We start from the raw sequence: 72,089 nt of genomic DNA, 5'->3' as shown, positions 1-72,089 counted from the left end.
TAGGGGCAGCCGTGACGCATCAGAGACCGGGAACCAAACGGAACACAGCCCCCCCCCCCACCCGACCAGAAAAGGGCCGAGAGGAAGACAGAGCACCACCACACAGACTGCCAGAAGAGGGAGCCAAAAAGCCAAGGAGCCACAGAAAAACAGACAATGGACCAGGGCGCCAGTGCTACGACAGCCAAGGAGAAGACTCAACCCACAGAGCCAAGAGAGGAAGGAGGGTCCCCCAGAACCCGTAAACAGCCAAACAACTCCACACAACCCATGAAAAAGACCAGCAAAGCACAGGCCGTACAAGAGCCAGTACGCACCCCAAAAGGAAAAGCAGCACATGGGAAGGCAGGAAAGTCTCAGACAAAGTCCGCCAAGCGAAACCGCTAACCCAGAAAACGTGGAAGACCCTGCGTAACTGCCGTAAGCCATGCATCAGTCAGGATATCCAACAGGACATCATGGAAGGGCAGGTCAACCACCACAGAGGAACCATACTGTGCGGAAAAACCCCACAACTGCCAGAGATTTAGGGCCAAAACCCAGCATCACCTGAATAAACACCAGCACAACAGAAAAAAAAACCATGCCCGGGATGTACCATTCCAAAGACGAATCGTCCAGGTCTCCAACATCATCCTCAGGACAACGCACCGCAGGCCCCGGCAGCGCAGACTGGATAGCCGAAATGATCAACTGTGTAAAAGCAGAGAATGAAACATTACCACCTCAGGGCAATATGACAGCATGGGCAGGGTTCGAACCCCTTCACAGTTTACAGCGCAGCCCCAGAATCAGCAAAAAACATCATCCACCTGCAGAACCAGGAAACCATGCCGCATGGAAAGAGCTCAAGCAGGCACAGGTGAAGAAGCCCCTTCACACATGGTGAGCGAAACCGAGCAAACCAAACAGGAACTCACCACACAACAAAGGAAGTGCCTAGCAACCTCCGAGTAACACTGCCCCCAATCACCAAATCACGCAACGTGAGACCGGTGAAATGAAAGATAAAAAGGGCAGCCCTGTAGTCTCCACCCACAGCCCCAGGTCAAAAGACCAAGGCCGCGGGGGCCGGATGCTGCACTAGAGCCACAGCGCCGGAATAACCAGGGGCCAGGACACCACGAAAACTCCCTGCCCCAGCCCAACACATGAACTCGGAGCGTCCCTTACCCCAGAACAGGAGCGCGGCTGACTGGCGGACCGGAGCGGTTGCGCCGAGAGACAATCATACAGTAAATAATGCAGAAGTATAAAACTGCAAATGAAATACGCACGTGGAAAACACACAGTAAATAATGCAGAAGCATAAAACTGAAAATGAAACACTCACGGCACCATCCTGAAGAAAATCAGAAACAGAAACCGGGAGCACCAGCGTTCCGACTGCCATCGGAGCAGAAAAAAAACAGGCATGGCGGTAGGTGGGAGGGGCTTATGTAAGCTTTTGAATACTGGCGTTGTGATTGGCTGGGTGGAGGCAGGACTGCCTCATGTTGTAAGGACTGGTATGGGGAGGACCCATGAGGGGGTAATGGGAACCAGGCTTTGATAGCTGAGGAGTCATTTTAGTATTTTGATGTTAGGCCTGATATGATCTTAGCATTTTTGGTAGAATATGAGCTTGACCGACTGGTTCCGGACTCCTGAGAGTTTGGGAATTTCCTTTTTTTGGGAGCTCTGTGTTGATGGTCTTTCTGTAGTCTAATTGGGAAATAACCATAGCTGGAATCAGGCACTTTTATGAGAAATGGGTATCAAAGGAAGAATTACACAGTTTTTTCATGCATCATTCATGACTGAATGGATTTGAATTATGGAGAGGAAGCTGATGTCACACAGCACGCCTACACTGCATGTCAGCTTAGTCTGGGCAGATCAGGGGTATGGATGGAAAATATCTAGCAAAATGTTCTTGAAATCTGGGCCTCCCGTCTTGTGCAGGCTTCTACATCCAGATCCTTTGGGCGCAGACCTGCCCCTTATGCAGGTGTAGAGTGACAGTGTAGGAGACGAGACACTGGCATACAAACCCTCCAACTGTTAGTGTATTCATGTAGCATAAAATTCAAACACAAAGTTAAAGTCAGCTTTCAATACAATGTTACTTCCTTATACTATCAGGGGCTGAGGAGAGATTTTCTCAGAACTGTGTATTGACCTAACCAGAGTGAGTTTATTGAGGCGGTGGGGATACCCTCCTCTCAAATGATTAAACCTGTACAGAAACATAGAATATCCCATCTCCAGGCTCTTCAGCACCACACATTGGGGGATATCCTCAAGAACGTGTGTTGATTATCGCTAAACTATCTTAACGCAACTTTGCACATCGCAGTCTATTGCGGGAAAATAACGCAGTTTTAACGTTGTATTCTCAACCCGGCGGCACCATGCGATAGTCTCACGATAACGCGACAAATGACCGCGTTAAAATCAACGCGACACTGAAAAAATGCAAAACATAAACGCGAAAAAAGTTGCGATGTCCCAAATCACGATACAAAAATCTGTGATAACTAGAGACAGGCCTGCAATTCCCACGCGTCGTGTGGGAAAATGAACTATAAAGGCAGAGAAAAAAACATCATAAAAAAATGTAACTGCGTAGCAACCGTACATAGTGCAGAGGACAATGCGAACCCCCAAAACCCCACAGACGACCAGCAAGGAACCCCGGGGTCGGTGAAGGCCAAGGAGAAGAGGAAAAGGAAGACGCTTTTCAGTCCACAGGAAAACAGGATCAACGTTACGGAGATGATAGAACCCTACCAACAACTGTTCATCACCTCCAACGTGTCATTGGCAACAAAGACGCAAATATGGCAGACCATCTTGGACCATGTGAATGCAGTTGCATCATTGAGGAGGACAATGGAAGAGGTCAAGAGGCGCTGGAATTATGTGAAGGGTAAAACCAAGAAGAAACTCAATGCCAACATGAAACAGCAACGTAAATTGGAGTTGGGGGTCCAGCAGCACACCAGGATCTGGATGACATGGAGGAAATGGCGGCCACAGTCATCAGTCGAGATACGGTGCCAGGAGTTGGGGATCCAGACACTCCTCAACATGACCTGACACAACATCAACAGGATGAGTACTGACCAGGGACTGGGGGGACGGGGGGAGATGGGCACAATGGCACACATGCACAAGTGAGTAGAGTACACTGAACATCCACAATGACTCTGGATCATGTTCCTGATCCCCTTGGCACACTGCAGCACACATTCAAACAGCAAGTAGGACCCCATCCATTATGGGCACAAAGGGGTCCCTTCCAACACAGCACCAATCTCACAATCAACCCATGCACACGTGTCAAAACCAGCAAAGCTGCATGTCTGTGAGCCACACTGACAATGCAAGTGACACTGCATGACGAATAGCATGGCTGCAGTCCAATTATCATGACATGGTGCACGCCACGACACTGAGGTGGCTAAGTGTGGAACACATCAGGAAAGGAGCAGGTCACACTCTGACACATCCACTTGCACAAACAACCCCTGACGACAACAACACATCTGCGGATAAACTATGCCCAGGAGTACAAAATATGAACAAGAGCCAAAAATAGCCAAGTCTGCAACATCTCAGCACTGTAGAAGCACAGAAGTCAAAGGCACACCACCTCAAAGGGAGAAGGGGCAGCAGATTCATAGCTTAAGGGGCGACTCTCCCACAATGCAACACACACACATAGCAAGAACAGCACATCGACGACAATGTGGTACAAAGTGCAACACTTTCACTACAGAAAAGAGGACACAACTTGTTCCGCTTGTGCGTAGAAACTGGCCAATCACATCTGGCATAGCAGGAAACTGAGAGATAAGATGTACATGTGCAACCTCACATCCGTGATGTAGTTCAAATGTCCACTGTCCCGTATCAAATAGTGAGCTCCTCCCAAACAGTCACAATGTACATTGTCATACAGTCCATATGTAGACCTGAACAATGTGTCAACACAATGTTAAAATGCATCTCCCCTTCACATTGCAGGGGGACAATCAACACCTCCCGCAGAGCAGACAACCCATCAGTGATGAAGAAGAGGACCTCCACACCTTCGACACCGACGCCCTACAACAGCTCATGGACATCTTAGGCAACCCACCTCCAGGAGCATGGCAGAACAGCTGCATCGAGGAGACCCACCCTTACACAAACCACACAGCAGGAAGCACCCACCACCACGGCTGGCTCCCATCACCTCACCGAAGCACACATCACATTCTAAGACCAGGTGTTAGACTGCCAGAAGGAGGTGGATGAACATGTGCGGGTGGGGTTCGACCTCATGGCAGCCAAAATAGATTACATACGTGGCTGTCTAATTCCCATTAGGGACCACTTACAATCCCCAACGGACACCCACACTGCGACAGAGACACAGGCATTTGCACATTTCCAGTACTGAACCATGCCCAGAGCCCCGGGATAATCATTCACGCCCCTACGCTGGACTTGCATACGCCAGCCCAGTCCACTCCTCTTACGTGTAAAGTGGGGGACGACAAAGCTACATGTCCAAGGTCTAACCCACTGCCTGAGGTGACATGGTTGCCTCTGCTGTACACAGCATAAAACCTAATCAGAAAGGGTCCATGAGTTGTGGTTCACTGAGTTAGTGGCACCTGAAGAGCTGAGCAGGGTATCAAGCTGATGATCGTCTCCAAGACAGGTGTGACCAACTCTGATAGTCTGGCTGTAAGACTGTTTCGACTCTGGCAGTTGTTGGTTGGAGGTGTTCCTGGCGGTGGTGGTGTGTGCAGCCAGCGGTGATGCGTCATCTGGGCAGGTCAGGACCTGATTTGATGTGGGAACCCTGGTGGACCGCAGTTGAGGCAGGAGCCAGCGGTCAGCGCAGGGCCACAGACACATGGCGTTGCTGACCCCCAGGCCATCGACTCACAGGCCATCCAATATTCAATCAGACAGGCTCCATGACTTGAGCTGCACAGAGTTAGTAGCCCCGGTTGCACTGTGGCCTGCACAGGCACACCACCACGGGACGGTGACTTGCGGTGCACTGCGGTAGGGCCACGAGAGCTGAGCGGGTCCTCGTCGATGTCCAAGGTGAATGTCGCGGAGTGTTTTGGGGTACAGTGGAAGGTGTTCTTCTAGGGCATGATGCAGAGGACAGAACCAAGCAGAAACAGGCAATATGGAGGTGATGAATGCTACAGACTCATTTTTAACACCAAGTCAGTATCAGCTACATGATGATGAAGACAACCCCCAGGCCATAGACTCAGACGACACCAAAGTTCAACCAGAGAGTGTCCATGAATTTCGGGGCACAGAGTTAGTGGCACCAGGCTGAAAGGGGATGCAGTCTGCGATGAGGCCTGTACAATGGTATAAACTCGGCCATAAATAAATCAAGGCTCAGTTCCAAATGTGTGACTTACTTGACCGCAGTGTAGGCCGGAGGCAGTGGTCAGCAGGGTCCCACAGCCATGTGTCGTTGGCTTGCGATGCACAGTTAGTGGCACCAGAGCAGTTGTTGGTAGTGTCCTATCACCTCCGTAACGATGATCCTTTTTTCCTCCGGACTGAACTGCGTCTTCCTCTCACTCCTCTCCTTGCGTCTAATGATATGAACACAGCCATTAATAAATCAAGACTCAGTTCCCTGTTTTGGGATCTTATCACCGATCTGGCTGGTCGTTGAGAATGTTGCGGAGTGGTGTTGTCGCGGCTTTTTGCACGGGAGCGCCTCCTCTGCATATCATTAGCATTAGTGGCCGGGGTCATCTGTGGCGATGTTTTTTGCGGCTGCTACCGCAGGTGAACTGTTGATATCGGCTGTTAGCACCAGATTGTGAATAGGACGATACATTTATCACCACTTTGGCTGCGATAAAGAGCTGCTAACTCAGCGATATGTCCTTGAGAATATGCCCCTCTATTTCTAGCAGAAACCTGCTCTTCATAAGGAAATTACAGGAGTATTCAAGTAAAGGGGGTTTTGATTTTAATGGGTCCAAGAGAAAAGGATATTGGCCTTTCGTACATTGAACTTGAGCCATCTGAACCTCATCTTTTTCTAAGGATTTTTCACTTCTGAATAGTTTGGCAGTCTGCATGGGTCCCTAGATCCTTCTTTAATTTAAGGGAAATGCTGCTCACGTTACCACAGCTCTCCAGTGCTAAAGTGCTTGTATTCTCTCCCCTGAACATGGTAATATTGGTTCATCCCAAATTGGCATATTTAATTTACTGATAGGCCCCTAGTAAAGTGCCGAAACATACCCAGGGTCTGTAAATTACATGCTGTTAGTGGGCCTGCAGCACTGATTGTGCCATCCTCTTAAGTACCCTTTTTACCATGTCCCAGGCCAGCCATTGCAGAGCCGGTGTGTGCAGTTTACACTGCCATATCGACCTGGCAAAAGTAACCTTTTGCCAGGCCCAAACCTTCCCTTTTTATATATATTCTCTACCCCTCAGTAGGCACTGTACAACCCAGAGAGCAGTGTGTAATGTAATTAAAAGTCAGGACATGTACTTTTAAGGTTTACGTGACCTGGCAGTGAAAAACTCTTAAAGTTGTTTTTCACTACTGCAATGCCTGTTGCTCCCATAAGATTACATTGGGATTACCTTATTTTATTTTTTATAAGTGTAATCTCCAATTAGGAAGAGATGAACCCTTCAAGTCTGGTGTCTCTGGAATCCCAATTTGAAATCCAAACTTATGGGGAAGTCGGATTTTAAATTGCAAATCTAAAAATGACACTTTTAGACAGTTGGCAATTTCTTGCTTAACCATTTGGTGCCTATAACCTGTCTCTGATCACATATCTGGGCGCAGTTAACAGATGATCTTTGTGTATTCCTCCCAGTCAGCAACAAACAGTGGGAGCCTAGGTGTGTCTCAAAGGGCCATCTCGGGCAGGGTGAGAAGGAGGAGCTGGGCATAGCCTCACTTAAACCTGAATAGGCTGTGTCCTTCCCACACAAAAATGGCTTCATATCCCCTCTGTATTGAGTCTGGGCCAGGGCAGGAAGAGAGAACATTTGTGCTCCTCAAAGGGCCACTGGGTATAAGTACTGTAACTCAGAGACTACCACTTCAGTACACTTCTAGATTTGTGTATACTCTGCTAGTAAGAAGGACCGCCGTGCTGCTGAAGAACTGCCACTCTGCTAACTGCACCTTGATGGACTCCTGCTTTGCTGCGGGGAACTGCCTGCTGCCCTCTTGCCTGGGTGAGAAAGACTGGACCTTCATCACTTGAACTCAGAATCTAGAGTGACTCCAACGGTTACTTGGCTGGCCTCCAGATCTGAAGCTTCAGGGACATAATAGGATTCCAACCTACCTGGATTTGCACTGCGACTCTGCCATCTGTGAGTCTACCCTGCCAAGTGGTACACCCCGGTTCTGGACCCTTGGACGTTGGCCTAATGTGCTTACCAGTGGAACCAAGGCATTTTCTCTGATGAACGATTCATACCGAACAGAATCAACACAGCGGCGCTGCTGCGTGGATTTCGACCATCTTAAAAATCTAGCATCGCTACCACCTCTTGCATGTTTGGACTCATGCATTTCCTTCAGAACTGCCACTGCACAATGCTTTCCTGCCACAAGCTTCTTCTCACATCCCTCGTCGACGGCAGCCTCAACGATGACAACAAAACTCCTCATCACAGCTTCACTGCTCATTAATCCCCGATGCCCCACCTCGGCTGTGCTTCACATCCTCGACACTGGGCTTTACATCGTAAGCCCATCAACAGGATCCTTGATGTCGACACATCAGGGCCACACACCGCAGCCTCTCCGCATCTCAGAACTGACGCATTGCCTCTGCTGTGCGATGCATCTTTGACACAGATCCACACAAACCTCTACAACCAGGATTTAAGGTAATTTGGTCAGAGGGACTAACTGGGTCCCTGTAGCTCGCCCGTGCACCACTATGGTCAGTCTAAACTGGTGACTTTGGGGCGTGGCTTGAACGCCGACGGAAGATGGCGGACCCGGCTTGAGCTCCGTGTCGTCGCGGGACTCGGAGGCAATTATCATCATATTTTTGGCAGTAGAGTTGCTTAGAGGAAAGGCGACGTGATGAGGGCATTGCGGTGAGTCGTTTGACCGCTGTCGCTCCAATTTTCAACGTGTTGGCAGTCTTTTGTTCGCAGCGGTGATTTCTCTTCACCAGAGATGCGAGCGGCCGCCATTTTGTTCCGCTTTTTGCAGCGCTCGCTCTTTCCTCTTCAATCCTTGTCGACTGCTTACTTGAGGCTGTGTTTCCTCACACCAACTCCTTTATGATGCCTGGGGCCCACCTCTGGATGTATTTTTCCTATTTTTAGCCATTTTTTTGTATTTTTTTATTTATTTATTATTTTTCCTTCACCTTTGCCTGATACTGCTGTGCTCTAGCCCACCTCTTACTTCAAATATGCAGTGCTTCTCCTCACATGTGCTGTAATTCATGAGGTGACCTGGCTGTTAGTGCGCCATCCTCTGCTGCTTTTATCAGGTGCCCTCTGTCTATTACGGTTGGACTTTGTTTTTCAATCAGTCTTGGGTACATTGTTTTTTATTCATACACCAGTGCATTGTCCCTGGGGTACCTCGGTCCTGTTCAAGCCCAAGCTCAAGTCCATTTTCAGCCGTCAATTCCGGAGTTGATTCAGTGCACCTGGTGAGTGGCGTACTTACCTCTCCACCTTGCAGTTCCGTCAAAATTCTGCTGATTTTGTTGTACTTTCTCGTGTTTCTTTTTGGTTTGACCTGCTGTTGTTTTTGAAGATGGCTAGCGACTCCCATTTGTCCAGACCATCAGTTTCTGGCACAAAACCGAAAAGGCACAAAAATGACCCACCTTCACCAATTTTATCATCGCAAAACCCGATCCTAGATACTATTTTGGATGAGGTTCGAGGTCTTCAACCATTCATGACTGCCACCAATGACAAGCTTAAGCAAATTGAGGAAAGATGGATTGTTATGGAAAGTAAAGTTCTTGATCTTGAACAACGAGTTAGTGACATTCAAGATATCTCTACTAAAATTCCTCTTCTTGAACAAGAAATTTCGAAACTAAAACTCCACACTGAGGATCTTGAAAATCGCAATCGTAGAAACAACCTACGCCTTTTTGGCCTGCCGGAAAATGTTGAAGGGTCTGACCTGGTTTCATTTCTACAGAAATTTCTTCCAGAGCTTTTGGACCTTCAGTCATTGTCTAATCCTCTCAACATTCAAAGAGCGCACCGTTTGGGTCGGCTTCATCCATCTGCTACTAAACCTCGTGGTATTATAATGTTGTTCTTGGAATTCACCGAACTCATGCAAGTTTTGAAGGCTGTCAGATTTAAACGTCGCCTTACCTGGTCTGGTCATAACATTTTCATTTCTCAAGACATATCTAATGCTACTAACGCCAGACGCAAGGAATTCCTTGCTCTTCGACCTCAAATGCGACAACTCAACATTCAATATGGAATTCTTCATCCATGCCTATGCAAAATCACCCATGATGGTCGTTCCCGCTCTTTTGAGGATCCGGATAAACTCAGACTTTTCCTGCAGAATTTTTCTTCGCATGGCATGGACACTGGCTCCTAACTTCATTTACATTATCGGATTGTTCCTGCTTTAATTGGTCTCTTTGACTTGCCTATTTTCTTATGTTGATTTCCTGTCCTTCTTTATTCTTGTGAGGCTTATAGCCCATTTCCTATTTTTGTCCTCTGCTATGGCTTTCTTTGTGGTCCGCGTCCTTCGGTGTCACCACGTTTCCCTGCTCTTAGATCTTCTTTCTTTTTTCAGATCTGGATGTTCGTCCTTGATCTGTTTGCTTTTCTCGTCTTCCCCCTTTCTCATTTCTTTTCTCTTCCTCTTCCTTCTTTCTATTTTTCTTTCTTTCGTTCTTCCTTATTTCTACTCTTGTTTTCTAGGTCTGGCTTAGTTCATAAGATTTGTCTTCATGTTTCACTGATTGTAACATGTCTTCCCTTTTTTCCTCTTGTCAACCCTGCAGTTTTATGGTCCTATGTTCGTACCTTCCCCTGGTCCAGGAAATATGGTTAATGTCGTGTCGTGGAATGTTCGTGGTCTGGGTCACCCCGTCAAGCGTCAAAAGGTATTGTCTCATCTAGCTAAACTCAACACCCAGGTTGCTTTTTTACAGGAAACTCATTGCAATGATAAAGAATCACTTAAACTTAAACGTCAATGGGTCAATCAGATTGTTTTCTCTCCTGCCAATGACCGACACGGTGGTGTCGCTATTTTATTTCATAAATCCATTAATGCTCAAATTTTATCATCTGAATGTGATCCGAATGGTCGTTGGGTATTGGCTGAGGTTATCATTAATAAACGACAATTGACTTTTTTCAATATTTACGGTCCTGTTAAACCAGACATTGAGTTTTGGAATTCTGTAAAATTGAAATTATTGTCACTTCCTAATTCTAATATTGTGATTGGTGGTGATTTTAATAATTGGCTAGACCCGTTCTCCGATAGGCAATCCAAATGCAAGTTCAAACCTGACAAATCCCACAAATCCTTTCAAACAGCCATTTCCTCTCGCCCACTATTCGATACTTGGAAAACCTGCAATCCTGATACCTCAGAATTCACATTTTTTTCACCTGTACATCATACTAGATCTCGTATTGATTATATTCTTGTTTCCAAACCACTGCTACCTTGTCTCCAGTCATCTGAGATTGGATCTATTTTTATTTCTGACCATGCTCCTGTCTCCACCCACATTGACTTATCCCTCTCCACTTTCAAACAAGGTAGATGGCGTTTCAATAACTTTCTTTTATCAGATCGCACTTGTATTTCAGAGGCGACTGCTTTTATTAAGGAATTTATTTCTTTTAATAAATCCTTAGATACCTCCCTACACAACAATTGGGATGCTTTTAAAGCATCTTTCAGAGCCTTTACTATTGCCTATTCCTCAAAGAAGAAAAAATTGCTGCATGCTAAGTATAAAGAAACTTTAACCCACATAAAAGCGTTAGAGCATAAGTATTACTCCTCCAAGTCCTCATCATCTTTACAAGAGTTAATCAAAGCCAAATTAAACCCTGAATAAGATTGCTACAACGGAGGCCTGTAATATTCTCCTCAAGGTTAAGTCGAAATATCATGGAGGCCAAAATAAAGCCGGGAAAATGTTGGCAAACTACCTAAAAATTAAATCAGAACGAAAAGCCATTGGCCCACTCCATTCAGAATTTGACGACTCTCTCCTCTCATCTGATTCAGACATTATTGACACATTTCAATCATATTATAGGCTACTTTACACGGAAACCACCAATCCCTCTGAAGATGATTTTGCTACTTTTTTCAGGGATATCCCTAAGCCTCAAATTTCCCAGGATATTTTTCAACCCCTTGAAGATGACGTGTCCTTACAAGAATTATCTGATGCACTTAAATCTATGAAGAAGGCAAAAGCTCCAGGCCCGGATGGTTTTTCCATTGAATTACTTTCTGCTTTCTCCTCAATTTTTGCACCCAAATTATTAGAACTTTTTAATTCTTTTATCTCCAATTCCCAAGACTGTGGTTCTTTTTTGGAAGCTCTTATCATTGTAATCCCCAAACCAGATAAAGATTCCTCGACCGACTTTGTGGGACAGCTCGAATCTGGCTCATGGACTTCGTCGACACCTCCTGGACCTCGTGGCTGAAGAGTCAAGACACCCATCAACTCACCTGAAGCACCCGACATCTGTGGGCATTGGTCCATCCTGCCCTAGGTCACTGGCAAGTGACCCAGACTCTGTCCCCTCTGCTTTCAGGTTCCTTTCATCCTAGATCCGGCCTTGGATCTCTGCGGACACTTCTCCTCTTCACAGCAGCAGCAGTTCATTGCATGCTCCCATTGAAATCGACGACACGACCCAACACCAAAAGACACCTATGCACCCGGCTTCCCTGAGTGAGGTAACTCGAGTACTCTGGTGCTCTCATGGATGCTAGCCCTAGAACTTCTTAAGTCCAAAAGGGTTTGGTCCTGACTCGATTAGAAGTGTCCCTAATCTTTAAATTTTCAACCGTGACATTGCCCATAGAAGATAACGGGAACCCGCGGTTGTATTTACACACTGCATACAGTCCCTGTGGGTCCCCTGTGTCACTACCTTGGGTGGTTCCTTGGAGTCCCAGTGATTCTACAGGCTATAGTCCCAGTGACTATTCCAGTCGTGGTTCTTATACCACTTTTTTGGTATATGGTTTGGTACGCACCTAGGGCCCAAACGTGTATTTGTGCTATTACTGATAATTGCTGACTTGTAAACTAAGTACTTCGAACTCCAGTCTCATAAAGAGACTAGAGGGGTGTGTTTTATCTTAAATACATATATTTTGAATATATACCTGGTGTGGTTGTCTTTTCATTTGATCATTCAAGCTGCTTTACATTCCTTCAAGACTTGGCCTGAAGGCTGCTCTCCATAGCTACCACTAGGATAGCATTCAATAAAGGTTGTCTTTAACCTATCACCATAAGGGGTTGTTTGGACAGATACAAGGTGCCCACTAGAACCAGTGGACAGCATATATCAGGCCACCTTCTCACATTGGTATGCAGCGTGTGTGATTCCACCTTGCTATTGTTTTACCAGATAATCTCAGTTGAATTGATCAACTGAAAACCACTAAAGGTACCTCGGGTACATATAATATCAAGTTTAGCTACAGTAAGTTCTACTGAACTTAGAGTAGTGTGTTAAGGGATAGCACACCCTTTCTACAACTCAAGAGAGTTTAGTAGGCCACACTAGTGTAGGTAGTGCAATACACCACACCACATTAGAAATGTCTAACCACCCAGGAACCAGTGGGTCACTACCAGGAACCAGTGAGCTCCTTCCCTATAAATATGAGGATATCTCCTTTGCTCAGCTAAGGGCCTTATGTTCCATTAGGAAGCTGAAGACAGGCAAAAGTCCATCCACCCAGCATCTCATAAAGATACTGAAACTGGATGATATCACAGGGCATAGTGGGCCTGATGATGGAGACAGTGTGGGTGGGGCAGCACCAGAGGGTGGGTCTAGGGGTGGAAACTCCCCTGACCCTTCCTCTAATGCTGACCAGACTGGTGACAATGACCAGACTCTGGTGAACACAGACCTCCAGGATGAGGAGGATGACAATAATGCCACTTCCTTTATTTCTCCATGTAGGCCTGACAACAGGGCTAGAAGGGATAGATCTCTGTCAAGGGGATCTATCTAGTCTAACTCCTCTAAAGGAACCTCTGTTTCTTCTCACAGAGGGAGGGAAACCTCCCAGGAGAGGAGAGAGAGACTGCTGAAGCATGAGCAAGACAAGTTCAACCTCAGAAAGCAGCAGATGGCCTTAGATAGGGAAGCCCTGGAGCTCTACAGGGCTAGTAAAAAGGAGGGACTAGAGTCCCTTGGTGGCAGCAATTTCCCTAGAGATATGGAGAGGTCTTATGACCATAGAAACCTAAGTAAGATTGTCCCTCCCTACCAGAGTGGGGATGGCATCCACAAATGGATAACTGCCTTGGAGAGGGCCTGTAAAGTACAGAAGGTCCCTCAAGGTCAGTGGGCAGCAATCTTATGGCTCTCCTTTGCAGACAAAGGTAGAGACAAGCTCCTCACTGTAAGAGAAGAGGATGCTGATGATTACAAGGTCTTGAAGAGTGCTCTGATTGATGGGTTTGGCCTAACCACTGAACAGTATAGGTTGAAGTTCAGAGACACCCAAAAAGCTCAGACTCAAGACTGGGTAGACTTTGTTGATTGTGCTACTAAGGCTCTGGAAGGTTGGATACATGGCAGCAAAGTGCATGACTTTTCAGGATTGTACAATTTGATTATGAGGGAGCAGATCCTTAGTAATTGTCAAAACCAGCTTTTATACCAGTACCTGGTGGACTCTGATCTGACCGCTCACCAAGAATTGGGAAAGAAGGCAGACAAATGGGTCAGAACCAGGGTAAGGCCTAAGAATCAGGGGGTGACCAGAAGAAAGATTCTACCAAGCCCCAAGAGAAAGGTGGGGACAAATCTAAAGATAAGTCCACTACAGGGCCCCAAAAGTCCTCTTCTGGGGGTGGGTTCCAAACTCCTTCCTCTCCTGAAAAGAAACCATATTGCCATGTCTGTAAACAGCCTGGGCACTGGAAAACTGATCCCAGTTGCCCCAGGATTGGCAATAAAGAAAATGTTCCTCCAAAAAATACTACCATTCCTCCTGGTACTACTAGTAGTAATCCCCCAGGTGGTAGTATTGCACCCAAAAAGTTAGGTGCTTTTGCAAGTGGAACAGAGGTAGGCCCCAATTTAGGAAGGGCCTCCTCGCCTGACTCCTCTGACTCTGATGGTGGCATGGGATTTGCCACTTTTACCATAGGTCCCAATGCATTGGTCAGGTACAGATTGGAGCCACTGATTAATGGTCAGAAAGCTGTGGCCTTCAGGGACACAGGGGCTAGTGTCACCATGGTGACAGGGAAACTAGTCCCCCCTCAGCATCTTTTACCTGAGTTTAAATACCAGGTGACCAACATTGATGGTGTCAGAACAGATCACCCCGTGGCCATAGTCAATCTCAGCTGGGGAGGGGTCACAGGCCCAAAAAGAGTGGCAGTGTCCCCAAACTTGCCTGTAGATTGCCTGATGGGCAATGATCTGGAAATTTCAGCCTGGGCTGAAGTTGAACACCAAACTTATTTAAGAATGCTGGGCATCTCTGAAAGAGTTAGTGGGGCTGTGATGGCCACAGGCCAAACCCAGAAAATGTTTGGAGTGATGGAGCCTGAACTAATGGCCCACTCTCCTCCACAAGAGATCACAAGGGTTGGAGAAAAGTCTTCTTCCCCCCAGACAATAGGTAAGGGTCAGCCTCCTCAGGGAGCTGATCCTGCCCCTTGTGAAGGAACTGCCCCAGAGGTAGTCAGGCCTGGCAACACCCCTGATGGCAGTGGAACCTTCCAAGGTGGTACCCAGTCTGGAGCAGGTAACCTGCCCCGCTCTACCCTGCCTCAGTCAACCCAGGGCTGCAGAGGTCAGGAAGGTCAGTGGACCCCACAGGGCCCCCTGTCCAGAGGAACCCCCTCATCAGCAGATTTGGGGCACCCAGTCTAGTAGCCCTAGCCAGGTGAAAATTCCTCAATACACTGAGGGATCCCCATTACCATTGTGTAGGGACCTCCCCCAGCAGGACTCTGTTGGGCAAGGGCAAACATGGGACCCCAAGGTTCCAAACCTGCCCAACCCCTCCAGTGTTCCACCCAAAGGGACCCAACCCCCAGCTGTAGGCAGCCAAAGGTTGACCCTTAGAGCAAAGTTCAACTCAGTCATGGAAAGAGAGGCATATATGGTGACAAGTGACCTGAGGAAGCTGGGGCCAATTTATTAGGCCCTCACTTCTCTACTCAGACACCTCACAAGCCTTCTACTTTGCCAAAACACACCACAGGTAGTAATTTCCCATGGTGGAGATCCTCTGAAGCCCTTAGGGTGAGGAACAGCTTAGTGGATCATAAGACAGGGGGCAACCATGCTAGTGCAGGTGCTTCCTTATATGGCCACTTAGTCCATAAAGGCTCAACTGGCCAAGGTTAGCCTTATCTCCTTTTGTTTGGGGGGGGGGGGTTATGTAGGAAGGTGGAATCTGACTACATGGTTACCCCCACTTTTTTCCTGGTGTTTTGCTGGTTTATGGCTTAGTTGGACTGGGATCCTGCTATTCAGGGCCCCATTCTATCTGCTTTCTCTGTAAAATGGTTTGAATGTACATTAGGTACATGTCTAATTGGATTCTGGAGTGCCTTATAAGTCCCTAGTATATGGTATACTATGTACCTAGGGCATAGGTACCTCAGATGCCTGCCAGGGGCGTCAGCATATATTATGCCACCCCTGGGAAGCACTCCAAAATGGCACCACAGGTCTGCTATTGCAGCCTGAGTAAGGGTGTGCTTGCACCCCTTACAGTGGTATAGGCTACCTATATCCACACATATATACAGACACATATAAACCTATAAGCCACTCCTATGGCAGGCCTTGACAATCCTGAAGGCAGAGTGCTTGGTTTTATGTGAGAGGGTGCCCAAGCATGAGCTGAGCCCCTCTGCAGCTTTCGGAAATACTTCCTAATGGCTGTTCTGTGATACAAAAATTGTAAGCACGTTCCTGAGTAGGATAGTGTCACTCGTGTTGCACTCGGAATAAAGATCAGTTCATCTTTTTTAGTAAAGTGATCCAAACAAAGGTGGTTCTGAGGTCGATTACATTTATTAAACCTTTTTCTTCAGTAGTCTCATAGAATTGTATGCATTCTGTTGGTTCTATATAACATTATGTCTGAATGCCCAATGCATTTCGGGCTGTTAGAGCCCTTCTTCAGGGGAAATACTCTGAAAGGAAAAAACCAGGAATCAGCCTGGGTCTTCGAACTATTAAGCTTTAAATTGACTGTAAATTAAAAATCTACAGCCATACCTAATACTCTTAAGTGCATTATAACCTCGCGGTAAATGCTAACTTTGGAATGGCAGCATCAAAACATGTCGTGTTTGGTGTCAAACGCTTTGGAATACTACCCCCCGTGCCAGTTCTGGCAGCAAGGGTAGCATTCCACCCTTCTAGAGGGATAGACATGTTCACACTGGCTAAACCCGGTAGGACTTTCCTGGGCATTACAAAATGGATGCCTCTGCCACTGACACGGTTCTGGCCTCCTGCTGCTGACCGAAACTCCGGCAGGGGAGGCCTGGACAATAGGTTTCCTGTCGAAGGGAGGTGTGACCACCTCCCGAGACAGGCAGATGTGTATTGGATCTGGGCGGGAGCACTCTCTGGTGCTTTGAAGTCCTGCACTGGGAGCACGTTTGCTGTCCCTGTGCATAGCCCAGTTCAAACCGGTTGCAGGGGCTACCTGCCCCTGCTCTGGCGTGAAACTGGACATGGGTGTAACCACCCCTCTTTCCAGGCCCACCCATAGGTGGGGCCTTAGAGTTAGTCCATCCTCTAAACGTACTATAAGTATAGGAATCCAGTCCCTAGGACTTTAGATTACCCTGGACGAAACTCTGCTACAGATATCTTGTACCTTCCATGTTCTACTTTAACTGGAAGACTGAAGAAATCTCCCTTGGGGTCAAGGAGTGACTCCCCTGCTTGGCAGGCACCAAAGAAGCAACTGACTGGTCTGCATCGCTGAAGCTCCCGCCAGATGCCGAAGTCTTTGCATCACCAGAGGTGGATTTCCAGACTTCCCCGAGGCTACCCTGAGTCCACAGCAAAGCTGAGCCTCGTGGCTATCGTGTGTGACGTGGAACCGTGACCCCTGGACACCATGAACTTTTGCAGCAACACTATCTTCCTGGTCCTCCTCGAAGTTGTGCTTTGGGCTCCAAGTAGCCCCAGCCTTGAGCACCTCCAGCATTGAAGATTGTTGGCCTCCACTCCACGAGTGACCCGTGGGCCAGCTTCAAGAGCGACTGCTCAAGGCTCCTTTGTGATCACTAGCCCGTTGGCTAGCAGGTCTTAATGACGGCAACTCGTTTTCTGCTTGGGCTTTCCTGATTGCTCCAGACGTGCCCTGACTTACCCTTGCTGGGTAAGTCCCTCAGACCTTGCTGGTCTGTACCGCAGTCCTTTTTTCTAAATTCCAGTGACTTGCCGTTGCCAAGGCTTGTTGAGTCCATTCTGGCCGCCGACACCGCAGCCCTCGACAGACTTCATGGGACAGCTCGAATCTGGCGTGTGGACTTCGTCGACACCACCTGGACCTTGTGGCTGAAGAGTCAAGACACCCATTAACTCACCTGATGCACCCAACATCCTGTGGGCATTGGTCCATCCTGCCCTAGGTCACTGGTAAGTGACCCAGACTCTGTCCCTTCTGCTTTCAGGTTCCTTCCATCCTAGATCCGGCCTTGGATCTCTGCGGACACTTCTCCTCTTCATGGCAGCAGCAGTTCTTTGCAGGCTCCCATTGCAATCGACGATGCGACCCAACACCAAAAGACACCTATGCACCCGGCTTCCCTGGATGAGGTAACTTGAGTACTCCAGTTCTCTCATGGGTGCTAGCCCTAGAACTTTTTAAGTTCAAACGGGTTTGGTCCTGATTCGATTAGAAGTGTCCCTAAGTTTTTTAATTTCCAACCGCGACATTGCCCATAGAAGATAACGGGAACCCGCGGTTGTGTTTACACACTGCATACAGTCCCCCTGGGTCCCCTGTGTCACTACCTTGGGTGGTTCCTTGGGGTCCCAGCAATTCTACTGGCTATAGGCCTAGTGTCTATTCCAGTCGTGGTTCTTATACCACTTTTTTGATATATGGTTTGGTACGACCCTAGGGCACAAACTTGTATTTGTGCTATTACTGATAATTGCTGACTTGTAAACTAAGTACTTCGAACTCCAGTCTCATAAAGAGACTAGAGTGGTGTGTATATATTTTGAATATATACCTGGTGTGGTTGTCTTTTCATTTGATCATTCAAGAGATTATAGACTGGTAAAACAAGCTGCTTTACATTCCTTCAAGACTTAGCCTGAAGGCTGCTCTCCATAGCTACCACTAGGATAGCTTTCAATAAAGGTTGTCTTTAACCTACACCATAAGGGGTTGTTTGAACTGATACAAGGTGCCCACTAGAACTAGTGGACAGCATATATTAGGCTACCTTCTCACATCCCTGAATGTAAATGCGATCCCATCCCCAGCAGGAAGAGCAAAGGTAGACTAGCGACACTGATTTCCCTTAAATACGGGTCAATTAAAGCAAAGCCCATCTTGGACTCACTGTGGTATCAATTGATTATGATTTTTAACTTGTTTCAAGTCAAGACTCTTTTAATTAATTGGTATTATAATGTTTTTGACTCAAAAATGTGTAATAATATCAATCTTAAAGAGGAAATTGATAAGATCGCGGGTAAGTGGCAGCCCTTATGTATTTATTGGGTGGGGGATTTTAAGTGTTCCATATATCGGCAAAGCACAGATAGAGTATGTGGGTTAACAGACACTGAAGGACAACCCCTGACGCACTTTATACACACCTCTCAGGGAGATGCCTTAAATGACATTATTATAGTGAACTATCTGATTTTCGTGGATACCCTAGCTAGTAACACATCAGCTAAATATCCCACCTTCATAGGCGGAGGGAGTGATAGTGTCATTGATTTTATGCTAATATCTAGACATTCTGCCTTTCTGGTGGATAATTTTGAAGTGGAGCCCAACAATGCCAGCGACCACAACCCCCTTATCGCCTCCTCACATGTAATTATTCAGGAGGTGAAAGGTGATGGCCGCCCTCTCCAGTATAACCGTAACCATGTGGTGAGAATGAAATGGAATAAGACAAACCCCTCGCAATTTGAGGAGAGCATTGTCAAAGCAAACTTGAGCTCCATACTGAAATGTTTAGATCACGACTCCCCCCTGGAAACGGTTATACAGAGTTTTGAAGGAATCTGCAGGGACGCTTCCTGAAACCTGACAAACACAACAGCAGCTAGGGAACCTAGGGGGACTAAGTGGTTCAACGTACAATGTTCAAGGGCCCAGAAGGACTTAAAAAAGGCTCTACATATAACCCCCAGGAACAATACCCTAATCAAGAGTGCAAGGCAGGCTGACAAGAGTGCAGTAGCACAGCGGAAGCAAGAATTGAGAAAGCAGGCCTGGACAGACTTAGAGAAAGCGAGCACTCTCAAAGACTCTAGGAGTTTTTGGGAGGTTATGAAGCGCCCTTTATTCTCAGAGGACATAGGGGGAATGGTTTCATTATTACCTGAGAAAGAGTGGGAATTGCACTTCACAAACATTTTTAACCCAAAGGGTATCACTAGTCAGGACATAAGTCTCGACATTCCATCAAATCAAGCCACTGCACACAATTTGAGCTCCTCCATAGCAGTGAGCGAGTTCGCGGGTGCCCTTAAAAAAGGCATACAACTCAAAGCCGTAGGGCCTGAAGGGGTACCCCTCGATTTATTTAAAAGTAACATTCAACTTTGGGCACCCCTCTTGACAAATGTTTTCAGAGCGGCCATACGTGGCCCCATTCCTACTTCATGGAAGGAGGCCATAGTGGTACCCGTGTATAAAAAGGGTAACAAGGAGGACCCGGCCTGTTTCAGGCCCATCTCCTTGATTGATGCCACAGTGAAGGTGATTGGAAGGGTCATCCTGGCGCCTCTTGAGACATGGGCAGACTCATCTGGGCTCATGTCTCAAACCCAATATGGATTCAGAAGAGGCATGGGGACTAATGAACAGTGTCTCAACCTGAGCCTGATTATGGAAAAGTACATGAAGGCAGGGAAGGGGTCAATCCACCTTGCCTTCATGGATTGTCCTGCACATTTGATACAGTTAACAGGGGAAAATTATGATCGATGATGGGAGAAATGGGTTTCGAGGAGCACCTAGTTACCCTCCTCCGTAGGCTACATGCATCCACCTCGGTAGCCATACGTTTTGGCCCAGGAGGTGAGAGGACAGGTCCCATTGTTTCCACAGACGGAGTACGACAAGGGTGCATATTGACACCCTTTCTCTTCCTCGTGTACACTAATGGTCTAGAAACAGCACTCAGAACAGAATTTAGAATTTCCGAAAATTGGCGGCAACCCGATCCCGTTGTTGTCATATGTGGACGACACGGTTTTAATGGCTTTAACCGCAAATAGTTTGCAGAAGTCTCTGAATACCTTTACTGATTTTATGTTAGACTTGGACCTAAAAGTTAATTTCACAAAATCTTATATTATGGTTTGCGGCCCACGCCACACCAAATCAAGGAAATTTATTTTAAAGGGCAAGCAAATTGAAAAGGTTTCTAATTTTAACTATCTGGGGAATGTTTTTAATAATAAATTGAACTGGGACCCGCTTATTACATCTAGGGTGATGAACACCAACCGTGCTGTGGAAGGCCTTTTCCGTTTTGCACGTAAGTTAGTTCATAAACCCGTAGCAGAAATGATCACCTTATACAAAGCAAAATGCTTGTCTATTGCTACCTATGGGGCGGGAGTATGGGGAGTTCATAAAGGCAATCAGTTGCAAACACTAGAAAACAAGTTCATAAAAAGATTGTTGAGCTCCCAAAATGTGCCCCTACAGTATTTTGCCATTCTGAGGTAGGATGGGCTTTATTGAAGATCTGATTCATATCGCCCTGTTGATTCTGTGGGCCAAAGTCTGGCAGTCGGAAGACTTAAAACTCACAAGGGCGATTATTAAGGATTGCATGGCCTTGGATAATGTCAAGGCCATCCACTGGCTTAGCTACGTGAAAGGTAAATTCAATGAAATAGGCCTAGGACACTATTATGATAATCCTTGTTGTATTGACAGAAATATGAAATCGATCATAAAAAGCGCCTACTTTGCTGAGCTTGATAACCGGGAACAGCATGCAGGTTTGCACCCCCATACAGATCGGCACCTTTCTCACCATCAACAATTTTACCTGTCTTTTACCATGAACTCGTACTATAGATTTTTATTGACTAGGTTTCGGCTTTGCACATTGCACTTTTAGGTGGCCTTCTCCAAACAGGCCGGCTGGTGCAATAATCTTACTCCTTGCCCCTGTGATGGCTCAACTCATCAAAGCCCTCTGCACTTTATTCTCTTCTGCGCACTGTACAATGAGCCAAGGTCATGGTAACTTACCCCTTTTTTAAGAAAAGCCCGCCCTCGCAACTTCCAGGAAGGCTTCAACCTCCTGTGTTCACTGTCCTCTGAAGTTATTTGCTCTGCAGTATTACATTTTATCAGAACTGCATTTTGAATAAGGAAACGATATGAATTGTAAATGAAATGGCTGTTTGTCCTTTTAGCAATTTGACTTTTAACTTTTTGAACAAGAACATTTTTTTAGAGCTTTTGAGTCAAATGTTATATGGTGGACATGTAATTTTTATCGATTTTATATGTATGTATGAATGTTATACTTTTATGGTCAATTTTATTGAACAGAATAACGTTTTTCTTGACTTGATTCGCTCAACCACCGCCATGTTGTCCGACAAGAATATGACCAATTGGTTGCAGAACCTGCCAGTCCAGATGCGAAGAGGCACCAAAATGAGGTACAGTTCCTGTAAGGTGATAACCTGGCCCGAGCTCGGGTCCAGCCAAGACTAAGCCTAGGTCTGGGTAAACCACCTGGTGCTTACATCATCACCGAAACCCACACTGCCTGCTGCATATGTAAACAACCCAAAATCATGGCTTTACCGTAGGGGCCTGACCACACCCATGAACCATTAAATCCTCTCAGAAAGGACAACCAAATCCTGAAATCCTGCTTTTGATCTGCTGAAAGGTGGGTCATACAGTACTTTTCTTTCAAGCCATACATGGCCTGAGCTATGGTGCATGAAAGTGGGTGACCCACGGGTATTACCTAGAAGTCAAAATTGAGCTGATTTGTAACTGATGTAAGGTGACCTACTGCGTCCCCAGGTATGACTCCAGGAAGGCTCTGAAGGCGCCCACTTTATCTATTGGAAGTCTGCAGTCCCCTTTCACTGTTTCGATTTCTATATCTAAAAATCAAGGATGTTGCTGATCCTGCATTTGTTTCCTGAGCTAAGGGGATTTCGAATTCAGACATTAAGCACTGAAAAGTAGCAAGTGATTTGGCACAGCAAATGGACCCACCTGGTCCCAGGGGTAGGAAATCGTCCATGAACTGAGGGGCATATTATCGAGGACGCCGTTAAAATTATCGCCGCTTTAGCGGCAGGAAACTACCGCTAAAATAGCGATAATGGGCTTGATAATATGCTGCAGAGAATTCCAATAGAAGCCCATGTTCACACCAGAACATGGGCTGCTATTGGAATTCTCTGCGGCATATTATCAAGCCCATTATCGCCGCTTTAAGCGGTGATAATTTTAACGCCGTCCTTGATAATATGCCCCTGAAAGACTGAACAGACACCGATACCTGTGTGGAAACGCATTCCAAAAAGGTGCTGAACTGTAGGAAATAGACACAAGAGACAGTGCTCCCCAACGGCATGCACTTGTATTAATAGAATTTATCTTGGAACTGAAAACCCAGGAAGTGATAGTCATGAGGGGCACTGGCAAAAGGCAGAAAGCCAACTCAATGTCTGCTTTGGCCATGAAGGCCCCGGACCTAATTACCTTAGTAATAGGGTGCCATCCAAGAATGCCTATTTGACGGAGCTAAGGGATGGGTCAATAGCATCAGTAACAGAAGCCCTTCTAGGTGCTGAGTGGTTATGAATCAATCTAAATTCCCCAGTTTCTTTCTATGGGAACAAACTTTGAGTATATAAGCACTACTAGAAAAAGGCTTACAATTGGTCCAGGCACCCCAGTGGTGTAACAATAGCCCCCGCAGCCCTTGCAGAACGTGGGGGCGTCGAGCTACAGGGGGCGCCCTCTGGCACCCTGCACAAGCAGCAGGCTGAGAGCTGTTAACTGGGTCTAGAGCATTGGGAGACTCCTCCATGTACTTTGCAGGGGGCTGGGCCTCGCGTTACGTCAATCTCATGGGCTAATTTACAAGAGGCCTGCGCCGCTGGAGCATCACTTTTTTTGATGCTCCTGTGGCGCAGGCCTCTCAGTCATATCTATGAGACGATGCAAAGCCACCCTGTATGGGTTTGCATGGCCTCATAGATATGAAGTAAGGCAAGGCAGCGCAAGCGCTGCTTTGCCTTACTCGGCTTCAAGGAAGCTCTCCATGGGTGTTGTAGTGGGTGTTGCCACACAGCACCCATGGATTCTGACTCTGCCCCAAATTTACAAAATCACATAAACCTGGGTGAGTGCCAAAACCTTACACCTCCCCAGAGCAGGTGTAATGAGGAGAAATCCTTTCATTTCTCCTCTTTTTTCCCTCTTCCCATGTGTGCTGCATTCGACAGCACACATGGAATAAGGAAAACGTCTCCATGGATTTTTTTTTTTATTCAGGAAGGTGCCCCTTCATGCACAAAAACAATCCTTCTAACAACACAGACACTCTTGCACCATGTTGCAAGGGTGCCCGCGTTCGGCGCTAGGCAACAAATTGTGCACAGTGCTAGCTGAAAGGACTGGAATGCACCATATATATATATATATATATATATATATATATATATATATATATATATATATATTCACTGAAAAAAACAGAGGTTTCAGGGGTGTTATAGTTAGCTGGACTTTTCACTTGTACAAAACCATTGAAATTCCCCCGTTATAGTTAGTTCAGCTAACTATAACTCGCGCGCCTGCAATGCACTGCTGATGACGTCACATATTACATCACTCATGACATGGTCAGTGACATCACTCATGACATCACTGATGACATCTCAAATGACATCACTGATGACATCATCCAGTGAATGTGTGTTTATCTGAAAATTAAATATGTTTTATATATGTATATCTCAAGGTCGATGGAAGAATAAATGGGTATATAAGTGTCTAAATGGATGATTTGTTTTTGAAAAATTGATTGTGTAACTGACTGATTAAGTGTATCATAGTGAATACATGGCTTAGTGAGTAATGTTTAAATATGTAAATATCTGTATCAGTCTCTCACTTTGTGTATAAGTGGCTGCATGGGTTGGTGAGTAGCTACATGGGTGTCTATATAGGTTATTAGTTGGTTTTTTGAGTATCAGTCTGAGTGTCTGCATGGTTCAGTGGGGGGTATTACGTAGTGCATAGGTGCATGAATGAGTGACTCACTGTTTGTATGTGTTGAAGACAGCATGTCTGCAGGACTGTATGGGTGGATGAGTGTGTGTATGGGTGTGTTAGTGAGTGAATGACTGTCTCAATAGTGCCTTTATGAGTAACTACATATGTTTTAAACTAGTATATGTGACTATTGGAGTATATAAGTGAGTATATGTGAGAGTGAGATATTGAAATAGTTCCTGTATGAATAAGTATGTGTTTCTATAAGTGATTGTTTAAAAGACTAAGTATGTGTAAGTTTCCGTAGAAGTAAGTGTGGTGGAGTGTGTATAACTGTATATGCAAGTAAATGTATGTTTGATTCTTTATTAGCATGAGTGACTATGTGTGTGAGTAACTCTATGGATGAGTGGCATTGTGTAACAGGATGTATAGGTGTATGAGTACATATGATGAGTGAGTACATGTATGAGTGACTGTATAGGACTGTTGGTGAATGAGTGGATGTGTATGTGGATCTTAGAATTACTGAAGAGGTTGTTGTAACTGGTATTGGTATGTCCATTGTTTTGAAAAGTTTAGTCTCTATTTTTGAATGTGTGTATCAAAGGTTATATTAGGGTGAGAGGAGGTCTGCCACTCTATCACAAGGATGATGTCATCAGTGATGTCATCAGTGATGTCATTTGAGATGTCATCAGTGATGTCATGAGTGATGTCACTGACCATGTCATGAGTGATGTAATATGTGACGTCATCAGCAGTGCATTGCGGGCGCGCGAGTTATAGTTAGCTGAACTAACTATAACGGGGGAATTTCAATGGTTTTGTACAAGTGAAAAGTCCAGCTAACTATAATACCCCTGAAACCTCAGGTTTTTTCAGTGAATTTCTGAGGTTTTTTAAATGCTAATTCCTAACTATAACGTGCCTGAAACCTATGGTTTTTTCTGTGAATTTCAAAGGTTTTTTAAATGCTAATTTCTAACTATGCCTACAGAGATAGGACATGTGAAGAAAGAAGAAAAAATGCACAGAAAGAAAAACAAGCATTTGCAATGCAATAGGTCTCGCATTTACAAAAGTTTAAGCTATTGGCATTGTTCATGACAATGCCTTTTTTATCTATTTTATAAAACAAACACATAAATAAATGCCATTATCATTTAAAATGCCAATAGCTAGTGTTGCATTATTATTAGCAATGCCAACTGCTCACACTTTTATAATGCGAGACCTATTGCATTGCAAATGCTTGTTTTTAAATGTACACATTGTTATCCACTGACCATCTCTTCGCCCTTCCAGAATAGTAAAAGGTAAACACATGGCCCGTATCTTTCCTGAGTACGGTGACAACCTTAACAGGCTTATTTGGTAGGGTTGGCTCTCCCTCTCTTTTTAAGTTGGCCGCAGCTACTGTGCTGGATTTGCTTCTGCCTTCCCCTCATACCAGACCCCGTTTAGCCAGGCTAAATGCTGTATTGTTTCCTCTCGTTCACCTGAATCTCGGAATGGCTGTAAAGAGGAGTTCAGCTTGGCTCTCGGTTTGGTCCCCCCTTCCCTGTGGATTACGGATTGTTATTGCGCTATACCAGAAGCTCTTGGCGTGCTGGGCAGGCACCCTCCCCCCCCTACGTTGCTCTTTGTTTTGATGGTGGTGCAGCCCTGCTCTGGGAACGGTAAGCCGTCTGCAGCGGCAGAGCTTGTTTACTACTTTCTACTCCGAATAACATGTCAATCACTCGGTTCCTCCCCTCGCACCTTCCTGTTGGCTGGTTGTGGAATTCCACCTTTATGTCTGTCTGGACCACGGGATTGGTTGTGCTGGCCTGTCTGTCTGCAGGAGCATCCCACAAAGATGCAGTAGTATAGTAGTACCAGCAGCTGCAGAGGTGCCGTGCTGCATGCACAACGCACTTTTTTCAGGACCTTTAAAGAGTGTTAATGCTGCAGACCTCCCCCGGCTTTCAAGTCCTCCCTGTGATAAAGTAAAGCTACTTGTAATTATTTCGGTTAAGAACGGAGAAGGCGACCTTGCCGTGAGCCTCAGCCCCGCCCCTTTGGAGACCAAGCCACACCGCACGCAGACATGGCATGTTTAATTACTTATGTCTGCAGTAAAGCAGGAGAGACTTCGTGCTCCGCACACACGTGACGTGGTTGCTCTGCTGCTGTGTTTAGGATGATGCGTTATTGTGTATGAGGGGCCACAGAGAAGAGCAGTTTAACATGGCTCATTTTTGCGTATTTTATATGTTTATTGCATGATAGCTGACTCTCCAACCTATATTCAACCCCATCTTCTTCGGAATAAATATAGAAAAACATAACACTGAAACCCAAAAACAGCAGTCCGCCGCCATTGTTGGATTGCACCGCCGATGGCGCACTGCATCTTATGCGTTGCACCTCACCTTCCCTCGGGCATAGGTATAGCCCCCTTGCACCGTAGGCACCCCGTTTTGGCACTGCGTTACCCACCCTCTCAGGTGGTCCGTCGGCTAGACTGCTGACTTTGGTGCTGGAAACCAGGGTTCGAGTCTCGGGGTCGCGTCCACATCCTGTGATTCTGGGCAAATCACTTTAATCTCCCCGTGCCTGAATGTGTAACGTAACCGGTGCTCATGTAAAGCGCGCTAATACCTTCGGGTCGAGTTGGCGCTATATAAAACCTGCAAAAAAAACACCAAAAACATTTCTACACCCTAGTCTACGTTTGCGAAAGTCAGTGGCGGTGCAGGGCGCTTCTGACCTCTCAACGTTAATTTATTTTGGCGTGTTTATGGCTGCAATAAGTCCGTTACAGTATCTGAGATATGCTCAAAAACGGATGGAAAATGCTAGCACGCTCTGGTATTGGACGGCCTCTAGCTAAAAAAAAAAACAACCCACAAGGGGTTAAATCCATACAGTGAGCTACAATTTCATCACGCAAACGTGAAGGTGGGCGTGTTATTACAGACCCTTAACGTGATCGCCAAGGAGGAGCGCATTCTATGCATACATTGAGTACGTGGTTTTAAAAGGCGCATCTCTTTTTGCGATCAAGGGGCGCCATGGCATATCGTCGATGGCTTTGCGTGTATATTTTGGCCTCGTTCCTGTATTGTGCGGTGTGTCTGAAATTTGAATCGGGTGTCTCGTTTCCAGCCTCACAACGAGCCTACAAATCCGTGTGATACGCCTGTAGTGGCCATGAATTATTTGATGGCTGATCACAATAGCCGGCCTGGAGCCCGCGCCGGATCGGATGCAAGACATTGTAGTTTCTGGGCCTTTTTGGGAATTTGGCGTGTGTGTGAAGGAAGGGAATTTCCCCAGCAGCCGCCGTAAATGCCAAAGCGCAGCTATTATATGGCGCGCGATATTGGGCAGTTTCTGAAAATTACCTATTTTGGCTTAGAAGTAACCGTGACACAGGTAACAACTGCGCTCATGCGGTCATTTATAGTTTGTTCTCAGGCTCCGTAGGCGACAGCCTTAAAAAGACAAGATGGTAAACAAGCGCGCACTGAAGCTGACGAAGTGGGAGGGGGAGTGGGGGCGGGCACGCAGGCTGCCAAATGGTGCGATGAATCACGGCTAAAGTGAAAGCAAACAAGTGGTTGCAGGACTCCAAATGGTGCGCGCGCCCGGACGGGTCACATGCACTGTAGTTGGAGGCCTGCAAAGCCACTGTTTGCACTTCCAAAACGCGCTTACTATAAGTCTCGCCAGAGCAGCGCTAAAGCGCTGGTCAGGCGAGACCTAACAAGCGCTGGTCAGGCGAGACCTAAAAAGAAGTGCAGAAAGAAGCAACAGAAGTCCTCAAAGACGAAGAAAAGTGCAGGAAGAAGGATAACGTGCAGAAAGAACAAAAAGAAGAGCAGAAAGAAGCCTTGTTGCAAAATCATCCTGTACCTTCAACTTTTTCAGACGGATACTGGTGGTAACTGAGTCTGACTAACCAGTCTTAGAGCCAGTGCTATGTTAAAAGACACTTAGAATACAGTGAAAACACCTACATACACTAGGGAACATTATGCATTGGGGTCCCCCTGTGATTAGCATGACCTCCTCTGTAAGCCCCTAGTATATAATAGGGCAGGGGGATTAAAACTACCTCTTAAAACAGGCCACAGGGCGTTTTTGCACACGTTAACTCAGGCCCTGTCCCCTCCCTTCACCACTGTGTAAACACGCCCTGTGTCCGTTTTTAGTTGGGAGATTAAGTTCATTTGAATCCTGAGGGTCCCTAGGGTCCAACTAGCCCACTAGGTACCTCCAGTAAGTGACACAGAGCTGCGTTGCAGAGAGGTGTAAAAAGTGGCACGGCCTGGACCACCTCTCTGCAATGCAGCTCAGTGGCGCTTACTGGAAGCACTTGGTGGGCTAGTTAGCCCCCAGGGGCCCTCAGTATTGAAGGAAAATTATATCCCCAATTTAAAACGTGCCATAGTGCGTGTTTGCACACGTCACCTCAGGCCCCGTCCCCTCCCTTCACCACTGTGTAAACGCGCCCTGTGGCTGTTCTAAGTTGAATCCTAAGGGTCCCTAGGGTCAAACTAGACCACTAGGTACCTCCAGTAAGCGCCACAGAGCTGCGTTGCAGAGAGGTGTAAAAAGGGGCTTGGCCTCAGAACACCTGTCTGCAGCGCAGCTCCCTGGCGCATACTGGAGATGCCTGTTGGGCTAGTTGGCCCTCAGGGACCCTCAGTATTGAAGAGGAATTAATTCCCCAACTTACAACTCGCCAGGGGGCGCGTTTGCAGAGTGCTGCAAGGAGGGGGCGTGGCCTCCGGCACGATGCCAGTCTTTTATTTATTTAAATTTTTTAAGAAGGGGGGCTGTGTGGTTCCCCTTCTTATTCTAATTTATTGGCCCTGATGACCCCATCCCCCACGGCCTGTCTCCTAATTATATTTTTTTGACCCCAATCCCCAGGGCCGGCCACTGTTTTTTATTATTTAAAAAAAATATATATTTATAGACACACCTAGGACATGCTGGACAAACCGTACGTACCTATCACCATGACGATTTGCGTGATATTCATTAAAAGGCGACTATGCATACAATGAATCCACGTGGAACGTATTTACACCACTAGTGAAGCTCTGATATGTCTGATGCCCTACCGTGCCTAATCCCGGTAGACACCCTTGTCGTTTATTTATACAAACATGGGTAGCTATTGACGGGCACATTTAATACACATGCACACCAAGCCATTCAAAGGGGATTCGACAAAAATTCGACCAAAACTATGCAAGAAACCCCCCTCACGGTTAATAAAACACACATCCACTGCCGGATGTGAAATACTTTTTATTTTACTCTCTGGAAAGGGGGCGAACATCACTTGAGAGTCACAGCGCGCTCCTGGCAGAGCCCAATGCTGTGTTACACCCACCATTGCCTGCTGAGGGCCACACACCTCTGTGTTGTATTCCACTAGCTAGTGCATATGCTATGACACTCTCTAGCCCATGTGCACTGTAACACCACCCCGTGAATATGTCATGCCACACTTGTCTTCGCGCGGGTTATATTGCCCCATCGAACGTGCCTTCCTCAATGCCTATGTTATAACGCACAGTGCTATGCCATACATATTACAATCTGGGATCCATATCTTTGTCACAGTGCATATGCAACGTTACACTCCCCAGCACATATTTTATATTACAACTTTAGAGAATAGTTAGGTTACACAACACTGCCCTGTGCATATTCCACTCCAAGGCGCATATCGCATAGAACGCGCTAGTGCCTGTGCTATCTCGCGCTCTCCAATGAATCTGTCATTGCGCACAATGTATTGCATATTATATTTCACGCCCGGTTCATCTTATATCACCCTTTTTGGTGCATAGTTTATACCATACACTATATCTAGTTTTCATTTTCAATCGTGCTCTCAGGACTATGTTCAATATAACACTGTGTTCACCTACCCTTTTCACGGGCATTACATTTTGCGATAGGGGGTGGAGGGTCAGGGGGTGTTTCTGCCAAGTGAGCCCGGAGTCACAGTCACAAACGTCCTCTTCTTCCTGAATAAATGTGAGATTATGCTGCATACTTGTTCATATTTTAAGTAGTTCGCACAGACACACGTTTTAAAAACAATAAAGTTCCTAATTCCCGCCTTCTCTGAACAGTTAGCTTGCTGCCCCATCCCCCTTCTCCCTATCCTCTGTTGTGTGAATCCATGGACTAGCCTCCTCCCTCCTGCCATGCAAGGTCTGATGTGCTGCCACTGCCCTCAATTTAGTATGATGTACCAGTCCACTCCTCCTGCCCTCCATTGCCCAATTCTATGCCCCATCATTGACCTCCTGCTTAAACTCTGTGCTTAGCTTGCTGCCCCTATTCTCCTTCCCCCTGCCCTCCGATGTCTTTGTGCATGCCCCTGCTCCATCCTTTTTGCCCACCATGTTCCATGGACCTGCCACTCCTATCTACTCTGAGTGTTCTGTTGAGCTGCCACTCCCCTCCCACCTGCCTAGCATTGTCAGATGACTGTAACCTGTCCCTGCCACCTCCACCCTGCCTGTCCACATGCCATGCCCCTATCCTCTTCCTCTTGTCCTACATGGTCCATTGTACTGCCACACCCTTCTGCCCTCCCTGGTCTGTTGTGCTGCAACTGCTCCTCCTGCCTGCCCCGTGCGGTCTGTTGTGAGGCCCCTTCCCCTGAACTTTCTTGTCTGTGCACAGGTCCTGACCCTCCCTTCTATCCTCCATCGTCCTTTGTGCATGCCCCTGCACCCTCCTTCTTGCCCATCATAGCCATTGTGCTGCAACTAACCCTCCCACTTGCCATGCATGGTCTTCTGTGCTGCCATGGCCCCTCCCACCTTCCCTGTGTGGTCAGTTAGCTGCCCCTGAACCCCTCCCACCTTCCCTCCATGGTCTGTGTGTATGCCATCACAGTCTCACTGTTGCTCTTCATGGTGCGTCTTGCTTCTAGTGCCCATCCTGCCTGACCTCCATGGCTATCTTGCTGCTCCTGCCCTGCCCCCTTGCCCCCAGCCCTCTGTTTACATGTGCAGACCCCTACTCCCTCCCTCCTGGCTTGTCTGTTCCATTGTAATGCCCCTGATCCGTCCCTCCTGCCCTTTATGGTCTGTTATGCTGCAGCTTTCTCTCCTGTCTGTCCATTATGGTCAGCTAGCTACCATTGCCTCTTGCCCCTCTGTTCTCTGTTGTCCATGTGCATGGTCCTGTCCCCTCCCTCTTGCTTTCTATGGATTGTTGTGCTGCACTCCCGTCCTGCATGCCCTGTGTGGTGTATTGTGCTGCTGCAAACCCTGATGCCTGCCCTGCAGGGTCAGTTTGGTGCAAGTCTCCCTGTCCCTCCTGTCCTCTGTTATCCAAGTCCATGTCCCTACTCCATTTCCTTCCATGATCCAATGTACCATACTTGCGAACATTTTGAACTTGGTAAGAGGGAGATTTTGAAAAAAAACTGGGGTATTGATTTTCCCCTTTGAGTTACATTGAAAAAGAGGAGATTGTAGACAGGAGACAGATCAAATAAAGCCCATTTGAGCTTAAAAACATTGGACGTTTCCTGGCTGAATCGGGTCTGTTGGCATGTATGGTTGTACTACCATTGCCTCTTCCTTCTGCCCACAATGGTCTATTACATTGCCACAGCCTCTCTTGCAAGTCCTGTATTGTTGGTTTGTTGCCCCTGCCCCCCTTTCCACTGCCCTCCATAGTCTGTTGTGCTGCCACGGCCCTTTCTGCCTGCTCAGTGTGGTTAAATTGTTGCCTTTGCACCCTCCTACCTGCCTTCAATTTTCAGAGTCCGTGCCCCTGGCCTCTGCCTCTCAACAGTATCCTAATGAACAACTAGATTGCTAACATTCTATATTTATTACAAAAGTGTGGAACGCCTGACGTCATCTTGATGTAATCAAAACTGTAATACCTAGAGCATTTCCTTTAGAAATTACATATATGAGAGGGTCTTATTGGCATCAAAATTTTGGTTAGTGCTCTAAAAGACTAAAATAAGGACATATTTTCTGAGTTTTCAAATAGCGACAAAGCACTTTTAAATTATTTGTTACCTTTATGTTTTTTTATCCAGTTGACCACTTGATTAAATGTTGCACTTAGGGGAGAGGATGTGGTGTTACTTCCAGAACTGCAGACTTTGCAACTGGGGAACCAGGTTGGAGTTTCTGCTTCATCTCGACATTCTGTGATTCTGGTCAAATCACTTAGTTTCCCCATGTCTACAACCAAAAATAATTTGTTCTTGTGTGATGTAACCAATGCTCATGTAAAGCACTCCAATACCTGACAAGTCTGCACTATATAACACTGCAAAAACACAAAATAATAAGTGTTTTGCACACTTCTGTCATTGGGCTATATTTGGGCTACATCTGGGTGATTTTGGGCTACATTTGGGCTCTTTTGTCTCCGGTGGCCATCTTGGGAGATTTATTTGTTATGAAGTTTCCTAATTTCCTCATGTACTGCAGTCTCCTCAGTAGGAAATGCTTTCAGTGTTTTACTTTGATTCCATCATGAAGGTATTCAGATATGTCACACATTTGCCATAAATTCTGAATGTTAGCACTCTAGTTGCTCATTAGATCACTGTAGTAAAACTACTGTTCACCATGGAAGTCTGCTCCTGGTATTAAAAGTGCATGTTTCAGTCTGCATGTCAGAATTTTTTAATGAAATAGAAGAGGATTTGAGAAGTCACTCAAAATGTGCCCTCATTTTCTTTCTTCAGCATTAATCATAATTTCTATGGCAAAATGAACCCCCTCATTGTGTTCCTTTTTAAATTAAATGTTTTAAGTGTTACCAGTTTATTCCAATAAAGATGGCTTCAGGTGTGCCATACTTTTGTCATAATGAAGACAGTAAGCGCTCTAGTTGTTTTTAAGAACACTCTGGGACATTCTGTCATTGGGCTATACTTGGGCTACATCTGGGTGATATTTGGGCTACATTTGGGCTCTTTTGTCTCTGGTGGCCATCTTGGGAGACTTATTTGTTATGAAGTTTCCTAATTTCCTCATTTACTGCAGTCTCCTCAGTAGGAAATACTTTCAGTTTTTTACTTTGATTCCATCAAGAAGGCATTCAGATGTGTCACACATTTGTCATAAATTCAGAATGTTAGCACTCTTTTTGCTCATTAGATCACTGTAGTAAAGCTACTGCTCACCAGGGAAAACTGCTGCTGGTATTGAAAGTGCATGTTTCAGTCTGCATATCAGAATTTTTTAATGAAATAGAAGAGGATTTGAGAAGTCACTCAAAATGTGCCCTAATTTTTCTTTCTGCAGCACTAATCATACTTTTTATGGAAAAATGAACCCCCTCATTTTGTTCCTTTTTAAATTAAATGTTTTAAGAGTTACCACTTTAATCCAAGCAAGATGGCTTCAGGTGTGCCATACGTTTATCATAAGTAGGACTGTTAGCGCTCTAGTTGTTCTTTGGAACACTCTGGGAAGCTGCAGTAGAACACAAAGGAATTAACTGACAGTCTCTGCCCTTGTTGGATGTAAATGTTTTACTGAGAATGTCAGACTTCATTCTCACATGACTGAGAAAGATAATGTGAATTTACAGAAAATAAGCTCTCAGTTTAGCTTGTAGATCACCTTCCAAACCTCTGTAGGAAAAGCATGAGAAAATATTTTTCTCTCAATCATGATATCCCAGCAGAAGGCTTTTTCACATGGTGAAATCACCTTAGAACATACCACAATTCCTAAAATGAGTATGGTACCATCAAAAAATGATTTATAATGTAACTAAAGTCTTAAAACCTTCTATTAACTGCAATGCTTTTTAATGAGGTGCTATCATGTATATTGGTCCCAAGATGGCTGCCAAAACTTATTGGATGAAGTGCTGACAGCCAATCAGATCTCAGGATGAGATGTGTGGTTAGGCTCCGCCCACATATATATATGATTTTACTTTTGATTTTCTCAGGAACTACTGAACAGATTGACTCCATATATGCAAAAGGCACATCCCTGAGCTGAGGACTACCTCTCTGCCAAATTTCAAGTAATTCTGTTCAGCCGTTCGGGCTGTACCTTGGACTAAAGGTCCCTATGGAAAATTGCATGGGGAAAACACGTTTTGGGACCCCCTTTTTTCTCAGCCCCCGCTTGACGAATCCCCCCGAGACTTTCAGGGTAGGAGTGGAGCGGAGCGCCCCACCTATTTTGAAAATTTCGCGAGGATTCGTCAACCGGCGCCAAAGTTATTCCAAATAGAATGTTGCGGATTTCCTGTGGAAACACGGTCCTAACTATAACTATCTACTGGCGACCGCCAGTAGATTATATATATATATATATATATATACACACAATGTAGCACTCCCGAAGTCTGACCTGTTCTCTTTGTGGAGCAAGAGCCGTGCCTCTCTGGGACTGGTCTAAGAGGGGAGGCCAACTGTGGCCGCATCTTATAAGTTTTTTATATATATAGTCGCCAGTAGGTAGTTATAGTTAGGATCTAGTTTCCATAGGAAAAGCGTTTTTTGTTTTGCTAATAACTTTAGCAAAGTTTGATGAATCACCACAAAATTTAAAAAACAAGGGTCCCACTCACTTTAGCTGCTGTCTTGAAAGTTTCGGGGTGATCCGTCAAGTGAGGGCTGTCGGAGGCTGGCTTAGTATATGATGCACACTTATTTAAGTGAAGCAACCTGCACTAATCCAGACAACACTTATGGTGATTTTAGTGGTCTTAGTCAACCACAGAAAGCTCTCTAAGTGGTAGCTGTGGAGAGCAGCCTCCAGGCTTAGGGTCCAGGTTTAGGCCAGAAGAAGTTTAAAGCAGCTGGTTTTACCAGTACTATTCATGTAGTGTAGGTTACACGAAAAAGAACCACACAATGTGTAGTAATAAAAATAGTTATATTTATTATACACACTCACTAACACATTGGTGTATCTCGTACCCGGATATATCAACACAATACATAAAATATTTCAAAAGGAGAACAGGTAAGTAGCACAAATACACAGAGGTCTCCAGGGGGAGACCAAACAGTATACTAATAAAGTGGAATGCGAACTGCAACGGAAGTTGAGTCTTGACCCAGAAGACTTAGAAGAGCTGGGGACCCAAGAAACCACCCGAGGTGTAAGTACCCAGGAACCGCACGGAGGCTGTGTGCAGAGTGGAAACACAGCCATTTACTCAATGCAAGTCAATGGGAAAGTCACAATTGCATTTTTCAAGAAGAAGGACCCTTCCCAGAGGACTCTGAAGAAACCATGTGGAAGATGGAAGGATGGAGAGTCACCCCAACCATGGATACCCCAGGAACCAGGATACCTACAACAGGGAAACCAGGTGCATAGGTGCGAAGTGACGTCGGAATCCGCTGTAGACCACAATGGAGGACTTCAGTGAAGATGCCGCTGGCAAAGAAGGTGAAAGAGTCCGATGTAACCCAAAGGTGGAATCTTGATTAGGAGTGCCTGCAAGCAGAGGGGACAGAGTCTATACCACTTGGGAGTGATCAGGAGGCACGGAAGACCAATGGCCACCGATGACGGACAGTGACCTTATCGCTGCAGTGTTAGGACTAGCAAGGTCCAAGGGACTCACCAAGTGCAGGAGAGTCAGAGCAGGCCCAAGCAAATAAGCCCACTGGAGCCAAAGAAGACCCTCAAGAGGACTTACAGGCTGAAGGCACAGGAGTCACATGCGGACCTCGAGCAGCTCACCAAGGATGCAGGCCCACAGTGGAGAGGATACAGTGAGGACAAAGATCTTAGCAGGAGGAGATGCTGGGGGCTCGAGCTTTCTGGGGACCAAATATCCCTGGAGAAAAAAGTCAACAAGCCTTGGCAAGGGCAAGCCAAAGCATTGCACAGGGGTACTGTTCCAACGGGTCCGGCGAGAGATACTGGCCTCGAACTTGCTGAGAAGACAGTGCAGCCCTTGAGGGAGTTGCAGAACCACCACCTGTGTTGCTGGGTCTTTTGAAGTCTAGAGGACGTCAGGAGAAGCAGACCGATCAGCTTAGTTGCGGTGCCTGCAGATGCAGGGGAGTGACTCCTTCACTCCAAGGGAGATTCCCTTGGTGTCTTTGATGCCCACAGCCCTAGAGAAGAAACTGGATGAAGCACAGGCACAGACAACGCAGAAGACTGGCAAGAGGATGAGACCAGGAGCAGCAGCATTCTTCCCAGATGCAGTCTTTTCAGATCTGAATCTTGTCCCATGACAAATATGAAGAGCCACCCACAGGTAAGCCCTTAAGTACCCCAAAGAAAAGGTTGGGATGATTCAGGGGTCCCTCCCAGAGGAGGGGCTGGACAGAGGAGAGGATATTCCCATGTCCTTTGTCCAGTTTCACACCAGAGCAGGAGCCAGCAGTTCCCTTAACTGGTTTCAACTGGAGTATGCAACAAGGGCACCAAATGTGCCCTTCAAAACAGTCTGGTTGTGCTGGCAAGCACCCCCACCCCATCCCAATACACTAAGTCCTGTCTGGGAGGTGGTCACACCTCCCCGTGACAGGAAGCCTATTGTTCTACCTTTCCCTGCTCAAGCTCAGCTCAGCAACAGGAGGGCAGAATCGTGTCTGTGGTCAGAAGCAGCACTAGCTGTATGTATATGTATAACATGTCTGACCATACTTACAAAGCCTGGAGAATTGACTCCTGGGTTTGTAGAGGGTGTCCTGCTCCTGCAGGGCACCCTCACTCTTATAACCAAGCACCCTGCCTTCAGGAGTAATAGGTCTGCCTTAGCGGTGACTAATAGGTTTTAAGTGCAGTGACCTCAGATATAAGGAAACTTATATATTTTGTGATTGGTGTTAGCACTAGCCCACATAGGCTGCATTGGCAGGCCTGTAGTCACATTTTGAGTGGTCTCTCATGGGTGGGACAATACATGCTGCTGCCCACGGGAGGCCCCTGGTGTACCTAGGCCCAAGTAACTTAGGGGCATATCAGCAACAACCGGCGATAATTATCGCTAGGCGCACTTAGCGCTAGGATAATTATCGCCGGCTAGCGTGGATTTTTATCGCTGAGATAGCGTGCTATTAGCAACGCTTATCTCAAAAGCGATAAAAATCCTCACGCTAACTGCCTAACGTGAGATTATCGCTGGAAACCCAGCGATAATCTCACGCAATGTGGCGTTAGCCATGCTATCCACCTTCCATAGGATATCATGGCTAAGTCAGTCCTGAAGCAGGCGTAAGGAAAGTAGCGATAACAGGGGTTATCGCTACTTTTCTTGCCGCTATGCTTCATAGCGTGGGGCTTGATTATAGGAGAAATGTCGCTTAGCGACATTTCTCCTGTCATGTCAGGTCAGGAACGCCCACTTTGCATCTCATTAGAGAGAGTTAGGAATTCCTACGCTAACGCAAGTTTTCACGCATTAGCGTGAGCTTGCTAATTAGGCGATAAAATTATCGCCGCTTTTCGGCCGAAAACGGCAGAAAAAGCGGCGATAATTCTATCGCCTCGCCTTGCTGATATGCCCCTTAGTACCATGTACAAGGAATGTAAAAGGGTTTACCAGCAGCTAAATAGGAAGGTACCAAAGTACTTACCATAGTCCAGTTTAGGGAGAGAGCACAGTGACTGGGGACCTGATTAGCAGGATCCCAGTCAACCTTGTCAGAAAACAGGATGAAACCAACAAAACGTGGGGGTAACCATAACGGCAAATTCTTCTTTCCTACACAACCCCCCCAAATGAAAGCAGATGAGACTAACTTTGCCCAGTTAAGTCTTAATTTTCTTGATGGAAATATCTGGAGAGTCCATCTGCGTTGCGATGGTTACTCTCAGGTCTTTGTTCCACTGAAAAGTCAACACCTGTAGGGAAATGGACCACCTCAAAAGTTTGGGATTCTCACCCTTCATCTATTTAAGCCATAAGAGGGTCTGATGAAGTGAGTACCAAACAGGTCTGGCCTCAACTTCTTCAAGGCCCAGACAGCAAAGGCTTCCCTCTCAATAGCTGACCAACGTTTCTCCCTGGGGGTCAACCGTTTGCTTATAAAAGCTACTGGTTGGTCCTGGCACTCTGCATTAAGTTGTGACAAAACAGCTCCTACCCCTATCACAGAAGCATCTGTCTGGACAATGAAGGGTTTGAGGTAATCAGGTCTTTGCAGAATGGGAGCAGTACACATGGCCTGCTTCAGGTCATCAAATGCCTTTTGAAAGCTAACTGTCCATTGAACTTTCTTAGTAATTCTTTTGGAGGTGAGATCATTAGGGGAGTCACAATGGACCCATACCCCTTAACAAACCTCATGTAGTACCCAGTCAGGCCCAAGAAAGCTCTGACCTGAGTCTGGGTAGTTGGGGCAACCCAGTCCATAATGGCCTGGATTTTGCTCTCCAGTGGGTGAACTTGGCCTCCACCTACTAGGCGACTCAAGTATACAACCTTACTCTGCCCTATCTTGCCACTTTGTGGCCTTGATAGTGAGGTCTGCCTTTTGCAGGGCCTCTAGAACATTGTTGAGGTGGACCAGGTGATCCTCCCATGTGGAAGTAAAGACAGAAATATCATCTAGATATGCTGCACTAAAGGCTTCCTGACCTGTTAGGACTTTGTTCACCAACCTCCGAAATGTGGCAGGTTCCTTTTTCAGACCAAAAGGCATTACAACAAATTGATAATGCTCACTAGGGGTTGAAAATGTTGTTTTTGGCTTGGCATGCTCAACAAGTCTGATTTGCCAGTAGCCAGCAGTCAGGTCAAATGTACTCAGATACTTGGCCAAAGTATCAATAAGCTCATCTGCCCTTGGAATTGGATGGGCATCAGTCCTAGTGACTGGATTGAGGCCCCTGTAGTCCACACAAAACCTCATCTCTCTCTTACCATCTTTGGTGTGAGGTTTTGGCACAAGGACTATTGGACTAGCCCAAAGGCTAGCCGAAGGCTTAATGAAACCCAACTTCAGCATCTTTTGGACCTCAGTCCTGATGCAGTCTCTGACATGGTCAGGATATCTGTAAATGTTATTCTTCACAGGCAAAATATCACCTGTGTCCACTTCATGGGTACACCAGGTGGTTTGACTGGGAGTCAGAGAAAACATGTGGGAAAACGAATTGAGGACTTTCCTGCAATCAGGTTGCTGCTGGTCAGTAAGGCTGCTTGCCAAGGCTACTCCATCAGCTTATACATCAACAGGGTCCTGAGAGAGGAGATCAGGGAGAGGGTCTCTCTCGTCCTGCTGTCCCTCATCAGTGGCCATGAGCAAGCTCATGTCAGCCCTGTCAACAAAAGGGTTTAGGCGGTTCACATGAAGTACCCTGGGGGGACTTCTAGGAGTACCTAGGTCAACCAAATAGGTGACCTCACCTTTTTTTCTCAAGAATGGTGGGGGGGTACTCGAATTGTCTTGGAGAGCTACTGGGGCCACAGGCTCCAACACCCACACATTTTGTCCTGGCTGATTAACAGTCAGTATAGCCTTTTGTTCATGCCAAGCTTTCTGTAGCTCCTGTCTGGCCTCAAGGTTTTTGCTGGCCTTCTTCATATACCCAGTCATACATAAATGCAGGCCTAAGACATAGTCCTCAATATCCTGTTTAGGAGGTTTGAGGGGCTGCTCACAGCTCTCCTTAACCAGCACAATGGACCCCTAACTGGATGCCCAAACAGAAGTTCAAATGGGCTGTAACCAACCCATTTCTGTGGAACCTCTCTGTAGGCAAAGAGAAGGCAGGGTAGTAAGATATCCCATTTTTGCCTGAACTCTTCTGGGAGTCCCATGATCATACCCCTGAGGGCCTTGTTGAACCTTTCAACAAGTCCATTGCACTATGGATGATAGGGTGTGGATAACTTGTAGTTCACTCCACACTCTTTCCAAATTGCAGTTACATAACTAGACATGAAGTTTGTACCTCTGTTTGTTAAGACCTCCTTAGGGAAATCCACTCTGGAAAATAGGGCCCTAGCCAGTACAGGAGCTGTAGTTGTCCTTCAGGGAATAGCCTCTGGATAGCTAGCGGCATGGTCAACCACCACTAGGATGTAATTGTGTCCAGATGCTGTTGGGGGGTTTAAGGGACTAACAATGTCTTTCACTACCCTCTCAAAGGGAACCCCGGGCATTACATGGGACTTTGTAGGGCCACCTGACTTACCACTGGCTTGGCAAGTAACACAGGAGTGACAAAACTCCTTGGTGTCTTCAGACATACAGGGCCAGTGAAAATGAGGGACAAGCCTGCCCCAAGTCAACCCCTGAATGTCTAACTTGTTACCAACCTCCTTTTGGCACTAGGGTTGGGGTCTCTACACAGAGAACAGGAGTTGTTCAAGAGGGGGGCAGGATTTCTGCTCCAAACTCAAGTCTGCCCTGGAAGGGCCCCCTGTTACTTCACAGGGACTGAGGTACTCATCTCCCTCAGGAGACTGACTCTCCCTGGGAGTTTGGGAGGAGAATAAATCTTTACCCTTCCTGCTCCCTCTCTTAGGAGCCAGCTGGTCCATTCTTTCAGGATCCAGTGCTCCCTCAGTGCTTAGCTGTTTGCCATGAGACCTGGTGACAGCAAATGCACTGGCAGAAATTCCCATAATCTCTGCATGTGTCCTGAACTCAACTTCAGACCAGGCTGAAGTTTCTAAATCATTGCCCAACAGACAATGTACAGGTAGGTCTGGAGAAACTACAACTCTTTTAGGGCCAGTCACCCCTCCCCAACTGAGATTCCCAACTGCCAAGGAGTGATCAGCCATTGCTAGCATTGATCATTTGGAACAACAGACCAAGTATGATCTATTCAGAGGACACAAGTTGCTCTGCCACCATTGTGACACTGGCCCACGTGTCCCTGTAATCCACAGCTTCTTTTCCATTAATCAAAGGCTCTTGCCTGTACTTGCCCAAGTTAGAGGGACTTTTTTTAAAAACTTTTATTTATAATGTTGGCATTCGTGTACATTAATACATATCGTTTATTATGATTATGCGATTTCACAGTTGGCATCTCTTATATTTACAACACCTTGTACAACATGAGTTTATAGACAAGGGACATCCACTCTCTGAATCACGCAGCCAAGGGGAGGGTCTTATGGGTTGGTGTTTGGTTCTTGTTGACACTTATAACTGTTAAAGTGTTCCCAAATGTCACAGGGTCGAGATCTCAGAGGCATTAAGTCCCAGTAATTAGACAACTGTTCATGGCTGTAAGCAATGTCTTTTATCCAGTCTCTTGTTTTGAGCGCCAGGGTGCCACCCCAGCACATTGACAAGGCGTAATAGTAAGGCGGTGAGTTTGCGAGAGCTATTGGGTATCTCTGCCACGTGCCCCAGTAGTCCAGTTAAGGGAGATGGGGACAACTGTAATAGTATAATTTCTCCTACCACCCGAAGACCTCCACCCAGTACGCTGCAACCGCAGGGCACTGCTAGGCAAGATGAATGAAATCTGCTGCAACTGCATGGCATCATGTACATTGGGAGTCTGAAGATATACCCATTCTATGTAGCAGTACAGGAGTGCGGTAAGTGCGCTGTAAAAATGTAAATAAATGAGGCGCAAACTGTAGCTCGGGAATAGTAATTGGAACGGGCCGCAACAAAACGACCACAGTGCGTCTGTGAGTGGGAGAGCAAGGTCTTCCCCCCAGGCCTCTCGAGCTGGTTTTTGCTTTGCGAGCCAGGTGCGTTGCATACTTTGGTATAGTGATGTGATAAGTTTCCGGGATGAGGCGGTGGTGTAGGAATATTCTAGTGCTGGAAGGGTCGCCAGGGGTACTGGGAACATTGGGAAGAGCTCTCGGCATGTCGCTCGCAGTTTGTAATATAAAAATATGTCTAACGGTGCATTAGTTGCATGGTGCGGGGTCGGAGGACCGCAGAAGTGATCTCCTGGAAAAAGATCTGCAAAAGTGTGCATGTTGAGCCTGTCTACGTGGCTACAAGCGCTGCCATATTGTAGAGAGGGTATTAATGGATATTTCTTCATTGGGACTGATGGGGCATAAAGGAGAGGAACACTTGCACGCCGTGCCAGCCCAATCCATGCCCATCGCATACATTGTGGGGTGTCTATTTTGTTTTTATATGGGGCAAACAGGGCAGTTGAGAGAGGCCAAGGTGAGACCACGTCTATCTCTACAGCGATGTGCAGTTGAAATAGTGTGAGATGTGTCCAGTAATGTAGTAAGTGTGCTGGTGGTGAACTTCGCTCTGTTCGCGGAGTTTGCAGAGTTTTCTGCAGTCCGCACTCCGCACAGCTCGCGGAGTGCAGAAAACTACGCTTCGCGATGTGCAGTGGAGTTTTTTCCCCGCTCGCGATCGTGAACAGTAAGTTCGCGATCGCGAAAGGTAAGTTTGCGAGCATGAGCTGCTGTTTGGGTAGAATTTCTACCCGAGCAGAAGGAATACCAGCACAAACTGCAGTTCGCACTTTTGTAACTTCGCGGAGTTACGCGTAGCAAACCTCCGCAAACTACGCCCAGGCCTGGCCTGGGCACAAAGCGCGTACAGCTGCAAATCTGGTGCGCCTAGCCCTCCCTGAATTTGTGGCAGGGTCAGCAGTTCATATTTAACCCGGGGCTGTTGTCCTGCCCATACCAGTGCGATGAGATTCGACCTGAGTTGTTTAAAAAAAGGCCTGTGTGATTGGGGTGGGAATGTTTATGAATAGATAGAGACATTTTGGACGAACCACCCTCTTTGCTATGGCGATTCGGCCCGCCAGGGATAATGGTAGCTTCGTCCATATCGGAATGCGCTCCTCGAACCATGCCATCGCCCTGCCAAAATTGGCTTGCCACAGCTCGGTCAAATCTCTACTGATGTGTATTCCTAGATACTTAACTGGTCCTGCTGCCCACTGAAGAGGGTGCTCTTCAATTGGGATTGTGGCTTTCGTTAGTGGAAAAAGTTTTGATTTGGCCCAGTTAACCTGCTCTCCAGACAAGCCGCCGAAGCGTATGAGTTCACAGATTAATGGGGGTAGGTTGTGTTCCAGTTGAATTACATAAAGTGTGACGTCATCCGCATACAAAGAAACGGTAAGGCTTCGAGTTGTGAATCCCACACCTCGGTTCGCATGATGTTGTCAAATCTGTGCGGCTACGGGCTCTATCGCAATAGTGAAAAGCAGGCGCAGGAGGGGGCACCCCTGCCACGTGCCCCTGCTGACCGGGAAAGGCTCTGATATCTGCCCATTTAGCCTTATTCAGGCAATGGGCAATGTGTATAGGAGACGCATTTGTGCAAGGAAGATGGAACTGAGGCCCATTCTAACCAGGAGTGGGAACAGGAACCCCCATTCCAATTTATCAAACGCCTTAGTTGCATCAAGCAAGGCTGCCAGCGCTGTTGTGCTGGGGTGTAGGTAGTGCATAACAGCGAACATTGTCCGGCGGTTGTGTGCTGTAGAACGGCCCAGTATGAAACCGGACTGATCTGGCCTGATCATTATCGGCAGCAGTTGCTGTAATCTGTTCGCTAATACCTTTGCAAATATTTTATTATCGATGTTGATGAGCGCTAGGGGCCTGTAGGAATCGCACTTATCAGCAGCCTTTTCGGGCTTGAGGAGCGTGAAGATTATAGCTTCCTGCATGGAAGGTGGGAGTGAGCCTACTTCCAGTGCATCAAGGTAACCCTCCAGTATCTGGGGAACTAGAATGTCAGAGTATTCTTTGTAAAAGGATCATATCAGTCCATCTATGCCAGGGGCTTTGTCCGGGAAGAGACCAGCAATGGCCTGTTGCACCTCCTGAGCGGGAATAGGGGAGTCCAGAAAGTCTTGGAGTGAGTTGGAGAGCCACACTAGTTCGATGGCATCAAAGTATGTTTGCAATGCCAAAGGGGGAATCGCTCGGGAAGTAGAGTGTAATTGAGTTAAGAAGTGCATCATGATGTGTATTAGATCGGGGTATGAGAGTGACGTTGGCCCTTTGAGTCTACCAGGCCTGTAATGTAAGAGGACGCACGTGGTGTCTGAAGTAACCTGGCTAGTTTCCTGCCTGGGCGGTCACCCTCGCCATATCTACACGCTTGTGTTTGCCTAAGAATTTAGCTTCCCTAGTTGCTTCCTCCTGATACGCCGTCAGTTTACTACAGAGATCAGCTAATTTCTTAGGGTCGTTAGAGTGGTGAAACTGAGTTTCGAGTGCTGAAATGTCTGTTTCAAGTGTTGAGAGTGTTCTTCGGATGGCTTTGAGCACCCTGTGCTGCTTGGCTATGCAGACGCCTCTGATAACCACCTTAAAAACGTCCCAAAGTGTGTCGGGGGAGCGTACCGACCCAGTATTCTGCATACAGTATTCCTCGATGGCAGCGCGCACCTCTTCTCTAAACACCTGATCTCTGAGCGCATTCGGGGGCAATCGTCACAGGAGAACTAGCCTGCTGGTGCATGTGGGGTATTGAGGGTCAGTAGGATCGGTGCTTGATCAGAGAGGGTGTGGGGTAGATGAGATACTGTGGGGCTCCAGGGGAGTATAGTTTTGGACGTTAGCCAATAATCAATTCTTGACCATGCTTTGTGTTGTAGGGAAAAACAGGTACCTTCGTATGCATCAGGGTGCATGTCACACCATATATCTAAGAGTTGGTGGTCTGTGATGATCGACATGAGTGTGGATGCCGCTTGTGGGTGAGGCAGTCTGGAGCTCGCTGCCCGGTCCATGTCATCTATCAGTGGGACGTTAAAATCTCCGCAACAGAGTACCGTTTGTGGGGTGGTGTTGGCGGCCCGTTGCCAGACATTTGTGAAAAACGCCGGATTATCTGTGTTTGGTCCGTAAATGGCGGATGAGGTTACGGAAGGGTTATGCTGTTTGCCTGCTAGAATGATGTAGCGTCCGTCAGTGTCACATATGTATTGATCTGTGGTCCAGGCCAGATCTTTGCGTATTAAAATGCACACACCCCCTTGCTAAGTTAGAATAGGAGGAGACTTATGTGGACCCCCATCCACAAGTGAGTAGGGTTGGTAGTGTATTGCTTGAGAGGCGGGTTTCTTGGAGAAGGCAAATATCTATGGCGTGTCTGTTTAGATAGGCATGCACAAGGCATATCTTTCTGGCATCGTGAAGCTCCATTATGTTCCAGGAGAGTAGTTTGACCATGGCCCTCTTATCCATCTGCACTGAAAGGAGTCATGGTATTGTGGTTATACTTGTGGTGTGTAATAAACACAGGGATCCACCCTTGTAACATAAGGCAAAAGTGTTCTTCCAACAAAAGGTGTGGCTCTTAAGTTCTGGGAAAGCAGACAGCTTTGTTAAAATAACCCTCACCCACCAAAAGGACCCTTGGTGGCATGCTTCATCATCAGTGTCTTCCCGCCCCGCTGTGGGACGGGGCGCGCTGCAACCTACGACTATGCAGGAGCACTAATTTTGACAATACTATGTGTGTGTTGGAGTGCGAGTGAAAGGGTCAGGAGTGACTAAGTGAAGTGAAAAATTATTTAAAAGATACCTGTCTAGGTGGAAAAAAACACTTTAATGTTCTTAAAAGCTGGTATAGTTAATAGTGGGGAATAAGTGGAGGTACTATGCTTTAATGTGCAGTACTTACTTTGTCCACATGTTTCGAGGCCCTCCCCTGGCTTCTCATCAGGACCTAGACTGATCCCTTTTACACTAAAAATACTAATGATAAAAAATGGATTCTTTACAAGATAATCACTACGTGGTGCATACTCTAATCAACATGCACTTTATACTGTACTCTAATAGGTATTCCTCTTGTATTGAGTCTAGAAGAACAAGAACATGATTAAAATATTACATACCACAGTCCCCCTATACCCTCTGTGGTGCCAATCTGTAAAAAATGTGATATATTTTTGCAGGCGTGAAATATTTTCTTGTGCCTTTACGTGTTGTGAAAAGGTGCTTGTTAGACCTGTCAGCCCTTTGGGTGGTCCCTCCTCATCATTATTTATTTTGTCCCACTTTTGCCTCAAACCCTGTTAGAATTTTTCCTTTTTGGGAACCACCAGACTTTTTAGTGTTGATGCAGGGTCAGGGAGCCATTTTCCCTACCCCTGGAACATCTGTCTGAGGGCCTGAGACACAAAATGGTGGCCACCCATTGTCACCTGTGACATCACTGGAACCTACTAGCACCTTCCAGAACATTCTAGAACTCTGTGACAGCGTGAGGCAGGTTTGGAATGTTGGGAAGCCAGCTCAGAGTTGACAGTTGGAGTTGGCAGTTGGAAGGCAGCAGTTGGCACCTGACTGGTGAAGGGAGAGCAGCAACACTGAAGGAGGAAGGAGTGAGGCAGCAGGGGTGGAAACTTGTGCCTGGAGTGGGGTCCATAAACCCACCCTTGATACTAGTCCCTACTGACTGAGCCCAGCCTGGAGCCCTGTGTGGGATAAAATCAAGAAGAACCAACACAAGGACCTGAACAGCCGGAACAGGCCTTGGAAGTGAAGAACAGCAAGTTCCTGACCTGTTTATTGGTTTCCCTGGAGTCCGACGTCGAGAAGCCTAGAGACCTGGGGCCGGAGGTGAAGAAGCGGCGCTGACTGGAAAGCAGACGTCGTACCCGGAGCCACCAGAGGTCGAGAGAGGGCGCCGACGGAGGTCGTGGAGAGTACCAGAGGTCGAGGAGGAAGACACCTGAGGTCGAGTGTGCGGCGTCGACGGGGGAGTGAAGTCCGCCCTCCGGAGTCGCCGGAGACCAAGGTGAAGCGTACCGGAGGTCGGGAGTGGAGATCGCACTCCGGAGCCGCCGGGACCAAGGAGAATCGTACCGGAGGTCGGGAGTGGAGATCGCACTCCGGAGTCGCCGGAACCGGAGGAAAGGAGCACCGGAGGTCGGGAGTGGAGATCGCACTCCGGAGTCGCCGGAAACCTGAAGAGAAGAGCACCGGAGGTCGGGAGTGGAGGTCGCACTCCGGAGACACCCGGAAGTAGGGAGATCGTGACCCTGTGACGCTGGAGACCGACATCGAGCCGAGGCCGACCGCCAACATCGATCCGGAACCGCCTCACGGCGTCATCAGGAACCGACATCGAGCCGAGGCCGACCGCCGACATCGAACCGGAACCGCCTCACGGCGTCAACAGGAACTGACATCGAGCCGAGGCCGGCTAGCGACATCAAACCGGAACCACCTCTCGGCGTCGACACGACTCCGGCGGAGTCGGAAGTTCATAAAGAGGGCAGTAAGTGGAATAGAGGGCGCCTAAGACCCTGTGGAGCCCTAAGAGACCATCCTAGGGGCTAGAGAGGTGTTAAGACCAGCCTGGGAGTGCCAGGGGTGGACTGAGACTGATACAGTGACCTGTGTGAGGGGTTGTGTAGGTTGGGAGAGCCAGATTCCTAGATTACACTTGACCTACCTCAGTTTTAGCCTCAGCCTTATCCAAGCTAGGTGAGACACCCTCAGGCCATCCACATAACCACAAGCTGTGATTGGGCCAAATCAACCCATAGTACCTCACAAATGTGACCTGATTTGAAAGTGTACTGATGGCTTATATTTATTGAGAGTATTGTATTCTTTGTATTTATCCTATTTATTGTCTCACAGTATTTATTGTCTCACAGTATTTATTGTCTCACAGTATTTATTCCCTCACAGTATTTATTTGCCTATGTATTGTATGCACATCTATTTATTCATTGATTATTTATGATCTGAGCTTATTTATTTGACCTACCCTTCTTACAGAAGAAGCTTTGTGTACTGTAAGTGTGTTATTATTTATTTAACCTGCAACTAAGAGAAAACAAGATAAACACAGAGATATTTTCATAAATTTTTACGGTGTAGAGTCGTTTTTGGAACGGATGAACGCATGGTTATTGTGTGGGTGTGACGTACGCTTAACACGGTGCCTTCCTTACCGCTCGAGCCAAGCTACCACAGTGTGTGTTGGGAGACACCGGGTGACTGATAACCTCGGTTGCCCGGGGTTTTCTAACAGTGCTGGACTATGCTGGTGATGTGGACAATACATGACCAAACAAACATATAACATAAACCACACACTCTATAGTTGGGTACCGAATTATTAGCGAGCCCGCAGTAAATGTATTAATTCAACTCCTCTTAGGTGCAGTCTCTATGTGAAATATCAGTTGTGATTAGGCTTTTTCACGTACTTTTAATTAGCCCATCTAGTGCTCCATGAGCCTGTAGAACGGGAGGGAAGGAGCACCGGTAGTCAAACACTGTCATGGGAAAAACAAAATACCACTGTAGGTTTCAAAGTCGGTACCTCTTTCGAAAAAAAACATCAGTTTTCTGCTGTTGTGCGGCTATGCCATTGATCCAGCGGAAAGGGGCATGACATTTTTTACAGATCCTCCCTGCGTCACAGATCCGTCACCGCACTTACTCATTCACACACACATTCATTGGTGGGGCCCAATGTGTTACAATATTTATATATATACAACAATAACCATAGAATCCTAACCTTAACATCAAGGCACTCCACCACTTGGTCGATGGACCAATTAGTTGGATTGGTTGATGGTGATTTAGAACCAGCTAAAACACATTAAAGCTTCGGAATTCTTATTCAATGCCCTATTTAAAGAGCCACAAACTCATTCTCTGTTAATCAATGTTTAGTTTATCTAATTACTTGCTTTTAGTTGCATAAGTTTGCCTTTTGCTCAACAAAGTTCCAAATTAATTAATCAACACAATTTAGCATGACATTTATATTTACCTATTCTTGCTATTGGGGTCGTTTCTCTAATTTTGTTAGCTCTGCATAACCCAAATCTCTTTCAATAAATCGTCCCAATCGAATGCAGGCCACGACTCAACATGTCCAAAATATTCCTTTGCTCAGCATGGCCCAATCCCAAAGATATCCAAAGGACCAAGCAATTGTGCAAGCAAGTCGATCGCGCAAATTCGGGACACCCCTCCGGGACGCACTCTCTCCTCGGGACGCACTAACTCCTCCCTTTTCTACTATCCTTTTATAATAAATTCTGGGGAACATGTAACATTTACTGAATTAGGAACGCTTTGGGATTGGCTGGACCCCTTAAAGTTGCAATCTAACTCTTCCTTTCACATAATCTGGGGTTCTCATCTAAGATTTGCCATGTCATTCACTGAGCTCATATAGTTCTCATGCGAAAATGTCCAATGTATCAACAATGTTGATTCTTTCGTTATAGGTGACTATTGTTTCTTCGGGTAATTTACACTGACTGAAATCTGGCAGTCCTCCACGTTCCTATCCTTGACCAGGAACACTGTGCTCTGAATTGTGGATGCCTGTAGATCTTTGGAGCCATCCGAGTCTGCGCAGTAGACATCGCACTCACAAGACGGTGGCCACTTCCGAACTCCATTTTGAATGTCATGGCCTGATAGGCCCGAATGCCAACTTAAGAAAACAAACATAAAACATAATTAACATATGGAAATGAAGATTCTAATGTTTAAACCCACACTAATCCCATTATATATTAGTATTTTCCTAGCTTATAGCGACATTTAAAGCAATAATACTCACCATTCGGTCCCAACAGGAACGCAAACGTCACCAAAGCAACATAAATTATGCAATTTTCTATTATCACACCTTCTATTGTTAAAAGGCGTACCACAGTTAGTCATTAAGTTATTCTGCCATGCAAATAGCAATTAGTCCCGCGTGTAATTCGTGTTTAACAAAGGTGCATTTTTGTTGATTAATAAATCACAGCACACAGTTAATACAGATTAATATATAACTGATTACGTCATTAGTATTTTCATGCAAAATAGAGAAGGTATACAAAATTTTGTTTTACCTGCTCCATCAATCCCCCCTTTGGTGATTTTTAATATCACCACAAATTCCCCTAAATTTTGATTAAAAATTTTTGGAAAATGAATTCAGTTCTCTTAAGTCTTGTTATGTCACATGATTGTTTCCCCTGTTTCCTCCTCTCTTGTTTTCTTATACATATTCTCTTTCCATTCTTCCAGTTCTATGGCTCCCATTTCTCTTTCCTTTCTTTCTCTCTTTTCTTAGCAACTTCTCTTTTTATGGTATTTTGTAATTTTCTTCTTTTGATACATAAACATCCTAGCCTCAGAATTAATACTAATAATATCACATAGGTTACTGGAATTAGAATCTTACCAATAAATAAACTACCTAGTTTTATTAAAAAGTTTTAATAGTAGAAAACCCTTTCCCAATCTTTTCCCATACACTCTCAACCTCCAATGGAACAATCTCCTCATGCAAGTCCGTAATATTTAGAATATCTTTCTTTAAATCATGACTCTCGTCAGGAATATAAGTACAACAATGTTGCACGTTCAACATTCCACAAACTCCTCCCTCTTTGTCCAAAATAATGTCAAGGGCAAGTCGATTTTGCATCACCATGGCTCGCATGGCAACCATTTCTGTATTTACTAATAAAAACCCTCCAGCAGTGCTTGTCGATAAGCAATCCACTACTGTAGACAATTTTAAAATTTTGTGTGCATTCAGAGATATCCCAACGGCTGGTATCAGTGCTCCAAAAATATCCCCTACAATTTCTGACCAACTTTCCCTCCTTCTACGTGTTAGTTGTCTACCTATCTCATGCGCACCATCTTTTCCCCTTCCCACATGAAATATCTTTGGGAAGACCAGGCCTAGATAACATGTGCCATACCAATGGTCCTGCAATCGATAATAAGCTTTGTTCCCACAGATAAAATATAATCCAGGGAATACCGGATCATTTCCTCCTTTCAATCCCCATCCTCCCATGATTCTATACGTATCATGGCATTCACTCGCACCTATAAAATAGTTATCTTACACAGTTTCATTTCTTCTAATACACAATTTCCCTCTCTGAGGCCAATCTAAAGCCATAGCCGGACTGGTTTTTCCTTTCAAATGTTTTTCTCTTTCAATGTCCCAGACCGTCTTTTCTACCTTTCCCTCAGGTATCTTCCTTTGCATCTTGATTCTCCTTTCTTCTACCATATCTAAAAAAATCTTTTCTTCCCTCTTCAGACTACAAGTGAGATTATTTTTAAATACTGCTTCTAAAGTTAATTCTCTAGTTTCTAAGAAAAATTCACCTAAAACTTTCCCAGGTTTTACCTTATTCAATTCAGGAACTACGGGTACTTGTGAAATTTTTTTATCCACATCAGAAAAATAATATTCTTGTTTCCCTGTTTTATAAAACAAACTTGCTAATACACTACATGTTATTCCATATGTCACTGGAAGATGGTGGTATGTAACTTCCTCAGACACTGATGCAGGTAACTGCATGCAGATGTAATAATCTCTCACATCCATAGTTTTTACATATTCATATAACAACTTTGAGAAAACGTTGTTAGAAAAATCAGTTATGGACCTATCCTTATGTAAATAAGTTCTATCTATTACTCTAGTTGAATGAGTATCATGAATCTTTTCTATATTAGACTTATTCTCACTATGACCTTCTATTGTTTCGAACGTTACTTTAAATGAAACTATTAAAGCTAATACACTCCACAGAAGCATTAGTAATCCTGTACAGCAACAACACACCTTGCACCATCTTCGAAGGAACACACATGTAGATATTCTACCTTCTGTGTTTGCCATTTCGGAAATGATCAGTGTCTTTTGACTTAGCCTTGTCTACTCACAACTAGTTCTGTCTAAACCCAAGGCTCTAAGCGCCTACTTGGTTCTTTTCAGGTATGTTTCTTGCTCAGTAATTCAATCTCTCTGTGAAACCTTTATCCCTTCAATTTGGCATTTGATCACACTTTTCTTCGTTCTCACAGTCTTGGTTCAGAATTTCCTGAACATCCGTCTCTTCTCCAATGTCGGACAAGATAACTCTAAGGATTTCCGAATCTTCGTCTTCCTCAACCACTTCTGGTATAGTCATACCTAGACTTCCTTGGCTGTCTGCTTCCTCTTGTACTTCAGGAAGTGCTACATATGTCCATTCTGGTGACTTATACTTCTGGTTGGGTTTCTTAATCCGTTTTCCCTTCTCCAAGGGTGTCTGATCAATGTCTTTTGAATTTTCTTGGCTAGATACCTCATTCACTTGTTCTGCTCTACATGAATTTACTTGTGTCAATCGATATCTTAATCTTTTTACCTTGTTTGGCCAAATTTCCTCCTTTGCTGGCCTTTTCCACTTACTTCCCTTTTCACTTCTTTCAGTTCTCCATGCTCTTTTCCTCAAGACCCAATCTTCTTGTACTTCTTCTTCACTGTCCTCAGATTCAGTTCCACCTTGACTCTTACCTTCGGTAGATTCTTTCTCCACAACTTTCTGTTCTCTATCTAATTTTATCCCTCCTTAGCCCTCCCTGGTCTGTTGTGCTGCAACTGCTCCTCCTGCCTGCCCCGTGCGGTCTGTTGTGAGGCCCATTCTCCTGAACTTTCTTGTCTGTGCACAGGTCCTGACCCTCCCTTCTATCCTCCATCGTCCTTTGTGTTTGCCCCTGCACCCTCCTTCTTGCCCATCATAGCCATTGTGCTGCAACTAACCCTCCCACTTGCCATGCATGGTCTTCTGTGCTGCCATGGCCCCTCCCACCTTCCCTGTGTGGTCAGTTAGCTGCCCCTGAACCCCTCCCACCTTCCCTCCATGGTCTGTGTGTATGCCATCACAGTCTCACTGTTGCTCTTCATGGTGCGTCTTGCTTCTAGTGCCCATCCTGCCTGACCTCCATGGCTATCTTGCTGCTCCTGCCCTGCCCCCTTGCCCCCAGCCCTCTGTTTACATGTGCAGACCCCTACTCCCTCCCTCCTGGCTTGTCTGTTCCATTGTAATGCCCCTGATCCGTCCCTCCTGCCCTTTATGGTCTGTTATGCTGCAGCTTTCTCTCCTGTCTGTCCATTATGGTCAGCTAGCTACCATTGCCTCTTGCCCCTCTGTTCTCTGTTGTCCATGTGCATGGTCCTGTCCCCTCCCTCTTGCTTTCTATGGATTGTTGTGCTGCACTCCCGTCCTGCATGCCCTGTGTGGTGTATTGTGCTGCTGCAAACCCTGATGCCTGCCCTGCAGGGTCAGTTTGGTGCAAGTCTCCCTGTCCCTCCTGTCCTCTGTTATCCAAGTCCATGTCCCTACTCCATTTCCTTCCATGATCCAATGTACCATACTTGCGAACATTTTGAACTTGGTAAGAGGGAGATTTTGAAAAAAAACTGGGGTATTGATTTTCCCCTTTGAGTTACATTGAAAAAGAGGAGATTGTAGACAGGAGACAGATCAAATAAAGCCCATTTGAGCTTAAAAACATTGGACGTTTCCTGGCTGAATCGGGTCTGTTGGCATGTATGGTTGTACTACCATTGCCTCTTCCTTCTGCCCACAATGGTCTATTACATTGCCACAGCCTCTCTTGCAAGTCCTGTATTGTTGGTGTGTTGCCCCTGCCCCCCTTTCCACTGCCCTCCATAGTCTGTTGTGCTGCCACGGCCCTTTCTGCCTGCTCAGTGTGGTTAAATTGTTGCCTTTGCACCCTCCTACCTGCCTTCAATTTTCAGAGTCCGTGCCCCTGGCCTCTGCCTCTCAACAGTATCCTAATGAACAACTAGATTGCTAACATTCTATATTTATTACAAAAGTGTGGAACGCCTGACGTCATCTTGATGTAATCAAAACTGTAATACCTAGAGCATTTCCTTTAGAAATTACATATATGAGAGGGTCTTATTGGCATCAAAATTATGGTTAGTGCTCTAAAAGACTAAAATAAGGACATATTTTTTGAGTTTTCAAATAGCGACAAAGCACTTTTAAATTATTTGTTACCTTTATGTTTTTTTATCCAGTTGACCACTTGATTAAATGTTGCACTTAGGGGAGAGGATGTGGTGTTACTTCCAGAACTGCAGACTTTGCAACTGGGGAACCAGGTTGGAGTTTCTGCTTCATCTCGACATTCTGTGATTCTGGTCAAATCACTTAGTTTCCCCATGTCTACAACCAAAAAGAATTTGTTCTTGTGTGATGTAACCAATGCTCATGTAAAGCACTCCACTACCTGACAAGTCTGCACTATATAACACTGCAAAGACACAAAATAATAAGTGTTTTGCACACTTCTGTCATTGGGCTATATTTGGGCTACATCTGGGTGATTTTGGGCTACATTTGGGCTCTTTTGTCTCCGGTGGCCATCTTGGGAGATTTATTTGTTATGAAGTTTCCTAATTTCCTCATGTACTGCAGTCTCCTCAGTAGGAAATGCTTTCAGTTTTTTACTTTGATTCCATCATGAAGGTATTCAGATATGTCACACATTTGCCATAAATTCTGAATGTTAGCACTCTAGTTGCTCATTAGATCACTGTAGTAAAACTACTGTTCACCATGGAAGTCTGCTCCTGGTATTAAAAGTGCATGTTTCAGTCTGCATGTCAGAATGTTTTAATGAAATAGAAGAGGACTTGAGAAGTCACTCAAAATGTGCCCTCATTTTCTTTCTTCAGCATTAATCATAATTTCTATGGCAAAATGAACCCCCTCATTGTGTTCCTTTTTAAATTAAATGTTTTAAGTGTTACCAGTTTATTCCAATAAAGATGGCTTCAGGTGTGCCATACTTTTGTCATAATGAAGACAGTAAGCGCTCTAGTTGTTTTTAAGAACACTCTGGGACATTCTGTCATTGGGCTATACTTGGGCTACATCTGGGTGATATTTGGGCTACATTTGGGCTCTTTTGTCTCTGGTGGCCATCTTGGGAGACTTATTTGTTATGAAGTTTCGTAATTTCCTCATTTACTGCAGTCTCCTCAGTAGGAAATACTTTCAGTTTTTTACTTTGATTCCATCAAGAAGGCATTCAGATGTGTCACACATTTGTCATAAATTCAGAATGTTAGCACTCTTTTTGCTCATTAGATCACTGTAGTAAAGCTACTGCTCACCAGGGAAAACTGCTGCTGGTATTGAAAGTGCATGTTTCAGTCTGCATGTCAGAATTTTTTAATGAAATAGAAGAGGATTTGAGAAGTCACTCAAAATGTGCCCTAATTTTTCTTTCTGCAGCACTAATCATACTTTTTATGGAAAAATGAACCCCCTCATTTTGTTCCTTTTTAAATTAAATGTTTTAAGAGTTACCACTTTAATCCAAGCAAGATGGCTTCAAGTGTGCCATACGTTTATCATAAGTAGGACTGTTAGCGCTCTAGTTGTTCTTTGGAACACTCTGGGAAGCTGCAGTAGAACACAAAGGAATTAACTGACAGTCTCTGCCCTTGTTGGATGTAAATGTTTTACTGAGAATGTCAGACTTCATTCTCACATGACTGAGAAAGATAATGTGAATTTACGGAAAATAAGCTCTCAGTTTAGCTTGTAGATCACCTTCCAAACCTCTGTGGGAAAAGCATGAGAAAATATTTTTCTCTCAATCATGATATCCCAGCAGAAGGCTTTTTCACATGGTGAAATCACCTTAGAACATACCACAATTCCTAAAATGAGTATGGTACCATCAAAAAATGATTTATAATGTAACTAAAGTCTTAAAACCTTCTATTAACTGCAATGCTTTTTAATGAGGTGCTATCATGTATATTGGTCCCAAGATGGCTGCCAAAACTTCTTGGATGAAGTGCTGACAGCCAATCAGATCTCAGGATGAGATGTGTGGTTAGGCTCCGCCCACATATATATATGATTTTACTTTTGATTTTCTCAGGAACTACTGAACAGATTGACTCCATATATGCAAAAGGCACATCCCTGAGCTGAGGACTACCTCTCTGCCAAATTTCAAGTAATTCTGTTCAGCCGTTCGGGCTGTACCTTGGACTAAAGGTCCCTATGGAAAATTGCATGGGGAAAACACGTTTTGGGACCCCCCTTTTTTCTCAGCCCCTGCTTGACGAATCCCCCCGAGACTTTCAGGTTAGGAGTGGAGCGGAGCGCCCCACCTATTTTGAAAATTTCGCGAGGATTCGTCAACCGGCGCCAAAGTTATTCCAAATAGAATGTTGCGGATTTCCTGTGGAAACACGGTCCTAACTATAACTATCTACTGGCGACCGCCAGTAGATTATATATATATATATATATATATATACACACAATGTAGCACCCCCGAAGTCTGACCTGTTCTCTTTGTGGAGCAAGAGCCGTGCCTCTCTGGGACTGGTCTAAGAAGGGAGGCCAACTGTGGCCGCATCTTATAAGTTTTTTATATATATAGTCGCCAGTAGGTAGTTATAGTTAGGATCTAGTTTCCATAGGAAAAGCGTTTTTTGTTTTGCTAATAACTTTAGCAAAGTTTGATGAATCACCACAAAATTTAAAAAACAAGGGTCCCACTCACTTTAGCTGCTGTCTTGAAAGTTTCGGGGTGATCCGTCAAGTGAGGGCTGTCGGAGGCTGGCTTAGTATATGATGCACACTTATTTAAGTGAATCAACCTGCACTAATCCAGACAACACTTATGGTGATTTTAGTGGTCTTAGTCAACCACAGAAAGCTCTCTAAGTGGTAGCTGTGGAGAGCAGCCTCCAGGCTTAGGCTCCAGGTTTAGGCCAGAAGAAGTTTAAAGCAGCTGGTTTTACCAGTACTATTCATGTTGTGTAGGTTACACGAAAAAGAACCACACAATGTGTAGTAATAAAAATAGTTATATTTATTATACACACTCACTAACACATTGGTGTATCTCGTACCCGAATATATCAACACAATCCATAAAATATTTCAAAAGGAGAACAGGTAAGTAGCACAAATACACAGAGGTCTCCAGGGGGAGACCAAACAGTATACTAATAAAGTGGAATGCGAACTGCAACGGAAGTTGAGTCTTGACCCAGAAGACTTAGAAGAGCTGGGGACCCAAGAAACCACCCGAGGTGTAAGTACCCAGGAACCGCACGGAGGCTGTGTGCAGAGTGGAAACACAGCCATTTACTCAATGCAAGTCAATGGGAAAGTCACAATTGCATTTTTCAAGAAGAAGGACCCTTCCCAGAGGACTCTGAAGAAACCATGTGGAAGATGGAAGGATGGAGAGTCACCCCAACCATGGATACCCCAGGAACCAGGATACCTACAACAGGGAAACCAGGTGCATAGGTGCGAAGTGACGTCGGAATTCGCTGTAGACCACAATGGAGGACTTCAGTGAAGATGCCGCTGGCAAAGAAGGTGAAAGAGTCCGGTGTAACCCAAAGGTGGAATCTTGATTAGGAGTGCCTGCAAGCAGAGGGGACAGAGTCTATACCACTTGGGAGTGATCAGGAGGCACGGAAGACCAATGGCCACCGATGACGGACAGTGACCTTATCGCTGCAGTGTTAGGACTAGCAAGGTCCAAGGGACTCACCAAGTGCAGGAGAGTCAGAGCAGGCCCAAGCAAATAAGCCCACTGGAGCCAAAGAAGACCCTCAAGAGGACTTACAGGCTGAAGGCACAGGAGTCACATGCGGACCTCGAGCAGCTCACCAAGGATGCAGGCCCACAGTGGAGAGGATACAGTGAGGACAAAGATCTTAGCAGGAGGAGATGCTGGGGGCTCGAGCTGTCTGGGGACCAAATATCCCTGGAGAAAAAAGTCAACAAGCCTTGGCAAGGGCAAGCCAAAGCATTGCACAGGGGTACTGTTCCAACGGGTCCGGCGAGAGATACTGGCCTCGAACTTGCTGAGAAGACAGTGCAGCCCTTGAGGGAGTTGCAGAACCACCACCTGTGTTGCTGGGTCTTTTGAAGTCTAGAGGACGTCAGGAGAAGCAGACCGATCAGCTTAGTTGCGGTGCCTGCAGATGCAGGGGAGTGACTCCTTCACTCCAAGGGAGATTCCCTTGGTGTCTTTGATGCCCACAGCCCTAGAGAAGAAACTGGATGAAGCACAGGCACAGACAACGCAGAAGACTGGCAAGAGGATGAGACCAGGAGCAGCAGCATTCTTCCCAGATGCAGTCTTTTCAGATCTGAATCTTGTCCCATGACAAATATGAAGAGCCACCCACAGGTAAGCCCTTAAGTACCCCAAAGAAAAGGTTGGGATGATTCAGGGGTCCCTCCCAGAGGAGGGGCTGGACAGAGGAGAGGATATTCCCATGTCCTTTGTCCAGTTTCACACCAGAGCAGGAGCCAGCAGCTCCCTTAACTGGTTTCAACTGGAGTATGCAACAAGGGCACCAAATGTGCCCTTCAAAACTGTCTGGTTGTGCTGGCAAGCACCCCCACCCCATCCCAATACACTAAGTCCTGTCTGGGAGGTGGTCACACCTCCCCGCGACAGGAAGCCTATTGTTCTACCTTTCCCTGCTCAAGCTCAGCTCAGCAACAGGAGGGCAGAATCGTGTCTGTGGTCAGAAGCAGCACTAGCTGTATGTATATGTATAACATGTCTGACCATACTTACAAAGCCTTGAGAATTGACTCCTGGGTTTGTAGAGGGTGTCCTGCTCCTGCAGGGCACCCTCACTCTTATAACCAAGCACCCTGCCTTCAGGAGTAATAGGTCTGCCTTAGCGGTGACTAATAGGTTTTAAGTGCAGTGACCTCAGATATAAGGAAACTTATATATTTTGTGATTGGTGTTAGCACTAGCCCACATAGGCTGCATTGGCAGGCCTGTAGTCACATTTTGAGTGGTCTCTCATGGGTGGGACAATACATGCTGCTGCCCATGGGAGGCCCCTAGTGTACCTATGCCCCAAGTAACTTAGTACCATATACAAGGGACGTAAAAGGGTTCACCAGTAGCTAAATAGGAAGGTACCAAAGTACTTACCATCGTCCAGTTTAGGGAGAGAGCACAGTGACTGGGGTCCTGATTAGCAGGAACCCAGTCAGACTAGTCAGAAAACAGGATAAAACCAGCAAAACGTGCGGGAACCATGAAAGCAAATTCTACTTTCCTACACAACCCCCCCTGGGATTCATCTTTGCTTTCAGGAACGACGTGGGACTAACCAGTTGACTTTCTTGCCTTTCCCGGCCCAACAACTCGCCGGACCCGCTGCGCGGGTCCCGCAGCGTCCAGTGAACACCGTAAGAGCGCCTGGACGGGGTTGCCTTCACCGGGGTGAGCGCATCTGTACAGGGCTGCGAGCAGCAGGGGACTCCATTGCCCAGGAGTCCCTGCGAGCCCCATTGCCTACACCTGGGCTGCTCTCCCTGCACGACACGCCCCCCTGCATAGCTGTGATTAAAAGCGGAATACCAAGCTCCCATCCCTGGGATTCATCTTTGCTTTCAGGAACGACGTGGGACTAACCAGTTGACTTTCTTGCCTTTCCCGGCCCAACAACTCGCCGGACCCGCTGCGCGGGTCCCGCAGCGTCCAGTGAACACCGTAAGAGCGCCTGGACGGGGTTGCCTTCACCGGGGTGAGCGCATCTGTACAGGGCTGCGAGCAGCAGGGGACTCCATTGCCCAGGAGTCCCTGCGAGCCCCATTGCCTACACCTGGGCTGCTCTCCCTGCACGACACGCCCCCCTGCATAGCTGTGATTAAAAGCGGAATACCAAGCTCCCATCCCTGGGATTCATCTTTGCTTTCAGGAACGACGTGGGACTAACCAGTTGACTTTCTTGCCTTTCCCGGCCCAACAACTCGCCGGACCCGCTGCGCGGGTCCCGCAGCGTCCAGTGAACACCGTAAGAGCGCCTGGACGGGGTTGCCTTCACCGGGGTGAGCGCATCTGTACAGGGCTGCGAGCAGCAGGGGACTCCATTGCCCAGGAGTCCCTGCGAGCCCCATTGCCTACACCTGGGCTGCTCTCCCTGCACGACACGCCCCCCTGCATAGCTGTGATTAAAAGCGGAATACCAAGCTCCCATCCCTGGGATTCATCTTTGCTTTCAGGAACGACGTGGGACTAACCAGTTGACTTTCTTGCCTTTCCCGGCCCAACAACTCGCCGGACCCGCTGCGCGGGTCCCGCAGCGTCCAGTGAACACCGTAAGAGCGCCTGGACGGGGTTGCCTTCACCGGGGTGAGCGCATCTGTACAGGGCTGCGAGCAGCAGGGGACTCCATTGCCCAGGAGTCCCTGCGAGCCCCATTGCCTACACCTGGGCTGCTCTCCCTGCACGACACGCCCCCCTGCATAGCTGTGATTAAAAGCGGAATACCAAGCTCCCATCCCTGGGATTCATCTTTGCTTTCAGGAACGACGTGGGACTAACCAGTTGACTTTCTTGCCTTTCCCGGCCCAACAACTCGCCGGACCCGCTGCGCGGGTCCCGCAGCGTCCAGTGAACACCGTAAGAGCGCCTGGACGGGGTTGCCTTCACCGGGGTGAGCGCATCTGTACAGGGCTGCGAGCAGCAGGGGACTCCATTGCCCAGGAGTCCCTGCGAGCCCCATTGCCTACACCTGGGCTGCTCTCCCTGCACGACACGCCCCCCTCACCTACCAAATTTCCAAACTTAAGCAGCCACTCATCCGCAGCGCGGGAGCGCGCGGGAGCGCCCGGGGCTAAGCCCGGGCAAAGGGCGGGCCGTCTAAGGCCGTCCAAGGACGTACAGGGACGGGCCGGGCCCTTTCTCTTACTCTCGGGATTCGAGGACTCAAATGATGTTTTAGTTATCAATGTGATAAGATGTTGAATGTAGTTATAATGTGTAATTGAAGTTTTAAACTTTTATCTAATTTATATTTTAAATTGTACACATTATTTCTTATTTTTAGTCTTATGATGTCCTCATCACTAAGAAAGGGTAGGCGGGTTACAGTAAAGTCAAGTAGTGTTAAAGCCACTGGAACCTTAGATGATTTTATTACCCGTGCCACGGGGATATTAGATAAGGAAATTGCTCTTACTGAAAAGCGTTTGTCTCTGGACTTAGTTACGGGGAAGCGTTCATCTTTGGGTCGGTTTGCATCTGTGGTCACTCCTGAAAAGAGCATAATAAACGACTTGGAAGCCAGCCCAGACTTAGCCGTTACTTCAGATAATCAAGAAATATCTATGGGCGATGTAGTGAACGGTCCAATAGAAGATTGTTCTGTATTGAGCAATATTGGGGATGGGATCCAACACCCTAATTTGACCCTGTCGGGCCCCATTTCCCTACAACCCAAAGTTTCGGCCTCTGTTCCAGAAGTCACAAAAACTAGTAAACGTAAAAGAGGGGGAGGTCACTTGAAGGGAAGGGTAATACGTATGGGAGACCCTGGTGATCTGACTCATTGCTGCCAAAACAACAACAATAAAGCTTTGTTAACACATATTGAGAAGCTGGTAAAAAATCTCTTGTTACCCCTTATTGAGAGAACACAAATAGTTAACCTAAAATTGGACCAATTAGAGCACTTAATATCAGTTAACACACATTCGCTGGAAATTTTGGCTAACAACAGCAAACTTCCACAGGCCCAGGGGAATTGTATTGAAATAAAGAAGGGGGCTCACAAAACCTCTATTCAAAAACCAAGTAATCCGCCCCAGCCTATTGCATCTGTTGATTCCCAGCGAACCCCTGTACGATCAGTCCCAACTAGACCTGCACTGGTGGCTGATGGGGACTCTCAGTCAATACCGATTATGGCTATAGCAGCAGCACCGAGCTCAATTACATCTAAGCCAGTAGCCTCATCTCAAGTTAAACAAACTCCACTGAGCGGCCCATTAGTTCTGGATGAAATGGCACCTCCAAGTAAACCAATATGTGTGAATATACCCCCCGAATCTGCACCTTTTATGGCCATCCTGACAGGTGTCCCGGTGGTCGCACCAAATAAACATGAATTAAATCAGGACCTATCAAATAAAGTCATATTCTGGCTCAACAACAATAGACCACTCCCCCCAGCCTCTAGTACAAAAATATTAAACGTACGAAGGGTCCCTTGGGTTGGCCCAAGCAAGAAGGATTTAGAGGGGGATTGTATCCTAATTAATTTTAGGGACAGGTGGGTCAAGGACTTAATCTGTAATAAAGCAAGGTTTGCTAGAATGGGGGATATTCAATGTATAGGTCTTGAATATTTTTATCCCAACTTGCATCATCTTCCCCCTAACCCTCGCTTTCCTGGGTCGAGAGTGCAGGGTAATAATTACTCTGGATGGACTCAGATTAATACTATATCTCGACCCCCTCAAAATCATCCTGGTTTGTGGTACCAGGGTGATGGATCTCTCATGGGGCCAACAAGTTTCAAAAATTTTGGGCAAACCCCCTATGACCAATCAAGAAGGAGATTCCAGGGGGAGGAATACCTAGGGTGGATGCCAAATAACAATATTCCATTAAGAAACCGATTTGACCCACTGGTGGGAATGGAGGGTTTAGATTGACCAGTAGACAAGAAAAAGGAAAGCATTTTATCTACCACAGATTTGGTCATGGGGGAAAACGGGGGGATAAGGCAGGAGGATAACCAGGTGGTGGACGCTTTCGACCACAATGCTCAACCTAATATGCGTTCGGATAGTCAAACTGTTAGCAACTTAGCCTGTGAGCTAAACCCACCAATTACTGGGCCTGACCTGGAAACTCCAATAAAGTCTGTGGACAATAGCCTAGGGGAACCTGGTCTGTGTCTAATCTCATGGAATATTGCAGGTCTTGCGGGTAGAATGGAGGATGAAGCTTGGCTGGAGCATGTGGGTGGTCAGGATATCCTGTGCTTTCAGGAGACATGGAGCAGAGTGGGTGGGGAAATTGATGGTTTTCAATCTTTTAATGTTTTGGCGGTCCCATCACTAGCTGGGAGGGCAAGGGGTGGGTTAATGACAGCTCTATCCATCAAACTAAAGAACCTGATAACCTCAAAAATAGTGGATACTCCTTGGTACCAGTTGCTCTTGTTGGAAAATTTGTTCCCAGAGCCCGTGTTGTTAATTAATTGGTACCATAATGTTTTTGATAGAAATGATGTATCTACAATCCAGAGTTTGGAGGAAGCAATATGTAAGGCTCGTAGTGATCGAGCTTTATTAGTAGTTATTTGGGTTGGTGATTTTAATTGTACACTGTGCAAATTTGGTGGCTGCAATGTCTGTGGTATCAATGATCTAAATGAACAGCCCTTGATGCATTTTAAACACACGCCCCAGGGGGACGCTTTAAATAATATCATTATTCTAAACGATTTATGTATGGTAGAGCCCTGGGCTGCCCCAAATATATCGCCAATACCAACCTTTCAGGGAACAAGAGGTGCAATGAGTACTATTGATTTTGTATTTGTGTCTAGTAACTTTCTTCATTATGTTAATAGGCTTGAGGTAATCGCAAGTGCCGTAAGCGATCATAATCCTTTAATGCTATCCTTGAGTGCCCCTGCTAGTAGAAAACATTTGGTTTGGGAGCAACCCATAACATATAATAAAAATCAGGGAGTTACTATGAAGTGGGGGAAAATAAATGCTGAAGGCCTTGAGGTAGAGATTCTGAATGTTTGTAAAACTGAGATCGAATCATGCCTGTCTCTGACGTCTGATCCAGACAAGGTCATTGGGAGTTTTGAAAAATTATGTGGGCACGTGGCTGAGCACCTTAGAAAACCAGTGGGGAAAAAGAATTTAAGGTGTTTTAAATGGTTTGACTCCGCATGCTCTGCCTCACATAAATCCTTAAAAGCTGCCCTTATACAAAAACCAAGAAATAAGGAACTGATAAGATCGACCAGAAGGGCTTATAAAGAGGCCATCACAAAGAGGAAGCAGGAATTGAAAAATCGAGCCTGGGACGATCTAGAGAAGGCCTCTGAGCTAAAAGATAGTAGGCTCTTCTGGGAAGTAGTAAATCGTCCCTTGTTTAAAAATGACACCAAAGAAAGTATACTGACGCAGATTACTGGTGAATCTTGGGAAGTTCACTTTGGTAAAATCTTTAATCCCAAAGCATTATTACTTTCGGATTTGTTGGATGATGTAGGGGATTTGGTGGTACCATCTTCAGCTTTGCTTCTTAGCTCTTCACTTACACTGGAAGAGGTTGAAGTAGCTTTGAGGAAGGGCATATCATTAAAAGCCCCGGGCCCTGATGCTGTCCCTTTAGACTTTTTTAAACATAATATTGAAGCTTGGGCACCTTTATTACTGAATGTTTTTAGGGCTGTTGTTCTTGGTCGCATCCCTGTATCGTGGAAGGTGGCAGTGGTGGTGCCGATTTTCAAGAAGGGCGATAGGTGTGACCCCCGATGCTATCGCCCTATATCCTTGATCGATGCATCATGTAAATTATTGGGGAGGGTTATTTTGGCCAGATTAGAAACATGGGCTGACTCTGTTGGTCTAATTGTGAACTCCCAGTATGGATTCAGAAGTGGGAAGGGGACAGTTGAGCAGTGCCTGAATTTGGCGCTAATTATTGGCAAGTACATGAAGGCAAGGAGTTCTGCAATTTACCTTGCCTTCATGGACTTGTCAAGCGCCTTTGACACTGTTTGTAGAAGCAGGCTGTGGCAGATGATGGACGATATGGGCTTCGAAGAACCCCTGGTGACACTTCTCCGCAGACTACACGCAGCAACGTCCGTGGCTATAAGATTCGGACCTGGGGGAGAAACAACTAAACCTATTCCCTCAACTGAGGGGGTGCGTCAAGGTTGCATTTTGGCGCCTTTCTTGTTCCTAGTATACACAAATGGACTAGAGAAGTACTTGTTGGACCACTGTTGTGATTTTCCTAAGGTAAACGGTAGGAGTATTCCTATACTCTCATATGCAGACGATACTGTTTTAATGACCCTCACTGGAAACAGTTTGCAGTTGTGCCTAGATGCCTTTAACACCTTCATGCTGGATCTTGACCTGAAGGTAAATTTTGGAAAATCTTTTGCAATGGTCTGTGGTCCAAAAGGAACAAAACCTAGAAAATTTGTGGTGAATCACTCTACTATTGAAAGGGTGGAGAATTTTAATTACCTTGGAAATCTTTTCAATAGCAAACTAAGTTGGGCCCCTTTAATGAAGGCTCGAGCCCAGAGTGCTACCCGCTCCATAGAAGGTCTTTTTCGCGTCTGTGGTAAGTTGGGTCAAAAACCTGTTGCGCACCTTAAAACTCTTTATATATCTAAATGTTTATCTGTGGCTACCTACGGGGCAGGAGTATGGGGGACGGAAAACCCCTCAGTGGTACAAGTGATGGAAAATAAATTCCTAAAACGGGTATTACTGATCCCATCGGGTTCATCGAATAGCTTCTGTCATAATGAAATGGGAATGACCAAAGTGACTGACATCATTCGTCTGTCACCCCTATTATTATGGGCAAAATATGGTTATCTGACGATTTGCAGCTCTCGAGAGAAATTCTCTCAGACTGCTTGAGCCTGGATAATGCAAACAAGATCCCCTGGTTGTCATACGTCAGGGACATGTTGAATAAGATAGGTTTGGGTCATGTTTATGAAAATCCTGCAAATATCCAGGGAAACATAAAAACCCAAATTAAGTCAAATTACTGGAAGTTTTTAGGCTCACCTTGTCTGGGAGGCCCTATTGGCTATGTACCTAAGTTACAGCATCAATTTTATTTAACTTTTACAACTAATGTCCAATGGCGGTTTTATCTCACGAGGTTTAGGCTAAATACCCTTCATTTTCTTTTTGCCTTTCCTAAACAAGGGGGTTGGTGTGAGCAGCTACCCCCTTGTCCCTGTAATGACAGAGTTAGCCAAAGTACTATACATGTTGTCCTGTTTTGCTCCTTATATCAAGATCCGAGGATTAGATTTATTAAACCTGTCCTGAAGGGGCGGCAACCATGCACTTATAAAGAAGGCTATGATTATTTGCTGTCATTATCTTCTGTTGATACTTGCTGTGCCATGTTAAATTTTATAAGAGTTTCACTTCAGATTAGGAAACGCTATGGATAAATTAGCTGTAGAACTGTGCTTTGCCATTGGATTTGTATTTATGCTGTATGATGGATTTTTTGAATTGTAATTTTTGTTTTATGGATGGATCACCTTATTTGTGTATTATGTTTTTTAACTTTGTGCTTTTATGATTCATTGTATGAATCGAATAAAGATTTTTGAACCGAACCGAGTGGTCTCTCATGGGTGGGACAATACATGCTGCTGCCCACGGGAGGCCCCTGGTGTACCTAGGCCCAAGTAACTTAGGGGCATATCAGCAACAACAGGCGATAATTATCGCTAAGCGCACTTAGCGCTAGGATAATTATCGCCGGCTAGCGTGGATTTTTATCGCTGAGATAGCGTGCTATTAGCAACGCTTATCTCAAAAGCGATAAAAATCCTCACGCTAACTGCCTAACGTGAGATTATCGCTGGAAACCCAGCGATAATCTCACGCAATGTGGCGTTAGCCATGCTATCCACCTTCCATAGGATATCATGGCTAAGTCAGTCCTGAAGCAGGCGTAAGGAAAGTAGCGATAACAGGGGTTATCGCTACTTTTCTTGCCGCTATGCTTCATAGCGTGGGGCTTGATTATAGGAGAAATGTCGCTTAGCGACATTTCTCCTGTCATGTCAGGTCAGGAACGCCCACTTTGCATCTCATTAGAGAGAGTTAGGAATTCCTACGCTAACGCAAGTTTTCACGCATTAGCGTGAGCTTGCTAATTAGGCGATAAAATTATCGCCGCTTTTCGGCCGAAAACGGCAGCAAAAGCGGCGATAATTCTATCGCCTCGCCTTGCTGATATGCCCCTTAGTACCATGTACAAGGAATGTAAAAGGGTTTACCAGCAGCTAAATAGGAAGGTACCAAAGTACTTACCATAGTCCAGTTTAGGGAGAGAGCACAGTGACTGGGGACCTGATTAGCAGGATCCCAGTCAACCTTGTCAGAAAACAGGATGAAACCAACAAAACGTGGGGGTAACCATAACAGCAAATTCTTCTTTCCTACACAACCCCCCCAAATGAAAGCAGATGAGACTAACTTTGCCCAGTTAAGTCTTAATTTTCTTGATGGAAATATCTGGAGAGTCCATCTGCGTTGCGATGGTTACTCTCAGGTCTTTGTTCCACTGAAAAGTCAACACCTGTAGGGAAATGGACCACCTCAAAAGTTTGGGATTCTCACCCTTCATCTATTTAAGCCATAAGAGGGTCTTATGAAGTGAGTACCAAACAGGTCTGGCCTCAACTTCTTCAAGGCCCAGACAGCAAAGGCTTCCCTCTCAATAGCTGACCAACGTTTCTCCCTGGGGTTCAACCTTTTGCTTATAAAAGCTACTGGTTGGTCCTGGCACTCTGCATTAAGTTGTGACAAAACAGCTCCTACCCCTATCACAGAAGCATCTGTCTGGACAATGAAGGGTTTGGGGTAATCAGGTCTTTGCAGAATGGGAGCAGTACACATGGCCTGCTTCAGGTCATCAAATGCCTTTTGAAAGCTAACTGTCCATTGAACTTTCTTAGTAATTCTTTTGGAGGTGAGATCATTAGGGGAGTCACAATGGACCCATACCCCTTAACAAACCTCATGTAGTACCCAGTCAGGCCCAAGAAAGCTCTGACCTGAGTCTGGGTAGTTGGGGCAACCCAGTCCATAATGGCCTGGATTTTGCTCTCCAGTGGGTGAACTTGGCCTCCACCTACTAGGCGACTCAAGTATACAACCTTACTCTGCCCTATCTTGCCACTTTGTGGCCTTGATAGTGAGGTCTGCCTTTTGCAGGGCCTCTAGAACATTGTTGAGGTGGACCAGGTGATCCTCCCATGTGGAAGTAAAGACAGAAATATCATCTAGATATGCTGCACTAAAGGCTTCCTGACCTGTTAGGACTTTGTTCACCAACCTCCGAAATGTGGCAGGTTCCTTTTTCAGACCAAAAGGCATTACAACAAATTGATAATGCTCACTAGGGGTTGAAAATGTTGTTTTTGGCTTGGCATGCTCAACAAGTCTGATTTGCCAGTAGCCAGCAGTCAGGTCAAATGTACTCAGATACTTGGCCAAAGTATCAATAAGCTCATCTGCCCTTGGAATTGGATGGGCATCAGTCCTAGTGACTGGATTGAGGCCCCTGTAGTCCACACAAAACCTCATCTCTCTCTTACCATCTTTGGTGTGAGGTTTTGGCACAAGGACTATTGGACTAGCCCAAAGGCTAGCCGAAGGCTTAATGAAACCCAACTTCAGCATCTTTTGGACCTCAGTCCTGATGCAGTCTCTGACATGGTCAGGATATCTGTAAATGTTATTCTTCACAGGCAAAATATCACCTGTGTCCACTTCATGGGTACACCAGGTGGTTTGACTGGGAGTCAGAGAAAACATGTGGGAAAACGAATTGAGGACTTTCCTGCAATCAGGTTGCTGCTGGTCAGTAAGGCTGCTTGCCAAGGCTACTCCATCAGCTTATACATCAACAGGGTCCTGAGAGAGGAGATCAGGGAGAGGGTCTCTCTCGTCCTGCTGTCCCTCATCAGTGGCCATGAGCAAGCTCATGTCAGCCCTGTCAACAAAAGGGTTTAGGCGGTTCACATGAAGTACCCTGGGGGGACTTCTAGGAGTACCTAGGTCAACCAAATAGGTGACCTCACCTTTTTTTCTCAAGAATGGTGGGGGGGTACTCGAATTGTCTTGGAGAGCTACTGGGGCCACAGGCTCCAACACCCACACGTTTTGTCCTGGCTGATAAACAGTCAGTATAGCCTTTTGTTCATGCCAAGCTTTCTGTAGCTCCTGTCTGGCCTCAAGGTTTTTGCTGGCCTTCTTCATATACCCAGTCATACATAAATGCAGGCCTAAGACATAGTCCTCAATATCCTGTTTAGGAGGTTTGAGGGGCTGCTCACAGCTCTCCTTAACCAGCACAATGGACCACTAACTGGATGCCCAAACAGAAGTTCAAATGGGCTGTAACCAACCCATTTCTGTGGAACCTCTCTGTAGGCAAAGAGAAGGCAGGGTAGTAAGATATCCCATTTTTGCCTGAACTCTTCTGGGAGTCCCATGATCATACCCCTGAGGGCCTTGTTGAACCTTTCAACAAGTCCATTGCACTATGGATGATAGGGTGTGGATAACTTGTAGTTCACTCCACACTCTTTCCAAATTGCAGTTACATAACTAGACATGAAGTTTGTACCTCTGTTTGTTAAGACCTCCTTAGGGAAATCCACTCTGGAAAATAGGGCCCTAGCCAGTACAGGAGCTGTAGTTGTCCTTCAGGGAATAGCCTCTGGATAGCTAGCGGCATGGTCAACCACCACTAGGATGTAATTGTGTCCAGATGCTGTTGGGGGGTTTAAGGGACTAACAATGTCTTTCACTACCCTCTCAAAGGGAACCCCGGGCATTACATGGGACTTTGTAGGGCCAACTGACTTACCACTGGCTTGGCAAGTAACACAGGAGTGACAAAACTCCTTGGTGTCTTCAGACATACAGGGCCAGTGAAAATGAGGGACAAGCCTGCCCCAAGTCAACCCCTGAATGTCTAACTTGTTACCAACCTCCTTTTGGCACTAGGGTTGGGGTCTCTACACAGAGAACAGGAGTTGTTCAAGAGGGGGGCAGGATTTCTGCTCCAAACTCAAGTCTGCCCTGGAAGGGCCCCCTGTTACTTCACAGGGACTGAGGTCCTCATCTCCATCAGGAGACTGACTCTCCCTGGGAGTTTGGGAGGAGAATAAATCTTTACCCTTCCTGCTCCCTCTCTTAGGAGCCAGCTGGTCCATTCTTTCAGGATCCAGTGCTCCCTCAGTGCTTAGCTGTTTGCCATGAGACCTGGTGACAGCAAATGCACTGGCAGAAATTCCCATAATCTCTGCATGTGTCCTGAACTCAACTTCAGACCAGGCTGAAGTTTCTAAATCATTGCCCAACAGACAATGTACAGGTAGGTCTGGAGAAACTACAACTCTTTTAGGGCCAGTCACCCCTCCCCAACTGAGATTCCCAACTGCCAAGGAGTGATCAGCCATTGCTAGCATTGATCATTTGGAACAACAGACCAAGTATGATCTATTCAGAGGACACAAGTTGCTCTGCCACCATTGTGACACTGGCCCACGTGTCCCTGTAATCCACAGCTTCTTTTCCATTAATCAAAGGCTCTTGCCTGTACTTGCCCAAGTTAGAGGGACTTTTTTTTAAAACTTTTATTTATAATGTTGGCATTCGTGTACATTAATACATATCGTTTATTATGATTATGCGATTTCACAGTTGGCATCTCTTATATTTACAACACCTTGTACAACATGAGTTTATAGACAAGGGACATCCACTCTCTGAATCACGCAGCCAAGGGGAGGGTCTTATGGGTTGGTGTTTGGTTCTTGTTGACACTTATAACTGTTAAAGTGTTCCCAAATGTCACAGGGTCGAGATCTCAGAGGCATTAAGTCCCAGTAATTAGACAACTGTTCATGGCTGTAAGCAATGTCTTTTATCCAGTCTCTTGTTTTGAGCGCCAGGGTGCCACCCCAGCACATTGACAAGGCGTAATAGTAAGGCGGTGAGTTTGCGAGAGCTATTGGGTATCTCTGCCACGTGCCCCAGTAGTCCAGTTAAGGGAGATGGGGACAACTGTAATAGTATAATTTCTCCTACCACCCGAAGACCTCCACCCAGTACGCTGCAACCGCAGGGCACTGCTAGGCAAGATGAATGAAATCTGCTGCAACTGCATGGCATCATGTACATTGGGAGTCTGAAGATATACCCATTCTATGTAGCAGTACAGGAGTGCGGTAAGTGCGCTGTAAAAATGTAAATAAATGAGGCGCAAACTGTAGCTCGGGAATAGTAATTGGAACGGGCCGCAACAAAACGACCACAGTGCGTCTGTGAGTGGGAGAGCAAGGTCTTCCCCCCAGGCCTCTCGAGCTGGTTTTTGCTTTGCGAGCCAGGTGCGTTGCATACTTTGGTATAGTGATGTGATAAGTTTCCGGGATGAGGCGGTGGTGTAGGAATATTCTAGTGCTGGAAGGGTCGCCAGGGGTACTGGGAACATTGGGAAGAGCTCTCGGCATGTCGCTCGCAGTTTGTAATATAAAAATATGTCTAACGGTGCATTAGTTGCATGGTGCGGGGTCGGAGGACCGCAGAAGTGATCTCCTGGAAAAAGATCTGCAAAAGTGTGCATGTTGAGCCTGTCTACGTGGCTACAAGCGCTGCCATATTGTAGAGAGGGTATTAATGGATATTTCTTCATTGGGACTGATGGGGCATAAAGGAGAGGAACACTTGCGCGCCGTGCCAGCCCAATCCATGCCCATCGCATACATTGTGGGGTGTCTATTTTGTTTTTATATGGGGCAAACAGGGCAGTTGAGAGAGGCCAAGGTGAGACCACGTCTATCTCTACAGCGATGTGCAGTTGAAATAGTGTGAGATGTGTCCAGTAATGTAGTAAGTGTGCTGGTGGTGAACTTCGCTCTGTTCGCGGAGTTTGCAGAGTTTTCTGCAGTCCGCACTCCGCACAGCTCGCGGAGTGCAGAAAACTACGCTTCGCGATGTGCAGTGGAGTTTTTTCCCCGCTCGCGATCGTGAACAGTAAGTTCGCGATCGCGAAAGGTAAGTTTGCGAGC

The sequence above is a fragment of the Triturus cristatus genome, chromosome 8 (genome assembly GCF_964204655.1).
Source record: "Triturus cristatus chromosome 8, aTriCri1.1, whole genome shotgun sequence".
In the NCBI taxonomy this organism is placed as follows: domain Eukaryota; kingdom Metazoa; phylum Chordata; class Amphibia; order Caudata; family Salamandridae; genus Triturus; species Triturus cristatus.
The sequence above is the reverse complement of the archived record's forward strand: the minus strand, read 5'-3'. Positions refer to the sequence as shown.